General features: G+C 43.4%; 3 protein-coding genes across 8 annotated transcripts; 2 read left to right on the top strand and 1 right to left on the bottom strand.

Moving 5' to 3' along the window:
* The first annotated feature begins 7,287 nt into the window (after positions 1–7,287).
* Positions 7,288–14,683, top strand: LOC109893236 (proline-rich protein 15-like protein A). Its single transcript, XM_020486359.2, has 2 exons — positions 7,288–7,524; positions 12,910–14,683. The coding sequence occupies exon 2, from the start codon at positions 12,959–12,961 to the stop codon at positions 13,280–13,282; it is 324 nt and encodes a 107-aa protein (XP_020341948.1). The 5' UTR covers positions 7,288–7,524; positions 12,910–12,958; the 3' UTR covers positions 13,283–14,683.
* A 6,562-nt stretch (positions 14,684–21,245) lies between these two features.
* LOC109893235 (oxysterol-binding protein-related protein 7) lies at positions 21,246–45,751 on the top strand. Of its 6 annotated transcripts, none has more exons than XM_031827215.1 (22): positions 21,246–21,372; positions 32,104–32,319; positions 32,806–32,946; positions 33,211–33,264; positions 33,400–33,513; positions 33,867–34,049; positions 34,254–34,386; positions 34,529–34,650; positions 34,815–34,916; positions 37,044–37,206; positions 37,439–37,572; positions 38,327–38,428; positions 38,713–38,908; positions 39,516–39,548; positions 41,301–41,590; positions 42,235–42,372; positions 42,501–42,643; positions 42,965–43,109; positions 43,327–43,477; positions 43,737–43,863; positions 44,216–44,338; positions 44,619–45,751. In XM_031827215.1, exons 2-22 carry the CDS (start codon positions 32,179–32,181, stop codon positions 44,728–44,730), a joined length of 2,847 nt encoding a protein of 948 aa, XP_031683075.1. In that variant the 5' UTR covers positions 21,246–21,372; positions 32,104–32,178; the 3' UTR covers positions 44,731–45,751. The 6 variants fall into 6 exon arrangements, with proteins under 6 accessions (XP_031683075.1, XP_031683076.1, XP_031683074.1 ...); XM_031827214.1 differs by lacking the exon at positions 21,246–21,372 and adding an exon at positions 23,303–23,494 and having other exon boundaries at positions 38,725–38,908; XM_020486355.2 differs by lacking the exon at positions 21,246–21,372 and adding an exon at positions 23,306–23,494.
* Positions 44,736–66,046, bottom strand: LOC109891894 (TANK-binding kinase 1-binding protein 1-like). The gene is made up of 11 exons (XM_020484359.2): positions 65,967–66,046; positions 58,627–58,883; positions 57,507–57,635; positions 50,307–50,411; positions 49,838–49,988; positions 49,552–49,754; positions 49,300–49,361; positions 49,003–49,112; positions 48,252–48,715; positions 47,850–48,110; positions 44,736–47,655 (listed from the first exon to the last, which is right to left on the bottom strand). The coding sequence occupies exons 2-11, from the start codon at positions 58,858–58,860 to the stop codon at positions 47,527–47,529; spliced, it is 1,848 nt and encodes a 615-aa protein (XP_020339948.1). The 5' UTR covers positions 58,861–58,883; positions 65,967–66,046; the 3' UTR covers positions 44,736–47,526.
* Between the last annotated feature and the right edge of the window lie 6,043 nt (positions 66,047–72,089).

The raw sequence follows: 72,089 nt of genomic DNA, 5'->3' as shown, positions 1-72,089 counted from the left end.
TGAGAGTAAGCGTTTATCTGTGCTCTGCAAGAGGAAGGGGTGTGAAAATGCTGATGCAATGTGTGTGTGTGTAAAAGTCCCATGAAACTGATTGCACGCTTACCAAAGCATTTGATACTGACAATACATAAAAACAACCAATTTTGGCAAGCCTCTTGCAAACCACAGATCCCATAGTGGAGTTGCTGTAGTCGAGTGTAGCAGCATGTTAAAGCACCTTCATTCATTCTGAGTGTGTGTCGGACACGATCCCTGCTCTTGAGACAGCCCGGGCCTCATCAGAATAAATGTGTGTTAACAGTGCATTTATTCATTAATATACCTGAGATGGATAAAAGGTTAGCCCTTAGCATCACTACAGTGTAGGAGACTACTAGATTGGCATGGTCCAAAACTGTGATGAGTACCAATCGTTGCTGACCAGTCCAGAGCAAATTAAAGGGACAGTTCACCCTAAAATAAATGTAGTTTAGGTATGGGCCACAAGACTCCATATCTCACTCTATCTGTTCTTTAGGTCCCCGTATGCAACACCATACAGCTACAGGATTGGGAATTTTTGAATTTTTGAATTTTTGAATTTCACCTTTATTTAACCAGGTAGGCTAGTTGAGAAGAAGTTCTCATTTGCAACTGCGACCTGGCCAAGATAAAGCATAGCAGTGTGAACAGACAACACAGAGTTACACATGGAGTAAACAATTAACAAGTCAATAACACAGTAGAAAAAAAAGAGAGTCTATATACATTGTGTGCAAAAGGCATGAGGAGGTAGGCGAATAATTACAATTTTGCAGAATAACACTGGAGTGATAAATGATCAGATGGTCATGTACAGGTAGAGATATTGGTGTGCAAAAGAGCAGAAAAGTAAATAAATAAAAACAGTATGGGGATGAGGTAGGTAAAAATGGGTGGGCTATTTACCGATAGACTATGTACAGCTGCAGCGATCGGTTAGCTGCTCAGATAGCAGATGATAGCAGAATGAAGGGAAAGGCACCATCGGCACCATCTAATTACATTTTAAATGGTCATCAACCCAATCATCATTCGCGCTATAGGGCTACAAAAACATTGGTGCCGTTCCCTAAACCTACAGACCCAGGTCTTAGTCTAGTTAGTCTTCTAACATACTACGACGCGGAAGGTAAAGTGTTAATGCCGATCGGCAGCCATCAGTTTAATCATAATCAGGAGGCTAAAGAGGAGTAATGGAACTCGGGCTCCGGGCCGCGCTTGTGTTCCGCCGTAGATTAGCCGCTGATTTGCATAGCGCCTTCCTTCATCCCGGTAGCGGCGGAGACAGGTTGTCCTCCTCGGACACAGTCAAGCGTAGCCCCCGGAGCCGCTTTGACAAATGGATCTGCGCAGCGCTTGTCTTTGGGCTGGAGGGACCGGGGGGTGCGTGGGGGGGGGGGGTTAGTGGTGTGGACAGTGATTGATAGCCGACGTGGCAAATAGTGCAGAACTTTTTTTTAATAGGAGTACAAGAGGTGTTTAAAAATCGCAGTAATGGAGAAATATGGAGCCTTGGGAGGGAGGGAATGGGAGGGAGGGATAGGAGGGAAGGTAGAGGGGGGGACGAAAGGGAGGGGGATGGGCAGGATGAGGAGATTTGATTTAAAAAGATGGGTTTTTGACTGGTTTTCTCTGTTGACTTTTGATAGGCGTGTTTCTGTGAGTGTGTGTGTGTGTGTGTGTGTGTGTGTGCGTGCGTGTGTGTGTGCGTGAGTGCTACTGTGTTACTCTCTTGTTGTATCAATTGAACATATTTTGCTGAACCAAATGGAACTTTTCCAGTCCATGTCAGTTGATCTTGGAAACAATCCCAGTTGTCAAGATGTGATGGGATGTTGACACTAGCTGAGAGTGGCGACAGTGCTCTGTATATTAAGCAGCAGCTCTAGCAGCCTCAGATTGGATTCTGAAACCCGATGTTTGGCCTATCTGTCCATCAACGGAGAGGAAGTGCCGGTTAGCTTACCTATTACATGTAGAAAGGGAAAAAACACTCCTGAGACTCTATGTGGTTTGTACTTTTATGCTTTCAACTAGTGTTATCCACTATCTTGCTATTACCGTCACTGTGACCATTACCGTCACTGTGACCATTACCGCCACTGTGACCATTACCGTCACTGTGACCATTACCGTCACTGTGACCATTACCGTCACTGTGACCATTACCGACATTCGACAGTCGTTAGCGTTACCAGCATCTTTCTATCATCACAGCTTTGACCATAAACGATGTTACTGTAGGAACATCATCATCATCATGAGTTATTGCGGCGCTGATACAGCTCGATTACCCACAATTTGAAATGGGAAGTGGCTATTTAGGTAAACGGAAAAGAAGGACCATTCTACAGTATGACTGAATGGGTGACCCACTGGGCAGGGCCTGGAGGTGTTGAAGGTAAATAGAATAGTAACAAAACGGAAAACACGTCACTGCCAATCAATAAAGGAATGCTACGAATTGGTTGTGTCAAACGTGTTACAGACATGACCATCGCTGCAAGAGGAGAATAGAAACCGGGGTGTAGTCTGATGCTTTATCCCCACCCCGGCACACTCTATCCCCCACCCCCATTGTAACCGGTAACACTGGTGCATATTGGACCGGACTGGAGAGGAAGTGGCGGTTAAAGCACGGCTTACACCTACTCTGTTACGCCCACGCATTCCGAAGAGATGGCTGGGGGTGAGGGAAGAAGGTGAGAGTGTCTGTGTGTTTGAGGTGGTTGTTGTGAGTGTGTGTATGCATACATTTGTGTTAGGGGGTGGGTGTGTATTTGTGAGTCAGGTGTGTGTGTATGAGTGTGCGTAGGACAGAGGGTGGTGGTGGGGTTCTAATGGATGGCTCCCAGCATTCACTGTGCCTCCTCCGCCGCCCTCGGTAACGAGCGACTGGAGTGATGGGATGGGCATGAAGAGAGGGAAGGAGGGATAGAGGGAAGGAGGGATAGAGGGAAGGAGGGATAGAGGGAAGGAGGGAAGGAGGGATAGAGGGAAGGAGGGATAGAGGGAAGGAGGGAAGGAGGGATAGAGGGAAGGAGGGATAGAGGGAAGGAGGGAAGCAGGAGGATGTAACAGTGCTTTGAGTGTCCTGCTTGACAGAGAGAGGGGGGGGGGGGGTGGCACTGGGGTACCCACTGCCATGAATTAAGCCCTCTCTGCTGTGAAATTAAAATGGAGTCGCACGCGAGAGGAGAGAGGGGAAGGAAAGCGGGAGAGGAGAGTGAAGGGGGCTACCTTGTGCTTAAGGGGACAGCCCTCCTTCAGAATCACATTTACAGAAGCACCTCTCTCTCTCACTCTCACTCTCTCAATTCAAAGGGATTTACTGGAATGGGAAACATATGTTGACATTGCCAAAGCAAGTGAAATAGATTATTAACAAAACTGAAATAAATAATACAAATGAACAGTAAACATTACACTCACAAAAGTTCAAAAGGAATAGAGGCATTTCAAATGTCATATTAATGTCATAATAATAATGTGCTATATACAGTGCTGTAACTATGTGCAAATAATTACAGTACAAAAGGGAAAATAAATAAACATCACTCTCCCCTCTTCCCTCCACTCTCCCTCTTCATTATTCTACCAATGATCCACCCAATGTTCTTCACTGCTGTTTCCTCTGATTGAGTTGGATACTGTATTTCTAAACTGTGTGTCTGAATCCTAAAACATACAGAACATTCTCAACTGTTATTATGAAATCACAAGGTTTTGAGTGTTAATATGCTCAACTGCCACCTGGTGTCCTATCACCATACTACTGCAAACCAAGACAGTACAAAAACCTTTTAAACCATTGTCCCCATCTGATCAGCTTCCCTGCAATGATAGGGTAAGACCACAGGGTGGCAGTGTTTACTTTAAGACTCCCTTTACAACTTCAACCATCTCGTTTGCGCAGACTACAGCCTCTGGTACGAGAGATGGAAAAAAACACCCAACATACTCAACCTGGTTCTTCTCCTGACATCAGTCATTTCGGTGGCGTCGTGGTACAACAAGCCCCACTAGCAACCAGTGGACTGTAGTCTGTAAGTCTGTAAAACGCTCCCCAGGACTTGGAGAAAGACCCAGAGTTCCTAGCTGTGCTAGACTGACCCGGTGGACCCACAGCCAATGTGCCACATGGGAGAGCAGCACGGAGGTGCCATGGAGGTTTCCTAGCGCCAGAGAGCAGCGCGGCCTAATCGCTTTAGAGGTCTGCCACCAGCAGGACAGCACGAGTGAAGTTACTGCCATGGCAGAGTGCCAGCCCTGTGTGTGATGGCAGAGAGCCCAGCAGTGCCCAGTGATGTCATGTACAATGCTGGTTGGATGCTCTCTGCTGGGTAATGTGAGTACTACATCCGGTGACGTGCTATTTGATAGTCTCTATTGCTAGTGGGGCTTGTTGTACTAAGGAGATATTTGACCCAAATGCCTAGTCTGGCATCTGTGGTAGATTACAAAGAGAGACTATTACAGTTTATTTTAGAGAGGTCACATTGCCTTTTGGGGGGGGGGGCAATGTGATAGAATCCTTGCAATGTGTCTTCTGTCATTGTGTGTATGTGCAGTTCTAATCTCTGTCCACAAGGAGGTACTGTTGCAAAAACCGCTTCAACTCAATAAACTATTTATACCCACTGGTTGATTATTGGCAGACAACGCCCAACAACACATGCCTAACCAACAACATATCGAAATCAAAACACTACAGACACTCACACAGGCAAAATGACAAGAATAACATATATCTAGTGTTAAACACAGTGCATATTGTATTGACATGCCTTTACAGTGCGATGTGATAGTGCCAGTTTCTCTAGTAGATTGACAGGTAGATTATACTGCACTTAGAATCAGTTTGACAGGAAAGAATCTTCTATTTGGCTCGTTGGCACGGCTTTCCTTTATCTGCGAGACAGTTGTGATTGATGCCGGGACGTATTTGCTTATCTATGTCGCTACAGTTCTGTATGGGGTGCCTGCTTTGAATGAACATTTCATTGCGTGGGCACTTGACTATATTTTCACATAGAGTTGATAATCCAGTCTCAGCAAACAGTCATGTCAAATTGGCATCAACGAACGGTAACATTACTGTTGATTACAAGGGATATTTAATCAGATCTTCTCTCACAAGTGAATGACATTGTCTCTACGGTTTATTTTCTCCCCCAGCTCTCTTGTTATCCACCAAGTAAACCAAACTAGTATCATCAACTAGTACCCAGTCGTAGAGGTAAAGTTCACTCCCATTTTCCCCACCCAGGTACAGACCAGAGCAGAATTGTTCCGTGCTTTCTGTGATCAAACAAGGCTCCATTTGTAGGGCCACGTGCTGCTGTCTGTCTAAGGCCCCTGTCACCTTGAAGTTCAAATCAAATCAAATTGTATTTGTCACAAGCGCCGAATACAACAGGTGTAGACCTTACCGTGAAATACCCTTAACCAACAATGCAGTTCAAGAAAGAGATTTCAGAAAATATTTACTAAATAAACTAAAGTCAAAAATAAAATAAAGTAACTATATACAGGGGGTGCTGGTACTGAGTCAACGTGTGGGGGTACAGGTTAGTTGAGGTAATTTGTACATGTAGGTAGGGGTAAAGTGACTATGCATAGTTTATCATTCTCCTCCTCTCTGCCCCTCTCTGTCACATACTAACACACACATGACCCCTTTGGCCCTTTCTCCTTCTCCAAACATCTATTGGTTTGAAGAACTGAAACACTCATTTGTGGTCAGAGGTCAGAAGGAACAGTATGTATAGAGCCATGTGAACCCTTGTGCAGTGCTGGTAAAAGACAGCGTTGTTGGGTGTTGGATGGTGTGTCCCTTTCAATTGTGTTTGTTTTCCAGGCATCTGCCAATAAAACACTGCCGAGGCACACGCCCAGCCTATCCTAGAAAGGGGGGGAAGAGAGACAGAGAGATGAGATCAGACAAAGAGAGGGAGGGAGGGAGGGAGCATGACCACTTCTGCCCAGAACATGCAAACTGATATGAAGCTGAGATATGCATGAGATCTAAGGATGGCATTGTTGGGAGTTTTACATGATGTGCCCCATGGCAGAGATTGATAGGACAGGGGCACTGCTCAGGCCTATTTCCTCCCTCTTCAATCTGATTTTTCAATAATGCTCATAGCGCTGTGTCAAATAAATGTATTATTGTAGAGTTCAGATAGTCAAAACAGGATATTATGATATAGGATAATGGGTTCACATTTGTGTTGGTTCAAGTTGTAGCCTACATGATGTAGATAGTCAGAGAAACTGCCCACTGTCACCCTTATGCTTCAGGGAATGTCACTGGCGAAACATGTATATGAAACAACAAACACGTTCACCCAAAAGACACGCCTCGATTGTGTTGTTTGTCCACATCGCCCTTCTAGAGACACGTAATCACACGATCACAGGTTTATGGGCCTCAGCAAACAGATGGTTGACTACTTGGAGCTGGACACAAGGAGCCATGCTCTCTAGGCTTGCGGGGAGAGACGAGCTGGCTTATATAGGCCTCTTTGGTTTTAATGGCAGCCATTTTGGGTCATAAGGATGTTTTCAACTGACATGTGATCTGCCAGTTTCAAGCCTTCTCACTAGCTGTCTTGGAGATGGTTTTATTGTGTAGCCGACGTTTGTGTTTGCTTAGGTTTCACTTTTTTGGGATATTGGAGAGGGTTGTACGAGACTTCTGCTGTCTTACCCTTCGAATAAAAATACAAAGTATATATTTCTTTGCCCCGTCATTGTATGTGTCTGAACGTGTGTGTTGTATATTCAGGTGAGCGATATTGATACAAATCGAAGCCATGAAGATCCACTTCCATAAAGCATCCGAGGGCTAAGCCTTTTGGTTACATTTTGGTCCTACTTCTGAGGGAGTATTGAAAACTATAACGCCAGGCATGATGAAAATGGACATGGACACAACATGATATCTAATGGCGTGCAGATCTCCGGTATAAACCCTAAACAACGGTCGTCCTCTCTAACCTCTCAAGGCTTTGCATAGTTGGTATTACCAAGCCTTCTGTCTGACTGGACCAGCAGACACGGTGAACGTGTTTGGCAGAGTGATTTGGCAGAACATGTGATGGGTCGAGCGGATATACTGAGCGTCTATCTACGCTCTTCTCGTCTCACTGTCACCCTGGTTGTGTTTGCCCAAGTCCCAGTGGGCGGAGTCTATAGTGTTCAACTCAGCTGAGTGTGTATTTGTGTGACAGGAGGAGGGACAAAGGTTGTACCTGTAGCTCTACACCTGACTATCAGCGAGAGAGAGAGAGAGAGAATAGACTGAACAGGGGAGGACGAAGAAGACGAAGGGAAGGACAGCAGTAAAAGGATAAGAGTGGAAGAGGATTCTGGAATGGATATTGGAGTGGGAATGATCTGATATTTGAATCAATGAATTTGGCTTTGCTAGCAGGGTTTCTCCCATAAACTATTAAGCTTTGGGAGGAAGGTCGCCTCCAGATCTCTACATATACACAGGTGAGGTTATTGCAGACACACACACACACACACACACACACACAGTATTGTACAATCACCTTGTGGGGACACACAATTCAGTCCCATTCAAATTCTTATTTTCCCTAGCCCCTAACCCTAACGCTAAACCTAACGTTAACCTTAACCTTAAACATGGCCCTAGCTCCTAAACCTAAAACTAACCCAGGCTCCTAACCCTAACCCTAACACTAAAACTAACCCAGGCTCCTAACCCTAACCCTAACACTAATTCTAACTTTAACCCTAAACCCATAAACAACATCTTTTGTTTGTTTACTATTCTTGTGAACACACACACACACACACCCTAAGCTGTACCTTGACAGTACACAATTAACAACATGTTGCCAGATGTACAGCAAGATTGCAATAACAAAATATGGATGATCAAATTTGAAGAGCTTGTTGTATCTTTCTCCGCAACGTCAAATGTTGTGCTTGCTGCACCCTTCACACAACATACCTAATTCAGACGGACACCTCTTAAACTGACTGAAAGTGGACTTCAGACACGATAAGCTTCCTTGGGCCCCTCCAGTTAGCAATGAGGACCTTTGAACACTGAGCCTGTTGACCATACACACACTGAGTAAACACTAAGCTGTTAGCACACACTGCACCTAACTGATTGCACTGTGCCTTGGGGACCGTATACCAATGTGTCTACATTTGTATGGATTCAATACAACGCTCCCGCAAACTACGTCAGCTGTAAAATACCAACATGACACCGTCATTTGCGTAACTCGCCTTGACATCTTACTCTTCGCTAATAAGTAATAAGTATAATCTTAGTCACGGCATCAATTTTAACACATACCAAAACACGTATAGTATATCCTTAGAGGGCTTGACCACTGCCCTAATGGCCAGCATATTGGCCACTGTTGTGACAAAGCCTGCTTAATGCAATAGTTTGACAGATGCACGAGAAGTGAGGTTGTAATTTTAAGGGACTTTCCCCTCATGCTTGACCATGCTCCACATTTCGTAAATATTTGAATTCCCAGATAAGAGTCTAACGTTTGCATGGGAATGGAGCTATAGGCTTTATTGCAGACAGAGTTATCACCAAAGGTGACTTTCCTATCAGTGGCGTTAACCCCAGTCTGCACACACAGGTGGATGTTTACCATAGCGTAGACTTTCCACATGACTGGAAGGATTTCTACAGAGTGTACGGTGATACGGTCTCACTAGAAATCTGGGCTCTAAGCGCAGGTTTACTTCCTGTAATGGAGTGAAATTGTGATTATGATTGTTTGATCGATTTTCTGGATAAGGAATATTGGCCTGATCATTGTTACCTTGAAGGGATTGCCTCTGGCCTAGCCTTTGGCCATTCCAAATAGTCACGCAACACAGCCACAGCCATAAAATTAATGAATCTCTGTGACGCACTTAGGCGTAGTGGGTGCGGAGTCAGGCGCAGGAGGCAGAAGGTACAGGTACTGGCTGTACCAACGACCGGCCCAAAACCAGCACCTAACCAGTCCGGAGAAAAAACAAAACTGAAACGCACTACCACACACAAACACAGGAAAAATATGCCCGCACAAAGAGCAGACGGGCCTTACCGGCTTAAATAGCCCAACTAAAAACCTAAACAAGAAACAGGTGTAACCAATAAGACAAAACCAATAGAAAAGGGAAAAGGGATCGGTGGCAGCTAGTAGACCGGTGACGACGACCACCGAGCGCCGCCCGAACAGGAAGAGGAGCCACCTGCGGTGGGAGTCGTGACATTCTCTAAAATGGAGATTTCATGTTTCCTTATGGAAGTCCTCATGACATCATTTAATCCAACTCAGTACTTGGAGCTTTTACTGGAAGGAACCTTGTCTGCTGAGCTGGACTGGCTGTACCAACGACTAGTCCAGGACATGGTCCCGCTACCCGACGGAGGTTCTGCTCTGAGGAGGGGGTGATGTGGGAAATCTAGGTTACTGATGGCTAAAGGACAAGAGGTGGATGGAATGACGGAAAGACAGACAGGGTGGATGACCTGAGAATGAGCTATGTTGAATGTCGCTGACTGACTGGCATTCCAATGGGCAATATAATGGGCAATAGAACTAATAAGGAAAAGCGCTTGAAGGGTCATAAAATGGGTTGCACTTTGACTCTAAGATAACCACCCACACATAGGGCAGTACTACAAAGTCCGGTGACTGACATATGTGTTAGTAAACCCAGATAAGCAATTTATCCTTACAAATATGTCAGCTTGAATAACAATTGACCAGTAAAACTATCAACTGTAAACAAGAAATGATCTCCCCTAAAGCCAGATATTTAAGACGAGACATATCTTAGACGGACTATTATGCTGAGGCAGATAAAAAGATGCCCAGACTAGTTTTGCCTCTGAACCCTGGCAGGAAACCAGTCAAAGGAACTCAAACATTAACATGTTGGCCAGGTGTATCCGCTGTTTTGTCATGAGAGAAGAAAATCTGTCTTGGCTTCCGCTTGTTCATCTACACACGCAAACCCAACCCTCAGCTATCAGGCCAAAAGTCACTAGATTCAGTGGTGTAAAGTGCTTAAGTATATACAGTATATATATATATTTTAGGGGGGTATCTGTACTTTTCTTTACTATTTATATTTTTTGACAACTTTTACTTTTACTCCACTACATTCCTAAAGAAAATAATGTACCTTTTACTCCACTACATTCCTAAAGAAAATAATGTACCTTTTACTCCACTACATTCCTAAAGAAAATAATGTACCTTTTACTCCATACATTTTCTATGACACCCAAAAGTACTCGTTACATTTTGAATGCTTCGCCGGACAGGAAAACGGACAAATTCATGCACTTATCAAGAGAACATCCCTGGTCATCCCTACTGCCTCTGATCTGGCGGACTCACTAAACACAAATGCTTCGTTTGTAAATGATGTCTGAGTGTTGGACTGTGCCCCTGGTTATCCGTAAATGATGTCTGAGTGTTGGACTGTGCCCCTGGTTATCCGTCAATTTAAAAACCAAGAAAACGGTGTCGTCTGGTTTGCTTAATATAAGACATTTTAAATGATTTATAATTTTACTTTTAATACTTAAGTACATTTAAAACCAAATACTTTTAGACTTTTACTCAAGTCGAATTTTACTGGGTGACTTTCCCTTTTTCTTGAGTATAAAAAAAAAAAAGAAGGAATCTTTACGATTACTCAAGTATGAAAATTGGGTACTTTTTCCACCACTGATCAGCTCCCAAACAGATCACCAAAATTACATTAGCATATTCTATGGAAATTTCCACAGCGTTGCTAAGCGACCGGCGGGTAACAGCCTACTCCCTTCTTCTGGGCGGGAGAGTGGCACCAAGCAGAGGCTTTATCTGTGTGCAGCGAGGGCAGAGCAGTATGTGTTCGTGTATGTTTGTGTTAGCGTGTGTGTGTGTGTGTGCGCGCGCACGTGTCTATTTTTACGTTTACTACATGTTTGCTATATGTGTGTCCCTCCATTTGCATGTGTGTGTTCGGCCTTCGCCTTTGTCTGCACTTCACATAGTTAGTCTGGTCTTCATGTTCTAGATGTCCATTTGTGTTGATACAGTATGTGTGTTGGTAAATCAGTACATGTTTGCTAAACTGGGAAGGTTTACTTGTGTAAAAACCCACAGGACAGACAATACAACCTGCTCTGCCTGTATTACACAATGAGCCGCCAAACTCTCCCACGACTTCTACAGTCCGAGCAAGAGCAGTTAACCTGCACTGACACACTACAGAACACATGATTTCTGGAAGTCCCTTTGGTGTTTGTTTGCAGAACGGTTTACCTGGAGTTTTAAAAGATTTTCACTCTCTAACACCAGGGTACTTTTCAGTCTAGTCCTAACAGGGACACTTCTATTGACATGAAACACTAAACTGAAACTTCCTGTTGAAAGAATTATTCTAATGACTGGTTGAATTTGAACCAAGGCCAGGGGAATTTCAGCTGGAAACAGAAGTATATTAATGATCAGAAATGACTGCATCAGAATGGAACTAACCCCAATCTCAGGTTTGCATCAGCAGTAGTCGATGTAATAGCAGTAGTAGTCAAATCTATTGTGATAGTGGTGGCAACAATGGTAGAGGGATTGATAATGGCAGTAGTAGTGGCAGAAGTAGTGACAATGGTAGAGGGATTGATAATGGCAGTAGTAGTGGCAGAAGTAGTGACAATGGTAGAGGGATTGATAATGGCAGAAGTAGTGACAATGGTAGAGGGACTGATAATGGCAGTAGTAGTGGCAGAAGTATAGACAATGGTAGAGGGATTGATAATGGCAGTAGTAGTGGCAGAAGTAGTGACAATGGTAGAGGGATTGATAATGGCAGTAGTAGTGGCAGAAGTAGTGACAATGGTAGAGGAATTGATAATGGCAGAAGTAGTGACAATGGTAGAGGGACTGATAATGGCAGTAGTAGTGGCAGAAGTATAGACAATGGTAGAGGGATTGATAATGGCAGTAGTAGTGGCAGAAGTAGTGACAATGGTAGAGGGATTGATAATGGCAGTAGTAGTAGTAGAAGTAGTGACAATGGTAGAGGGATTGATAATGGCAGTAGTAGTGGCAGAAGTAGTGACAATGGTAGAGGGGTTGATAATGGCAGTAGTAGTAGCAGAAGTAGTGACAATGGTAGAGGGACTGATAATGGCAGTAGTAGCAGAAGTAGTGACAATGGTAGAGGGATTGATAATCGCAGTAGTAGTGACAGAAGTAGTAACAATGGTAGAGGGATTGATAATGGCAGTAGTAGTAGCAGAAGTAGTGACAATGGTAGAGGGGTTGATAATGGCAGTAGTAGTAGCAGAAGTAGTGACAATGTTAGCACGGCACTTGCTATTCAAAGAGGAGCACCTCAGTACCAGAGATTGGGCAACCCGTGAGTGTTACCCCATCGTAGAAAGGGTTTAGCTGAAATATGAGGCGCTGTATTAGCAGCCAGCACGTTTAGCTTGGCCAACACACAATAGGAGTAACCCAATCACCAGCGGTGCCCTGTCATCACTCCACCATATGGTGCCTATTGAGTTCCCCTGAAATATTCAGGAGAGCTCAGTCTCTTCCCCCTGACACAGATCTATCTGACACAGATCGATCTGAGCTGGGCAGTGTTGGGAGTCAGGTTACTGTGGTTAGGGCTTATGGTAAGAGGTGTGGCAGGAGTTTGAATGGGGAATGGGAAGGGAGTAGTGAGGGGATATACGTAACCCTCCCTCCCTCATTCTTCTTTCTGAGAGGTCATGACTCATGTCTGATCCATCTTCATTGTAAACGTTGGAGCTATAAAGCTACAGTTAACTAACTTATTACTAAACTTCTCTCGCTCTTTCTCTCCCTACACCAACCCAAGGCCCCTCCATTCTTACATCCCGCTCTCCCTCCTCTCTCTGTGTGTGGTCATGGCTGACCCATCGCCTGGCTGGTGGAAGCTCACCTTCCTACGTAAGAAGAAGTCGGAGCCCAAGGTACTGTACGAGATCCCAGCGGAGTACGGCAGCAATACCACACCCCACGGCGGAGCCCCCGGGCCAGTAGAGGGCGCCACAGAGGACAGCCAGTTGAACGCCCGTCTGGAGAGGATAGTGGATAAGACCACCACCAAGGGACGCCATGTCAAAGTGTCCCACTCAGGACGTTTTAAAGAGAAGAAGAAGGTCAGGGCCACGTTAGCAGAAACCCCCGATCTGTTCCCTGGTCACGAGCCTAGCAACGAGAACCTCTGAACTGGGAAACAAAGTTCACACACACACATGCATACTCACCAAAAATTCATGGCTTTCTCTATTAAACTAATTAATGCACACTCAAACACAGAAGACGTTCTCTGCCTCTCCCTCATTGGTCACACCATTTCACACGGTGCCCTCTATCACACTCAGTAACACTCAGAGATGGAGGGCAGTGCATCCCATTGGGACATGTCGTCTGTGTCAATCCAGCCAGAGATCTTTCTTCTTTATTCCCTATAAATGTGGGACTGACTGGGAGTCTTTGTATGCATCTTGGTATCACACTCTCTGTCTCTTCCATCTATAATCAGTGGAAGAATGGGACACCTGATTCTCCCCTGTCTGTCTGCTTTATAACTAGGCCATGTTTACATGAACAGACAACCTTTAATGAGGTGCTATTAGTCATCTTCGGTTTTAAATATTCAACAGATCACAGGAACAGAGAGGAGTTTCAGGGCATGCATATTACATTGTACAGTCATTGTACGGTACAGAATGTGTACTTTACTGGTGTTGTTAAGTTTGTCATCTGTACAAAGCAAATAGGTAACGTATGAAACAGACGTTTGCATAACAGCTTTATGACCTAGAGGACATGGTTACCGACTGTTGGAGGTTGACTGGTTTCCATAGCGGCAGACTGTGTCACGTGTCATTCACAAACATGTCACCTCAAAAATCAATTGTTCTAAAATCAATTGTTCTCAAACTAACCTGAGTTTTAAAACCTGAGTATATATATGTATATATATATATATATATATATATATACTTGTTTTTTAAAACTTTTTTATTTTTAAATACCAATAGACTTCTCTATCCCTTTAAAATGTAATCTCAAACTAGACAAACATTTCTGTTTTTCTTTGAATTGCACTTTCTAATGTAAAAGTCAAGGACTGCTTCATAGATAGACTGCAAGGTTTCAACACAAGTTCTCTGCATTTCTCCAGTGTTGCTTTAGTATTTGCAAGACACTGAAGCCAACACAAAACCAGAAATGGAAGAGGAAGCGAGACACCCCAAATGCTATTTTTTTCTGGTTCAATGAAAGTCAATGAAGTACTGTATAAGTAGACCAGACCTAGCTGCTATTGCATTGGTGGCTATGGGAAATACACCCAGTTAAGTAGACCGGAACTGACTATTTATTTTCGATGGTAGAAGGCCTGAGTGAACTCTCTTCATTTATCCACCATCTTTGCTAAAACTACACATGAGATCCCTCCTCTACAAAGACTGAAAAAGTATATTTCATTTCATTTTCACCTTCTACACTTAATGACAAAAATCCCTTTCATTGAAAGGGTGCTGTACATTTTGAATAATTTTGTAAAATAAATGCAGACTTGTTTTATAAATAAAATATACATATGATTTTATTGAAATGCTTAAGGATCTCTCTTGTGTTACTGTGACCTCATTCCATTACCTCTTATAGGATGATAATGATAATGCAAAACAGTGCCACAAAAACAACAACACAGAGTTACACATAAACAAACGTACAGTCAGTAACACAATAGAAAAGAAAAATCTATGTACAGTCTGTGCAAATGTAGAAGAGTAGGGAGGTAAGGCAATAAATAGGCCCTAGAGGCAAAAATAATTACAGTTTAGCATTAATACTGGAGTGATATATGTGCAGATGATGATGTGCAATTAGAGGTACTGGGGTGCAAAAGAGCAAGAGTGTAAGTAATAATATGGGGATGAGGTAGTCCGGTGTGCTATTTACAGATTGGCTGTGTACAGGTACAGTGATCAGTAAGCCGCTCAGACAGCTGAAGCTTAAAGTTAGAGAGGGAGATATAAGACTCCAGCTTCAGAGATTTTTGCAATTCGTTCCAGTCATTGGCAGCAGAAAACTGGAAGGAAAGGCAGTCAAAGTAAGTTGGCTTTGGGGGTGACCAGTGCAATGTACCTGCTGGAGTGCGTGCTATGGGTGGGTGTTGCTATGGTGACCAGTGAGCTGAGATACGGCTGGGCTTTACCTAGCAAAGACTTACAGATGACCTGGAGCCAATGGGTTTGGCGACGGTTTTGTAGTGAGGTCCAGCCAACGAGAGCATACAGGTTGCAGTGGTGGGTAGTATATGGGGCTTTGGTGATAAAACAGTTAATGATGCCCTCTAGTGGGAACAAGCCCAATGTTTATCTCAAAGTTGGCACATTCGATCTAGACAGAAGGGTTGGGGTCAATTCCATTTTAATTCCAGTCAATTCAGAAAGTAAACCAAAATCAAATTCTACATTTCCCTTATTGAAAAGCATTGAAGAGATTTAGAATTGGAATTTCAGGGTACTTGCTGAATTGACTGGAATTGAAATGGAATTGACCCCAACCCTGCTAGGCAGGGTCTATTATGGCAGAGGATCCCAAACTGTTAATTCCCATGAACCCTTCATGCACATGAAACAATACACAATTAACAACTTATACTATGTATCAGTTATACAATATTAATACATGCCATTTTGATGCTAATACTGTCCTTTGGACCTGCATATCCAGGTTCATTGGGTGTGTAGGTAGTCCTACTATGATTAAAATTGTATTTGTAAATTATATTAGGGATTATAAAGAATGGAATATCCTGTACATTAAAATATAATATCATACATTTAATACACTTGTACAATAAAATATCCTATGGCTATGATCCAACATTTTACAAAGTCTGCTATGGCAATCGACTACCACCAGAGGGCAGTGATAAGGCAGGGAACTCAGAGCCATACCCAAAACTCCTTTGACAGAGAAAGATAGAGAGAGAAATAAAGAGAGAAAAAGAAACAAAGGAAGAAAGAAAGAAAAATAGAAACAGACAGAGATAAGGGGAGAAGTTCATTCGAGGAGCAACAAGGGATGATACAATCGAATGAATGACACTGAAGAGGCACATTGACAAAAAGGAAAATGAATGTGTGCCTGTGTGAAAGAAGCTAGGATAGAGTAGCAGAGGTAAATAAGGTCTGATGACATGGAGTCTGAGCTTGCTAAACATATCAAGAATCTCGTGGACCAGTTTCATGGGCTTAGTAGCCTCAAATGCAGAGAACTTGCTTACGAATTGGCACATCGAATCAACAGTCAAGAAATAGAAGGGTAAGTTATATTGGACCGAGTACAGTATACTGAACAAAAATATAAACACAATATTCAACAATTTCAAAGATTTAAACTGAGTTACAGTTCATATAAGGAATTCAGTCATTTGAAATAAACACATTAGGCCCTAATCTATGGATTTCACATGACTGGGAACACAGATATGTATCTGTTGGACACAAATACCTTTTAAAAAAAGTAGGGGAGTGGATCAGAAAACCAGTCAGTATCTGATGTGACCATTTGCCTCATGCAGTGCGACACATCTCCTTCGAATAGAGTTGACCAGGCTGTTGATTGTGGCCTGTGGAATGCTGTCCCACTCCTCTTTAATGGCTGTGTGAAGTAGATGGATATTGGCGGGAACTGGAACACGCTGTCGTACACCTTGATCTAGAGCATCCCAAACCTGCTCAATGGGTGACAAGTCTGGTGAGTATGCAGGTCATAGATAAACTGCGACATTTTCAGGTTCCAGGAATGGTGTACATATCCTTGTAACATGGGACCGTGCATTATAATGCTGAAACATGAGGTGATGGCGGCGGATGAATGGCACGATAATGGGCCTCAGGATTTCGTCACGGTATCTCCGTGTATACAAATTTCCATAGAGACAAATGCAATTGAGTTCATTGTTCGTAGCTTATGCCTGCCCATACCATACCCTCAGTCCCACCATGGGGAAAACTGTTTACAACGTTGACATCAGCAAACCGCTAGCCCACACAACGCGATACACGTGTTCTGCGGTTGTGAGGCCGGTTGGACCGTTCTGCCAAAATCTTTAAAACAACATTGGCACGCCAATGGGTTTCTTATGGTAGAGAAAGACATTTACATTCAGTTCTCTGGCAACATCTCTGGTGGACATTCCTGCAGTCAGCATGGCAATTGCCAAACTCCCTCCAAATTGAGACATCTGTGGCATTGTGTTGTGTGACAAAACTGCACATTTTAGAGTGGCCTTTTACTGTCCCCAGCACAAGGTGCACATGTGTAATGATCATGCTGCTTAATCAGCTTCATGATGTGCCACACCTGTCAGGTGGATGGATTATCTTGGCAAATGAGAAATGCTCACTAACAGGGATGTAAACAAATTTGTGAACAACATGTTAAAGAAATAAGCTTTTTGCACATTTCGGGGATCTTTTAATTCAGCTCATGAAACAGCGGACCTACACTTTGCATGTTGTGTTTATATTTTTGTTCAGTATATATCTGAATGTAGGCATAGGAACACTCTCTTATCAAAATGCAAATTAATTACAGACCCCTACATGCTTTGTAAGTAGGAAAACCTGCAAAATCGGCAGTGTATCAAATACTTGTTCTCCCCACTGTATGTTGTTCTAAACATCAAGCTGGAGAGATTCCACATTAAATGAGCCAGGACTACAGTTTACTGTAAGCACACTCTTCCCGTGGACTTTTTACATCCAAGTACTGAGCGAACTACCTGTCATTTTATCTTCAGTTGAGGCGGAGAAAAATGCTGTCAGTTGACAGATATGTAAGACACAGGTTAAACAACTGAACTCTACAGACATGTGTTTTTGGCTTTGTGTTTCTTTAGTAACTATGCAGGAGCTATTCATCAGTGATCGGGCCTTTAGGCGATACCAACACTTGTGAAGCATACCAAATGGATGTGTTGTCACGTTTATGTATAAAGTACTTGACGTGCAGTGTGTGTGTATAAGTTGGACGTTTAAGGGTTTTAAGGTCAGGATGTAGAAAATACATGCTGTAGGTCAAGTAGTTATCTGTAAGGCCAAGTAACCAAGGTCAGGTCACAGGTGAGTGGATGGGTTGACCCCTGTTTATCCGCATGTCGGACACCTTAATCATAAGCTCCAAGAAAACAAAATGTAACTGCTATGGAAAATGTAAGCCTATCATAAATGTAGCATTTTTACAGGAACAGAACAACTACTGGTCATACATCACAGCTTACTCACGCTTGTTTACTCACGCTAGCTTACTCACGCTTGTTTACTCACGCTAGCTTACTCATGCTAGCCAACTCAGTCAATATATTCCAGTACACTGGCTCAGGCCAAGAGACACACCATTGTAGGCCTACATAAGGTCCATACACCCTCCTCAGCTCTGTACAACTGTCCCACTGGGCACAGACGTCAATTCAACATCTATTCCACGTCGTGCCTTTCTTGTGAAGCTGGAAATGTATGTAGTTATTTGCCAGAGGACCTCACGTCTTTAAACCAGGTGTCATTGTCTGGCTACAGGAATTCCACGTTGGTGGAAACAACGTTTATTCAACCAGTGTGTGCCCAGTGGGGTCTTAAAGACAGACTTCAACCGTTAGCAATATCAGATTTCTCTCACAACAAAATATTACTGTCAATACGTTTATCCAGTGGTGGAAAAAGTACCAAACTGTCGAACTTGAGTAAAAGTAAAGATACCTGAATAGAAAATTACTCAAGTAAAGGTAGTCACCCAGTAAAAGTCTAAAAGTATTTGGTTTAAAATATACTTAAATATCAAAAGTAAAAGTATAAATCATTTTTAATTTCTTATATTAAGCAAACCAGATGGCAACATTTTCTTGTTTTTTTATTTATTTACGGAAAGCCACGGGCACACCAACATTCAGACATAATTTACAAACGAAGCATGCATGTTTAGTGAGCCTCCAGATCAGAGGCATTAGGGATGACCAGGGAGGTTCTCTTAAGAAGTATTTGTGAATTTCACAATTTTTTTGTCCTGCTGAGCATTCAACATGTAATGAGTACTTTTGGGTATCAAGGAAAATGTATGGAGTAAATAGTACAATATTTTCTTTAGGAATGTAGTAAAGTAAAAGTAAAAGTAGTCAAAAGATTAATAGTAAAGTAAAGCACAGATACTCCAAAAACGACTTAAGTAGTATTTTTACTAAAGTACTTTAGACCACTGCGTTTATCATATAATACATGTACACAACTTCTGAGATCACCTATTCTGAAATGTTTATCTCAGATGGGACTTTTATCTCACCTGTATTATTAGATTGGCTACTGTACTCATGCGTGTGTATTTCAGTGAATGTGCTATAAGTGTTTCCGAATAATGGATATACGGCTTTGAGTTGTACTCACTGGGTCAGTGGTGTAAAGTGCTTAAATAAAAGTACTTTAAAGTACTACTCATGTCGTTTTTGGGGGTATCTGTACTTTACTTTACTATTTATATTTTTGACAACTTTTACTTTTACTCCACTACATTCCTAATGAAAATAATAACTTAATAATAACTCACTTGCAAATAACTTTTTACTCCTCATATTTTGCCTGACACCCAAAAGTACTCGTTACATTTTGAATGCTTAGCAGGACAGGAAAATGGTCCAATTCGCACACTTACCAAGAGAAGATCCCTGGTCATCCCTACTGCCTCTGATCTGGTGGACTCACTAAACACAAATGCTTTGTTTGTAAATGATGTCCGAGTGTTGGAGTGTTCCCCTGGCTATCTGTAAAAAAAAGAAATAAAAAAGAATCTATAAATTGTGCCGTCTGGTTTGCTTAATATAAGGAATGTGAAATGATAATACTTTTACTTTTGTTAAGTATATTTAAATCCAAATATTTCTAGACTTTTGCTCAAGTAGTATTTTGCTGGGTGACTTTCCCTTTTACTTGAGTCATTTTCTATTAAGGTACTTCTACTTAATCATGACAATTAGGTACTTTTTCCACCACTGATCTGTGTGTATTTAAATGTATATACATACATGTTTTCCATGAGTGTGTAAAGCCTGTGTGTAGTCCCGTGTGGCTCAGTTGGTAGAGAATGGCACTTACAACGCCAGGGTTGTGGGTTCGATTACCACAAGGGACAAGTACAAATGAAAATACTAGCACTCACCATTGTAAGTTGCTCTGGATAAGAGTGTCTGCTAAATTACTCAAATGTAGCCACCACATACTCAGCAGCACTGCATACATGAATGTACCTAAGTTGAGATGCACATCCTCTGATACTCCTGTCAACAGCTGAGGGAGAGAATACCTTACATTCCTTCACATTGCTAGGGCAACTCTCATTGGCCCTGTGCTTGGTGGCAGTGGCATGGGCTTATGCTTGAGGTGTTGGTCATACCGGTTTAGCAAGGCCCAGGCATCCTATTAACAGTGCATCTTGTGTGTAACTATCACTAGATTTCTCCTGCCCACCACATAAGCTGGTTAGAGAGAGAGAAGTTTACTATGTGAAGAGTCACTGCCTATCTTGCATGGATGTGATTAAATAATGATAACAACACATCGGAGTGTCTTTTAGTTTATGAGGAAAAGTTAGGTGTTTTATTTCCCCCCAAAACTACACCAAACAAATGCTATCTTTTTACAAAAAAAAATAAAAAATACTATTCTGTGTGTGACTTCATTTTGTAAACATGTGGTTTATTAGGTCTACTCTGGTAAACAATATTGTCATTGAAAATGTATTACTAGTGAATATAATATACCATTCATAAAATGAATAAGCCAATAGCCGAATAATTGGCTAATTGTACTGACTAATTCGTGCAAAGTCCATCAAATCATTTGTCTAGTGTCACAACATTGATGTAAAAATGACCTGTTAAATTCATGTTATCTTTCTCTGATGCGTCATGAATTTGGAGAGGTAAGGGTTTATAACTAGTGCGTGTTTTGACAACTGGGAAGTCAGAAAAAACGAATTCCGTGTTGGAATTCCGAGTTGGATTTTTCACAGTCGGAGTTCATTTTTCTCGAGTCCCAGTTGTCTTGAATGCACTGAAGTTGGACATTTCCGAGTCACAGTTGTTTTGAACGCGGCATATGGATTGGGCACACCTTTCTCACCTGGGACACTCGGATTTCGACGACGGAGTGACGTAGTGCTACGATATGACAAATGGGGAGGAAGCAAAAAAAAAGTCAGTCTTCTTTCACGCTGGCCACGTCCCTGGGTTATCCACGGGTTTCAGGTTAGTTTTTCGTTCTTATTTAATTGACAATAGGGAATAAATGAACATAATGCAAGTGCATTTAATTGGTTGAAGCGAATGTTTGATTTAGAGAATTATTAGTAATTGTTTGTTTTGCTTCCATTGAGTTTGATATTGCGGTAGGCTATGTTTGATCATTTACGGATCGAATTTCGAGTGTTTTTGTTTCCTTTGCTTAGGCCTGTTTTAAGGAAAACAACTCATAATTGGTTGGATATTGGACACCTTGAATTTCAACTGTGCCACCATAGGAGATGTAAGTGAGTGCTGCAATTAGCTCTCACAGTCCCACATCATAATTAGACGTTAATCCATGTTTTTTTAAACTAATTTGGAAGTTGTAGCAAACGTCACATTTCGAAGTGTTTACGGTTAAGTTTAGGCATAAACTCCTAATGTTTAAGATTGGAGATGGGTTTAAAACAAAAATCACAAACATCTTTCTGTTGCTGAGTTCGAGTTCGTTTCAACCTTAAGAATCAGAGACAGATGCCCATCCGCCATCCACAATGCACACCGTTGCCCCTAGTGGCTGGTTTCCACGTCACTTCCCGATGTCCTCAGACATGGATGGCCATCGACTATTGACTTGTATCACGGGTGACCTGGCTGGCCTTTTTCAAGCGTTCTCAACATTTTAGCAAAACTTTTCTGAAGCCACAACAGTACTGTAATTAGGCCTACCTTTTCTGAGCAGCAACTGGCCCCGTTGTCGTAACATTATTAGCTATCTTTGGCTTTGAAGCGTGTGTGTGTGTGTTCACACGAATGTGCTCAAATCCAGGTGCCAAACTAGTTTTTAATCAACGCGTGGGATACAGGGAGGATCTAGTGATACGTTTCTTGTTCATGCTATAACATTGTTGCTTATTCTCACAGACTTCTGAGATGAAGTGAAAATAAGGCTATCAAATGCCGTTTATTTTCAACTCTCCATCTCTGCTTATCACTCGTGTCTTCTGCTTACCATCTTTGTAGAAATATATGCATCCAGTTACTCTCTGGCCTCAACTGATTTAGGACTTGAACTTCCATTGCCCATGTCCTAGTCTTGGTAACATTCTAAGGTAAAATGGTAACATTTGTATTGCGCTCATATATGCTTTTAGAAATATGAACAATTTGGCTATAAACACATTTCTGTCTCTTTAGTGTATATTTAGCTATTTTGATCAGGAAGGTTGTCAGTCACACAGTTAATGGCCTAGTTGGTGATTAAGGTGACAGTCTATACTTCCATCAGAACATATATGGGTAATGCCTATGGTTTATATAATGCTTTACAGATGACCAGCCAGGGTGAGCATTTAGGAATGTTGTATCCCGGCCTTACTGAAGGTTGCACCATGTGTCTACCCCTGATTCTGGTTCTGATAAACCCAAGTTGTGGACAAGGGAGTGGCTATGGTATGCATGTGGGCCCATCAAATGTGATTTGACCAATGCTACGGTACGAGTATGTCCCACAGCCATAGATACAGTCCTGCAGAATGTCAGCCATGTTGGAATACTCTTGGAACAGGCTTGGAATTAGCAGTGCCGCCAAAGCTTACGTTGGCAATCCCTCCTTACCCCACGACACTTTCATTGTATGCCTCATGTTGTATTTCTAAACCTTGAACCTAGTCTAGAAGGTGGAACATCCCAGGTGTCCCAGTAGCAGCAGCAGTGTCATTTGAGGCTGTAAGGGCACCTGTGTGTTGGTGCAGCATGCAGCTCAGGCACATTCCTGGAGCACAGGAACCTGTCCGATCACCCTATGCCTCCGGCACCTGATGCTGTCTTTCTCTCTCTCTCTTGTGACTTTCTTTATCTCTTCTGGCAGTTTTCTCCTTGGTGTTCCCGTGATCTGCTTCAGAGATCATTTGGATTATTAGGCGTTCCTCTTCCAACCAAGACTCCGATGTTGTGATTGCTACTCTGGACTGCATCAGGAGGAAGCTACAGCGGCGGGGATGTTTGTAGATGTTTTACTCTTGATTGTTAGGAGTAACTTGGCAGTTGCTATGGTTGTGTTACTGTACACAGCTGTTCAGAACATTTGATCCAGATCCAAATGAATCAAGCATCCAGAACAGGCTCATGTTTTGTTTGGTGTCAGGTATGTGTCAATAGTTATAAGTTCTCTAATTCAAACCATAAGATATGCGGCTATCAAGAGCCCTTTATCAATGCTGACAGGAAGCTCTGTTTTTTTCCAAACGTCACCACACTTTCAGTCCGCGTGTTTTTAAAAGGCCTGAGAAACATAGTTGCCCTCTTACTCAAAAGGAGTCTGTTTGTATCCTTGTTATCTGGTTGAACGACATATTCCACATCGTTATTGTGTGCGTCAGTCCCTGTAACATTCTTCTTCGGCCCGACTTAGCATTAAGCTGACCATGTATCATGACAGCATAAGCCTCAAGTCATTTGGTCTGCGAGATTCAGGAATGCCGTTGTTTGATGGCTGTATTTTTAGTATATTTTAAAATGATTTCAAAGCCACCCAAGAGGGCGTGAGTTTTTAGTTTCAGTTGACTACAGTATGTACTACATTTTTCATGACATATTGTAAATAATCAGCAACGGCAACTCGTATTACTCCCTGTAGAATGGGAAAATACAGTCAATTACCTAGAAAGTTGTTTGTGTTTGCCACCAGTTGATGGAGAAACTGTAATCAAAATGGCCTCCTCAGCTAAATGTAATCTGTGGGATATTGGAGTTTTTTTGTACTCTGATGATGCCCCCTCAGTCAATTTCTGTCAGCAATAACTACCGTGAAATATACTCGTCAACAACCCATTTTTGTTGACAAAATAATGATGACAAGACGAGAAGCCCTGGAAAAAATACTATTATAAATTACTTTTCATTTTAGTTGACAAATGTAATGAAACGAGAATTCCACGTGAAACTAATGGACATTCAATTTGACATGAAGCTCCTTTTCATCTGTTTTGTCCAATCATAAGCATGAATATTTAGCAGAATATTTCATGCAATCCTCTGATTACCTCTTCGTCTATGTCTTTCTGTTGCGTGGGCTGTTTGAGCAAAGCTTGCTCTCCCACACACAGTTCTTGGATGGTCACTCCACTCTTTTGAACTGATGTGCAGACAGGACACTAATTGTAACATAACTCAGTTAGAAACAACAATACTGTCATTGATTCTTTGCTTTCCTATAGGCAGTTTTTGCTCTGATCACATCAGAAGCTCAATTTTGCCATGTTATTGGCTGTTATTCATCAGAATTTAAGCAGGAATATGATCTTTTACTTTTGAAGAGCGCCAACAACTACAGGCTAAACTCAAAGCATACTATTTAATGGTAAATAAACCTGGTAAACACCTCGTAGCGCTCACAAAAAGAATACACGCCAGACCAGTTATAATTTGAAAAGATAAGGAAACGAATGCTGAAAATAGAGACAATGCTATAAATAACCATTTTAAAAGCTACTATGAAATTCTTTATAAATCAGAATGAAATAAGTTGGACTGAACCTATAGCCTTCATGGACTCTAACCCTGAAGCAACTATCAGCAGATAAAAAAATAATCACTAAAAATGGAAAGTAGCCCCCCTATTTTACTCAAATGACAACATCAATCACTCAATTCAGTGCTTCCGAGTTCCATATATCAAACAGTTATATTAAAACCAGGAAAATCTGGAGTCCCCTGCAGATTCCAGATTTTAATAAATTGCGACAATACAATTATAACCAAACTCCAATGCAACAGAATGGCAGAAGTCTTACCAGACTTGATACATTTGTATTTATCATGGATCCCCATTTATTTTATTTAACATATCTAGGCAAGTCAGTTGATCAAATTCTTATTTACAATGACCCTATCCCGGAAGATGCTGGGCCAATTGTGCACCGCCTTATGGGACTCCCAATCACGGCCAGTTGTGATAGACTGGAATCGAACCAGGGTCTGTAGTGACGCCTCTGGCACTAAGATGCAGTGCCTTAGACCGCTGCGCCATTTGCAAGCCCAGGCAGCAGCTACTCTTCCTGGGGTCCAGCAAAATTAAGGCAGTTCTACACAATTAAAAACATTACATTTCACAACACATTTTTTTTGCCCTAGCACTACACAGCTGATTTTTAAAATAATCAACTTATCAAGCTTCGATCATTTGAATCAGCTGTGTAGTACTAGTGCAAAAACCAAAACATGCACCCTTGCTGGTATAGTATGCATGTTATCGTGTGTCTGTGCCTCTTCAGTCCCGGCTCTTTAATTAGTTGTATTTTGATCAGTTTTTACTTGATGTGGAACAGAGTTCCACGTAGTCATGTGCCACCTCCCATAGTCTGTTATGGACTTGGGGACTGTGAAGAGACCTCTGGTGGCATGTCTTGTGTGGTATGCATGGGTGTCTGAACTGGGTGCTAGTAGTTTAAACAGACAACATGGGGCATTCGACATGTCAATACTTCTCACACGTGAATTTGAGCCAGGACAGATTGACACTAATTCATTTTAGCTCTCGTGTACATTTAAGGGCCAGTTGTGCTGCCCGGTTCTGGGCCAATTGTAATTTTGTTTTAGTGAATGATTTGTTCCAAATACAATGCTTTCAGTTTTTGAAATATTTAGGACTTACTTATTTCTTGCCATCCATTCTGAAACTGACTAAAGCTATTTAAGTGTTGCAGTGATTTTACTTGCTGTGGTAGCTGATATGTGTAGTATTGAGTCATCAGCATACATACACACAGGCTTTACTCAAAGACAGTCGCGGGTCATTAGTAAAGATTGAAAAAATACAGCCTAGACCGCTGCCTTGGGGAATGCCTGACTCTACCTGGATTATGTTGGAGAGGCTTCCATTGTGTTCTTTAATGATAATGTCAAAAACTGAACTAACTAACAAAACGGCTCCCACAATCTTTTTATAAATGTAAAACTCAGCAAAAAAAGAAACTTCCCTTTTTCAGGACCCTGTCTTTCAAAGATAATTTGTAAAAATCCAAATAACTTCACAGATCTTCATTGTAAAGGGTTTAAACACTGTTTCTCATGCTAGTTCAAAGAACCATAAACAATGAATGAACATCCACCTGTGGAACGGTTGTTAACTTCTCTGGGATATTTGGGACGGTAGTGTCCCACTTCGCCAACAGCCAGTGAAATTGCAGGGTGCCAAATTCAAAACAGAAATCTCCTAATTAAAATTCCTCAAACATAAGTATTATACACCATTTTAAAGATGAACTTCTCGTTAATCCAGCCACCAGTGTCTGATTTCAAAAAGGCTTTACGGTTATGTTAGGTCAGCGCCTAGCCACAGAAAAACATACAGCCATTTCCCAAAGAAGGAGAGGTGTCACAAAATATAGAAATAGCGTTAAAATTAAGCACTAACCTTTGATCTTCACCGGATGGCACTCCCAGGACTCCATGTTAGACAAATGTGTTTTGTTCGATAAAGTTCATCTTTATGTCCAAAAACCTAATTTGAAATTGTTGCGTTATGTTCAGAAATGCATTGTCTCAAACAAACATCCGGTGAAAATGCAGAGAGCCACATCAAATTACAGATATACTCGTATCTTTCATCAATGTTTATAAGTGTAAACACACAATTAACGATAAACTTCTCCTTAAGGCAACCGCTGTGGCAGATTTAAAAAGTTTTACGGTAAAAAGACCACCATGCAATTGTTAGGTCAGCACCTAGCCACAGAAAAACCTACAGCCATTTTTCAACCAAGGAGAGGTGTCACACAACTCAAATAGAGTTATAAATATTCACGTACATTTGATCTTCATCGGAATGCACTCCCAGGAATCCCAGTTCTACAATAAATGTTTGTTTTGTTCGATAAAGTCAATTTATGTCCAAATACCTCCTTTTTGTTCGCGTTTAGTTCACAAATCCAAATTCACAGGGCGCAGGCACTTAGTTCAGACAAAGTCAAACAGTTCCATTACAGTTCGTAGAAACATGTCAAACGATGTATATAATCAATCTTTAGGATGTTTTTATCATAAATCTTCAATAATATTCCAACCGTACGTGACTTAGCTCATGAAATTCTTCCAGACCCTTGGTTCAAACTGCTCTTATTCGCTCCCTTTTCGTAGTAGAAGCCTGAAACAACAAGGTTCTAAAGACTGTTGACATCTAGTGGAAGCCTTAGGATGTGCAATATGACCCCATAGACACTGTATATTGGATAGGCAATCACTTGAAAAACTACAAACCTCAGATTTCCCACTTCCTGGTTGGATTTTTCTCTCAGGTTTTTGCCTGCCATATTAGTTCTGTTATACTCACAGACATCATTCAAACAGTTTTAGAAACTTCAGAGTGTTTTCTATCCAAATCTAATTATTCTAATTATTATTACTAATTATATGCATATTCTAGTTTTTGGGCCTGAGTAGGAGGCAGTTTACTCTGGGCACCTTATTCATCCAAGCTACTCAATACTGCCCCCCAGTCCCAAAGAAGTTAAAACACTAACAGCTTACAGACGGTAGGCAAATAAGGTCACAGTAATGAAAACTTAGGACACTAAAGAGGCATTTCTACTGACTCTGGAAAAACACCAAAAGAAAGACGCACAGGGTCCCTGCTCATCTGCACGAACGTGCCTTAGGCGTGCTGCAAGGAGGCATGAGGACTGCAGATGGGGCCAGGGCAATAAATTGCAATGTCCGTACTGTGAGACGCCTAAGACAGCGCTACAGGGAGACAGGACGGACAGCTGATCGTCCTCACAGTGGCAGACCATGTGTAACGACACCTGCACAGGATCTGAACATCCTAACATCACACCTGCGGGACAGGTACAGGATGGCAACAACAGCTGCCCGAGTTACACCAGGAACGCATAATCCCACCATCACAGCTCAGACTGTCCGCAAAAGGCTGAGAGAAGCTGGAATGAGGCTGATAGGCCTGTAAGGCAGGTCCTCAACAGACATCACAGGCAACAACATCTATGGGCACAAACCCACCGTCGCTGGACCAGACAAGACTGGCAGAAAGTGCTCTTCACTGAGGAGTTGCTGTTTTGTCTCACCAGGGGTGATGGTCGGATTCGCGTTTATTGTCGAAGGAATGAGTGTTACACCGAGGCCTGTACTATGGAGCGGGATCGAGTTGGAGGGTCCGTCATGGTCTGGTGCGGTGTGTCACAGCATCATCGTACTGAGCTTGTTGTCATTGCAGGTAATCGTAACACTGTGTGTGATTTCCTGCAAGACAGGAATGTCAGTGTTCTGCCATGGCCAGCAAAGAGCCCGGATCTCAATCCCATTGAGCACGCTGGGACCTGTTGGATCAGAGGGTGAGGGCCATTCCCCCCAGAAATGTCTGGGAACTTGTAGGTTCAAAAGCGGGTACAAAAATTATCAGATTAATCTTGCCGTTGAGAAAATTGAAAACAAAACGAGACATGACCTTTTTTAAGGTCTGTCTTGCAAAAAAATCACGCATTCTTGCGTTCTAACTACCCGCTATTCAAAGCGCTCTGAACAAATTAAGGGAATCTATCACAAACATTGACACATTCTAAAATCCGATAGTCTCGGTAATATGTTTTCGAACCTTCCCTTGGTCATATTCTTGTGGGGCAGAAATCTCAGACCAATTGATCCAACCTGATTTACCACCCCAAGATATTCCTGAACAACGTCTATTTACACCCCTACTGGATGGAAATTACAAGTGTCATGGCTGTGCTCAATGCTATGGCACTTATAAATGTAGATCCTTCAAACACCCACAAACAGGGAAATCGATCCCAATCAAAGGTGTTATTACGTGCTCCACTAAGGCAGTTATTTATCTTATTTGTCGATGTGGTAAAAATTGTGGGTAAAACAAAGCGCAAATTAAAAGTACGTATCTCAGAGCATCTTTTAATTTTTTTTTTTACATTTTTTGCATCTGAGCTCCTAGAGTGTGTGGCTCTCCTTTATTTTCATGGGAACTTGTGGGTGCCTTGGTGGAGAGTGGGGTAACCATTAGGTGCAAAAACTTGACTTACCCAGTTGAGGCCCACTTTTTGGAGGCAGGCCACTCGATTTCGCCTCTGCGTTTTATATTGGCATCGAACATGTCACCCTCCCTAGTAGAGGGGGTGACCTTTATAATTGATTGTTAAAACAAGAGGCTGCCTGGATATTTAACTTAAAGACCCTTGCTCCCTTCGGGTCTCAACGTAGACTTTGATCTGAAGCCATTCTTGTGATTATTGTGACTTTGCCATTGTACTTGTTTGTAAGCTTGTGTAGTCTAAAATGAATCTATGATCGTATGCTATCCTTTTTTTTTTGTATGCTGCTGTTTGTATGCCATTTTAATATTTGAGAATTAACCAATGATATTAGGCCACTCTTGCCCATGATTACATAGCGTCTTTTGACACTATAAATGAGTCATCCCGCAGTGTTTGTGATTATACCCTGATGAAGACAGCTTGGCTGTCAACGTTGGGTATTACATTTTTGAATCTGAGCTCCTAGAGTGTGCAGCTCTCCTTTATTTTCATGGGAACTTGTAGGTGCCTTGGTGGAGAGTGGGGTAACATCGCACAGCAAGAACTGGCAAATCTGGTGCAGTCCATGAGGAAGAGATGCACTGTGGTACTTAATGCAGCTGGTGGCCACACCAGATACTGACTGTTACTTTTGATTTTGACCACCACCTTTGTTCAGGGACACATTATTCAATTTCTGTTAGTCACATGTCTGTGGAACTTGTTCAGTGTGTCTCAGTTGTTTAATCTTGTTGTGTAAATATTTGTATGAGCATATGTTTGCTGAAAATAAACGCATTTGACAGTGAGATGAAGTTTTATCTAGTCAAACATTGTAAAAAAACAAAGGTTTACTAAAGGTTGTTAACATGCCGATTGGTCGGCTGTTTGATCAAATGACTTGCTTCACCCCAGGCCTGAGTGGGCACACTTTACTGTATGTTTAGATTGAAGAGATGGAAATAGGAGTGGCAATATCATTGCTATCATCCTCAGTAATTTTCCATCCAAGTTGTCAGACTCGGGTGGATTGTCATTGTTGATCAAAAATAAAAATCGCCTCTTCCACACACTTTAAGTAATATAAAATTATTAATGCATGGATGTATAGGTTCAGAATTTGTTGTTGGCATGGACTTTGTTGAAGCTCCTTTGGCAGCGATTACAGCCTTGAGTTGTCTTGGGTATGATGCTACAAGCTTGGTACTCCTGTATTTTGGGAGTTTCTCCCATTCTTCTCTGCAGATCTTCTCAAGCTCTGTCAGGTTGGATGGGGAGTGTCGCTGCACAGCTATTTTTTGTTGTTTTCTTGGCTGTGTGCTTAGGGTCATTGTACTGTTGGAAGATGAACCTTCACCCCAGTCTGAGGTCCTGAGCACTCTGGAGCAAGTTTTCATCTTTCCCTCGATCCTGACTAGTCTCCCTGTCCCTGCCGCTGAAAAACATCCCCACGGCATAATGCTGCCCCCACCATGCTTCACCGAAGGGATTAGTGCCAGGTTTCCTCCAGATGTGACGCTTGGCATTCAGGCCAAAGAGTTAAATCTTGGTTTCATCAGACCAGACAATCTTGTTTCTCATGGTCTGAGAGTCTAGGTGGTTTTTGTAAAACTCCAAGCGGTCTGTCATGTGCCGTTTACTGAGGAGTGCCTTCCGTCTGGCCACTGTACTTTCCCCAGATCTGTGCCTCGATACAATCCTGTCTCGGACCTCATAGCTTGGTTTTTGCACTGACGTGTACTGTCAACTGTGGGACCTTTCATATAGACAGGTTTGTGCCTTTCCAAATCATGGCCAATCAATTGAATTTACCACAGATGGACTCCAATTAAGTTGTGGAAACATGATGCACCGGAGCTCAATTTTGTGGCTCATAGCAAAGAGGCTGAATAGTGATGTAAATAAGATATTTCTGTTTTTAATACATTTGTAAAAATGTCAACCTGTTTTCGCTTTGTCATTATGGGTTATTGTGTGTAGATTGCTGATTTAAACAGTTTTATTTTAATCTAATCTATTTTAGAATAAGTCTGTTAACAATGTGGAAAAAAATCTCAAGGGGTGTGAATACTTCCTGAAGGCACTGTATGTGTTTACATCTGAACATTGGTGTGTCACTGTTGTGTTGGATGCTATCAAGGGACTAAAGACATTCTTCCATGGAATAGGATAACTCTGGAGTACCAGTAGATCGATACAATTCCACAGTAAAAAAAAATGGATCTGTTTGATACTTTTGATAATCTCTCATGCTGTAGATTAGGTCTAATTTTTAAAAAAATCTGGAAAATATTGTTTTGACTGAAATTAAAAAAGAGCTGACCAATTAAAAAATTGCTAGTAGAATCTGATTAATTTGAATAATGCATTGTCATATTCTTTGGTCAGTACTCCTGGACCTTGTCTAGTACCGCTTTGTCCACCACGGTCTTCATAAGGCCAAGCCAACCATAAGGTTGGGGTGGATTATGTGTAGGTTGTCTTCCTCATTTTCCTGAACTTATGATCCAAGGGCCCACTGCAGCAGGGCAGCACATGTGATGTGTGTTCCTGACACTTGAATTTCAAGAAAAGACGTCCTCAAGTCTATTAATCTGATTTCTCATCATTTAAAATGGGACATTAAAAAGCGTATGAAGCTGCTAAATGTGAAACCAGTTAAAACGTCACTTTTTTTTGTCTCCTCACATTACTGTTCCTTTTGTGTCAACAGATTTGTGTTTCCTCTGAGAGAGAACCTTGTCGAAAAGCAGAGCTTACTTTTAGCGACATTGTTCATCCTATCATAATGATGGACCCTCGGGTGTGCCCACCCTCACTCAACAGCAGCCAATCAGTGATGAGCAATCTGGACAAGTCTCCTTCTGGAGGATTCAAGGCCGGACACTCACGGAACGACAGCGCTGGGTCATCACGCAACTCCCGCCAGGTAGTTTCTGAGCCGTTCCTTTTTATTAAAAGTGTGAGTGGCGTGTGCCTGGCGCATGCATATGACGGGTCTCCTCTTTACACTATAATGCAACCAATGATGTATATAACCATCATGAATATCTCTATGGATGGATGGATGGCTGAATGGATGAAACTCATATTGTGAGTATTAAGTTCTTTATGGACAATGCAACATGTTTATTTTATTTAACCTTTATTTAATTAGGCAAGTCAGTTAAGAACAAATTCTTATTTTACAATGACGGCCTACCTCGGCCAAACCCTCCACTAACCCGGACGACGCTGGGCCAATTGTGCGCTGCCCTATGGGACTCACGATCACGGCCGGTTGTGATACAGCCCGGGATCGAACCAGGGTCTGTAGTGACGCCTCTAGTAGCACTGAGATGCTGTGCCTTAGACCGCTGTGCCACTTGGGAGCCAAACTAATGAAAACTGTATTTCCCCCCCCCCCCCCCCATAGAACTCCAGGCACTGGGAGGTGTTGGAAGACCACATGGACATGGGTTCAGGGATCGGGTCAGGGTTGGACATGAGCATCCCTGGTATCTGTGAGGGCTTTCTGATGAAGAGGAGGAAGTATCCTTTGAATGGCTGGCACAAGGTAATGTGAAGGCTATACTTGGCAAGCCAATTTGAAGAACAGTTGAAAGCCAATTGAAGCACAGTTTTGCTATTTAGTTCTGTTTCACCATCACTCCTGACTTCCTGGGGTGTATTCAAATGGAAGTAAATTGCTGGAAGGGACTAATCCAGGGTTTCCCAAACTAATCTAAACCTCTCAAAAAAATAAATCTGTTCTCATTGCTACTGGTGTGCACTTATGAATAGACCCCTGTCTAATGTGGTTCTGTCGCTCTCCTTTCAGAGGTACTTCCTGTTGGAAAAAGGGATCCTCAAGTACTCCAAGACACAGCAGGATGTATGTATTCACAATACATTTCCAAAAACACATTCAACTCACGATATCAATCATTCTGAAATCGGTCAGTGCCGTATTGTAAATGTTACAGGCTATGGAATGCTTGTTTATCCATTCTAATGTTCCACTGGTCAGATCCAAAGAGGAAAACTCCACGGCTCCCTGGACGTTAGCCTCGCTGTCATGTCCATCAACAAGAAGTCCAATCGCATCGATCTGGATGGTGGAGACTATTTATACCACGTCAAGGTACACTGAGTATCCCAAAATACTAAGAACATGCTCTAATCTTTTATTGATGTCAATTGTTAAATCCACTTCAATCAGTGTAGATGATGGGGAGGAGGTGGGTAGAACATTTTGATTTTTTTAAGCCTTGAGACGTGGATTGTGTGGCATTGATGGTGAATGGGCAAGACGAAAGATTTAAGCGCCTTTGAACGGGTGCCAGGCACACCGGATTGTGTCAAGAACTGCAGCGCTGATGTATTTTTTTTCACGCTCAACGGTTTCCTTTTCACATCTGTTTCTTATCCAGAAGAATTAGCATGTGTTGTCCCCAATTAACATAATTATTAATGTAAAATTCACTCTCCTGTTAGGCCAAGAACAATGACTTGTTCTACATATGGCTGACCAAGCTGTGTGCCCATCGTGTCTTCAAGAAGAATGAGGCCTTGGGCGTCCACCACGGAGTCCTCCATGCCCTCACCATGGGCAACAGCACGTTGTTGCCAGCCATGGCCAGTCTAGCCCAGAGGAACCAAGCTGCCATGCCAGGCATGGTGAGTGAACAGAGAAACAGGGGTGTGACGCAATGTGGTCTGCTACTTGCAGTGCTACAACCCAAATATGTTCTGGTCACACCGAAATACGTGAAGGTATATTCTGAATAGAACAAGAGGACTTTATACAAATTGGCTTTGACTGACACTTGACTACTCTTCTTTCTCTTTCCCTCCTCTGTCCCCAAATCATGTTGTTTCCAGTACCCTCACTACGCCAGCACTGCCTCGGTCTACCAGGCTGAGATGGAGGTTCCGCCCACAGCAGCCCCAGGGGTCAACGGCAAGGTGGCAGCATGGCTCCAGCAGACCCACCAGTCAGATACCTGCTCCCAAGGTAAGGTACTTCCATGGTGAAGCTAGGGAATCAAGGCTATCATTTTGCAATTCAGCATTAAATGAATATCCAGTTATTTTCAGAGCTAAGCTTTCACTCCAAAGCTTTATCAATAATCTTCTCTGATTCTTGACCCCCACAGAGCTAGCTCGTTCTCAGTTGGACTTGACTGAGTTGGCCCAGCTCATCCAGAGGCTCAATTGGCTGGAGAGTGACCAGCAACCAATCTCCAACAGTGACCTGGAGCGACGAATCAACATGCAGGTAAGGTCACCGCCCTAACCGCTACTCTACAACCGCACGTGCTGTATATGAGATGTTCTCTATGGGGGGAAGAATGGCACACCTGTGAGTGTGACATTGGAGTATTCATTTAGTGGTTGGCTGTTCTTTAGTCTGAGCATGTATCTATTCTACCTGTCTTTCAGAATTTGACCCTTAATACCCCCAAGGCCAAGAAGGAGAGGAAGACGACAAACAAGATATTTGGTCACTCTCGCACCCTGTCTGGAGTCGAAACCCGCGGCATGGTAAGTTCTCATGTCCTATACAGTGGGTATCATAAGTGTGTTTTTCCACGTTTTGTTGTTACAAAGTGGGATTGAAATAGATATGATTTTTTTTTTAAAGTAATTTATGTACAGAAAATAGTCTCAGTGAAAAATACAATTAGACAATTTCCAAATTGACAAAAATGTAATGACTAAAATATAGTTGCATAAGTATTCACCTGCTTTGTTTAGGCAAGCCACAATTAGTTCAGGAGTAAATGTAGCTTAACAAATCACATATGTTACATGGACTCACTCTGTGTGAATAATAGGGGTGATTTTTTATTTTTATGACTAACCCTTCCTCTGTCCCCCATACATAATAAAACATCTAAGGTCCCTCAGTCAAGTATTGAATTTCAAGCACAGATTGAACTACAAAGACCAGGGAGCTTTTTCAAACGCCTCATAAAGAAGGGCAGTGATTAGTAGATGGGTAACGATATCAAATCGGACATTGAATAACTCTGTGTGGTAAAGTTAATAATTGTGCTGTGGATGATGCGATATACCACCTAGACACATCAAATATACAATCGTCCTTCTGAACTGAGCTGCAGGAGAGCAAGGAAACTACTCAGGGATGTTACCATGAGTCCATAGGTGATTTTAAAATGACTATGGAGTTCTATGGCTGTGATGGGAGAACTGAGGATGAATCAATGTTGTAGTGACTCTATAATGATGGCCTAAATGACAGAGTGAAAAGATTAATACAAATAAGTATACAGAATAAAAATATTCCAAAACACTAAAGTAATCCTAGTGTGGGAAAAAAAAAACAGACAAATATATACTTTTTCGCTTAAATGCAAAGCTGTATGTTTGGATCAAATCCAACACATCACTGAGTAACTGCCTCCTTATTTTTGAGCCTGGTGGTGGCTGCATCATGTCATGGGTATGCTTAACATTGGCAAAGACTGGGGAGATTCAGGACAAAATGAAACTGATGGAGATAAACGCAGGCAATAACTTGGAGGAAAACCAGACACTGGGAGATGAATCACCTTTCTTGGCCAAATCTACACTGGAGTTGCTCACCAAGAAGATAGTAAATGCTCCTGAGTGGCCAAGTTAGTTGACTTAAATCTGCTTGAAAATCTATGGCAAGACTTAAATCGCTGTCTAGCCATGATCCCCAACACCTTGACAGAGCTTGAAGAGTGTTGAAAAGAATAATGGGCAAATATTGCATAATACAGGTGTGCAACGCTCTGATGAGACGTACCCAAGAAGACTAACAGATGTAATTTCTGCCAAAAAAGTATTTCTAACATGTAATGACTCAAGGGGGTGAATACTTATCTCATCAAGGTACATTAGTGTTTAATGTTTGTGTTGATTGTTGACAAAAAGGGAGCACAATTGTATCCATTTTAATCCCACTTTGTAACAGGAAAATGTGACCTCTAAGGAGTTGAATACTTATGATACACTGTACAAGACATTCGTCATTGGATAAGAACGTTTTCTGGACATTTCTGTGTCATGGCTGTCTCAGAATCCTCCTCCTTCACCCACTGTTCCCGCATGTCCCCTCTCCATTTTCATTTATGGGTTAGGGACCGGTACAAACACATTGACACATTGCATTAACAATAATCTGATGGTTGCACCCTAGTATTTTTTTAAAGCTGACGAGATGGGTTTTTCTAAAGAATAGAATTTGTAGAGATTCTACAAAAGAAGTAAGGCTACTAACATACAATATATAAACTAAGTTAGGCATCCAACTGGGCTTGTTTACATTTAAGTGAATGACAACTTCCAACTTCAGAGGCAGCTTGTGCAAGCTAACAAACATGTAATTAGATGGTCTTCTACAACATGGCAGATGTCATCTGAGGACTAATTACCTAGCGAGCTAGCAACAGGCAAGATAAAAAAAATTTTTTTTAAAGATGGAGCTAGATAAAGCCAGGAGAATAATGTACTTGTTGAGCATAATTCTAGCCATCAGTTTTGTTTTCATGGTCATCACTCACTGTTGCGTTTGTCAAGGTCCCGACATCAATGTAAAGCTCGAAAGTGACACACACAAAATGGCTCTCTACACACACACACACAAAATGGCTCTCTACACACATCTTCCCCCTCCCTCAGTTTACCTCCAGCCACCTGAGCACATCGTCCAACCACCTGAGTGTGGGAGCCACCTCGGTGTCGTCCATCCCGGACTACGTGTACTCTCAGCTCTCCAACCCCCTCATCACCTCCCCCGAAGCCAAGAAGATCCAGCAGGACATCTGTGCTTTGTCCCAAAGGGGTAAGAGAGGGGTGTTACAGGGTTTTGGGGCTCATTCGATGGGGTGTTCATAAAGTCGTGTGTAGAGCTGGTTATAGTGAGGCTGGTTCTGCAACATAAAAAAGAGGACCTATGTAGACCACTGCAATCTGGTAGTAATTGACTTACTTTAGTTACTTAGGGACTTATGTTGGTGTGGATGAACACGGGAAATCAAATGGAAATGACATTTTGTCTGCCGTAATCTTCTTAGTTCATGCATCTCTCAAGTCCATCCACGAAGTGCTCGCCCTGGAACGTGAGCGGGTCCGACAGGCTTGGACCGGTCCAGACCTACGCTCCTCCACCTCCAATCAATTGGCCACCCTGTGTAGCACACTGTCTGAGGTAAAAAGGCCCTGGACACACACTCACATATATAGTACACACGCTGAGACGGAACCTCCTGCTATACACTAAGAACATAAACCATTGTTAATGGCTCCAAAGGAGAGACCTACGTTTCTTTTTTTTTCGGAAGTAACAAGAAGAACAGGAAGAGACCTAGCGACCAATAGAAAGGCGTTATTCACATTTAGTCAATAACACTGTGGTGTCTTTTAAAACCCACACAGCAGGCGTTTCGATGGGCCACACCTATTCTCTCACTTTCTTTTGCTCTCTCCTTACAAAATATAGTCCCGTCTCAGTGTGCTGCTGTTCAAGTGTGTGAGAAGCCAGCCAGAACTGGTTTGGGCTGTTTGGGGCTGGGACATCTCAGTACTGCCCATCAGGGGCAGAACCATTCCTCCCTGCTCTCCTGTTTTGAGCCTGCCTGGATGAAACAAAAGCCTTTTCAAATGTAAAGACACTTGTTCAAACATTTAGATTTATCTTGGTGAAACAACTTAAACCTCCCCCGAACGTATCTATTTGATCCGAGTTACTGGATGTTTCTCAACTTCACTAATTACTGGATGGATCTGACAAAGCTGAAAGAGTTCTGAGGGAAATCCTCCACCAAATGTGCATACTGTACATTTTGTCCAACTTACCTGCATGTGGGCCAAGTTTGATAATGGGGAAATGAGCTTAATATTGTGCTTGGTTTTCATACAATTCTCTACAGTATACTAATAAGTCACTGTTTGTGTGTATCCAGCTGGAGGTGCAGTCTTGCCAAACCAAAGTTCATTCCCTGTCCCTTTCCTCTGGATCCACGGGGGGCTCCAAGGAGTCCTACAGCACTGTGCGTCAGGACCAGGTGTGTATTCAGCCACCAACCCCCACTCAGCAAGAGGCAGGCTGCCACTTGTTTCTGAATGCGTGTCTGGCTGTGTACTGTAAGTCTGTCTGCCTGTCTCTGTGTTTGTGCCTGTATGCATGGGGATTCTCTATCAAATGAGCAGGATTTTCTTCCTTAACTTTATTTTGTAAGACATTATTGACGTCACTTTTATCCATCTGAAAGCGTTGATTTTGTATGCTTCCTGTTAACTATAGTCTTATTCTTCCTCCTTCGGTCACCCCCCCCTTTCCCCACTCCAGAATGTTGAGAAGACGCCCTCTAAGGGTTGCTCTGTGCAGCGCACCCCCTCGCTGGCCGACTCCATGGCCGAGTACTATGACGCCAGAGATGTCATCGTCTGTGAGAACTCCTCTGAAAATGGAGAAGAGGAGTCTGATGAGTCCGGGCTGAGTGACATCACCACCACCAGTAACTCTGAGCCAGATGAGGTCCATGGTGAGCCGCCACTCTTTGGATATCACTGTTTGGCTGTGGTCGTAGAAGTAGAATGACTAGAACAGCCACTCTAAGGATGTGTTCTATAATATTATGTTTGAGCAGTCCCATTATACCTTGAATACAGTTCGGTCTACGTGGTCCGTTTGAGTTTTTGTCTTTGAAAAATAAGTAACAATATGCAGTATCTAGTACAGCTGGGACGATAAACCGAAAATGATCACTACCGACCGAACCGACCATTTATCGAGGACGTTTTACTGATATCGATTTTTTAAAAGAAGTACCCTTTACTAGAGGAATGTGTAGTTTGAAATGAGATGTCTGTTAAATGTGGGCTGTTAACAAGACAATTAATGACCACAACCTTCAAATTAGTAGTTTTAAGGGTAATATAAAAATTAACTGGTGCACATTATTGTAAACTTTACCGTGATCATTTAGTCATTTTATTGTGATATGGATTTGTGTCTATATCGCCCAGCTCTATCGAGGTAGTTATACTCATGAACTCGGCTGACACCAACATTGGGTGTGTATATATGTAATCTGTGTACAAATGTATTTTTATTACGTTTTCTGAACATAGCTTCCACTTTGCCTGCAGAGGCAGTATCACCGGACCAACCGCAAACAAAAGGTATTTTGGGACTGGTCAAACTGAAGTATCGGTGGAGTGGTGGTGAATTGCGGCCATATTGGAAGTCCCGTATGGATCGTTTAATTCATTGATGCACATAATTTATTTTGAAGACGGTACATTTTCAATGTTGTACATGCAAGCATACTGATTGGACCCTGAAAACGCACTAGTAGTCTACTCATTTTATTACCATGATTTCATCATCTCTCTCTTTCTTCTCCCTCTTTGTTCTCCTGAGGTGTCTCTTTGGTTGTGTGGGACTGGTGACAATTTAACAAACGCATTATTGTCTAATCTGTATAGATATTTCATTCTTTAAACATCATACCCTCCACCTCAATCCAACATCAAACTCTAATTTGGGAGATGGAGAAATCGAGAGACTGTCATTACTTAATTTTTCTTCCTGTTTCACCATCCTCCTTTCCTTGACAGCTTTGGGACTTCAGACATTTTAAAGGGATGGTTCAGCGTTTTGGCAAAGAAGCCTTGATTTTGACCATTTTAAAATGCATAAAGAAACAAGGCAACAAATAAATGTACCAAAAATTGCTGAGGATTATATGCACAAGTCTAAAGATTTGTTTCCATTGTGGTCCACTAATGGTTGCCGTGTCTGCAAGTTAAAACAAGAGACATTGGCACTCTGGCATACATTCAATCATACAGAATGTCTATTGTTTATCTACTTAAGATCTTGTGAATACCATTTTTATGTCTCTGCGTCCAGTATGAAATTAACTGCCAAAATAAAGGATACGCCAACATGGCTCTAAATAAGGCGCTGGGCCACCACGAGCCGGCAGAACTACTTCAATGAGCCTTGGAACTCTCTTGGAGGGTTGCAACACCATTCTTCCACGAGAAATTCCATCATTTAATTTGGTGTTTTGTTGATTGTGGTAGAAAATGCTGTTATGTGCTGCTCCAGAATTGACCATAAGTGTTCAATTCAACCTGGTCTCAGAGCATTTCGTATTATTCTGTCATGTAAATCCAAGACACTCCATATGTTTCGTATGGTATGGATTCCACAAATGAATACATCGGCCATTTCTTATGTTACAAATTACAATTTGTATTATATGTTACGAATTTGCCAAACGGATGTTACGAGTTCTAGCTAGGCGGGCTAATGTTAGCTAGGCTGTTCAATTGGGTTGAGATCTGGTGACTGAGACGGATAGTTTTTAATGCTCATTGAACCATTCAGTGACCACTCGTGCCTTGTGGATGGGGGCATTATTGCCATTCTGGAAGAGGCCACTTCCCTCCGGATATAAATGCTTCACCGTAGGTTGAAGGTGATCACTAAGAATGGCTGTGTATTTACTAGCTGTTACCTTGCCCTCTAAGGGGTTGAGTGGCCCCAAACCATGGCAGGGAAATGCACCCCACACCACAAGGGCTGCCAGTTACCTGTAGTTTTGCCAGCCAATGCTAACTATTGTTAGTGTAATGACTATGTCAACATGAACAGCTAGCATGCTATTCCCATAGACTTCCAGGCATTGTGCTAACGCTATTTGGCAACTTCCTTCAAACTGAACGCAGACACAAAAGGGTATCCACAAGTTCATCTGACCCTGGAGAAAATCCTGAACTCTCCCTTTTAAGGGCTGAATCATGTCAAAGAAAAATTCATGTTCAAGCATTAAGTGCTGGGCGTAATTGTAAAAAAACATGTGAGATTCAATAGGAAATGTATAGAATTCCATCTAACCTTTGTATGCCCTCGCCCCCTGGCAGCCTCTTCCACCCTGAACTACCGCACCAGCGTGTCCAGAGCCCCGGACATGGTCAGCACCGTGCCCACCAACACAGGCCGCCGCACTGTCCTGCCCGCCAACTGTGTCGACAACAGCCACATTGGCATCATGACCATCCTGTACAACAACATTGGCAAGGACCTGTCACGTGTGTCCATGCCCTGTGGCCTCAACGAACCTCTGAACCTGCTGCAGAGGGTGAGCGAAGAGCTGGAGTACTCAGAGCTTCTGGACATCGCCAACCGCACAGAGGACCCCTTCGAAAGGATGGTAAGGCGGCCTGACGTGTGCCTGACATTAAAACGAAGCAGCTCAAGTATAGGTTTGTGCTGCCATACCAGCGTTGGTGCTGATTCAAGTGAATTGATGCGCCTGTAGATTTGCTTAGTTGAAATCTGAAAAAAAAAGGTCTCTGCTTTCTCAAATCAAATGCTATTGGTCACGTGCCGAATACAACCGGTTTAGACTTTACCGAGCCCATTCCCAACAATGCAGAGTAATTAAAAAAAGAATGATAACACAATAACAAGGTTATATACAAGGAGTACCAGTACCAAGTCAATCTGCAGGGGTGCCAGGTAGTTGAGGTAATACAGTATGTACATGTAGGTAGAGGTAAAAGTGACTAGGCAATCAGGATCAATAATAAACATAATAGCAGCAGCATATGTGAGTGTGTGTGTGTGGTGTTGGAGTGTCAGTGTAGTATGTGTGTGGGTAGAGTCTGTGCATTAGAGCCATTGCAAGAGAAATGGTGAAATCCACAAACAATGAATGGGGTCAACTTGAATTGCAGATTTAGCATGTAAAATACTATAGTATTTTGTGGTAGCAGTTTTCTTCAGGTGCCATTTGATATTGTTGATGGGTGCGATCTCACTCATCTGTTTTCCCATACCTTATTTGTCATGAAGCTGTACATGGGTGTTTTCTCCATCTCTGGCTACGCCTGGGCTACCTGGCGGAACCGCTACAAGCCCTTCAACCCCGTCCTGGGAGAGACTTACGAGAGCCACCGGAAGGAGCGCGGCTTCCGCTACGTCGCTGAGCAGGTAGGACTTGAATAATCCTGACCCAGAATCATCCTAGATTCCATCTGCATGGCAAGTAACCCTTAACTGATCCAGGGTGTCTTCCACTGAAGATTCAGTTATTTAAGGTTTTTCCTTTCTGTTCCCAGGTCAGCCATCACCCACCCTGCTCCGCCGTGCACGCAGAGTCTGAGAACTTCACCTTCTGGCAAGACCAGCAATGGAAGAACAAGTTCTGGGGAAAGTCTTTGGAGATCATCTCCTCTGGTCCAGTGAATGTCAAGTTGCCAAAGTGAGTGTTTATGCAAATTCCATCATGATTATTTGACCCCCCAAAAAAGAGATAACGTAACCCTACTTTCACATGGTCGTTTTGAATGTCTTGATCCGTTGTTCAAAGTAGAAGCTCGGGGACAGTGTTTTGATTGAGCTGATTCAAGATTTGAAAAGGCCTTAGCTTACCAAATGAGCTGTAACAAGCCTGAAAGTATAATTTTACTGTGTTATTCAATGAAATGTTCATAGTATTGAAACCGGCTCAGGTGTCCATGAATTTGAAGAGTGCACGTCTTCCTCCAGTTGCATTAAACCCATGTCTCCCTCTGCCCTCTAGATATGGGGATCACTATGAGTGGAACAAGGTGGTGACCTGTGTCCACAACGTCCTGAGTCCGCAGAGGTGGCTGGAGCACTACGGTGAGGTGACCATCAGAAACACCAAGAGTGACCTCTGCACCTGCAAGATCTCCTTCGTCAAGGTGAGACCCCTGCCCGGTGCCCACAGAACCTAACGCTCAATTGAAGGATAAACCCACAATGGGACCCATAATGAATAAAATAAAAGATTAACAGCCTGAATGGGGTCTAGACATTTATGAAATCTCCAAAGATTTACATATGGAGGTACCTAACAAGTCTCCATTGACACGGCCCCCTCCCTCTCTCTCTCCCTGCGTCTTTCCCTCTCTCCCTCAGTCCCGCTACTGGACCTCAGAGACCAGTAAGAACGAGGTGCAGGGCCAGGTTCTGAACCAAGCGGGAGAGGTGGTCCACCGGTTCGGTGGGCTGTGGCATGAGGGCATCTTCTGCGACACCCTGCCTAACCCAAAGTGCATCTGGAAGCCCAGTGAGTACTGCTATTATCTGAACAATCTATTATTTGCTATGTACGATAATCCTCATCTCTAATCCCATCTTGATATTATAGTTTATCCTATAAAATGGTGTAATCCACACCATTGTGCCTATTATATTTTCCCTAATCCACACTATTTCAGTGAATTCTATCTTATGGATGTTTTCCTCAATCCGTGAGTCCGTCATCCACTCTATAGTACCAGCACTATGTATCGCCTCACACAGTACCCTGTTTCTCCCATCCCCAGACCCTCAGCCTGATGACCACTTCCAGTACTACGGCTTCAGTCGCTACGCCAGGGAGCTCAATGAGCTGACCCCTGAACTCAAGAAGGTCCTACCTCCCTCAGACACCCGCTATAGGCCAGACCAGAGGTGAGACCACCATCCAACCTGCTCAGTAATGTGTACGTAGAGGATGTTCAGCTGTGTGCACTTCATTTAGATTTGTCAAATGCATTGGAAGTAGGGCTAGGAATACTTCTTGAACAGGATCTAACCAGGAAAAACTCTGGGTCCTGTACAGTAGGTCATGTAGGCGATATCGTTCAGTGACATTTACTTCCTCAAATGTCAGGGAGCTGTGTTGTGCATTGATGTGATGCCACATCCGATGTGGCTGCGTGCGACGGTACTGTACACACAATTGACCCTGTTAACGCCTTTTTGATCCGGTCATGCAGAGTGCAGCTGAATATCGTATCTCTCCACTGTTCTTTCCCCATAGGATCCTGGAGGAGGGAGATGTAGCTGGGGCTGACAGTAAGAAGGAGGAAGTAGAGCAGAAACAGCGGGACCGACGAAAGGAGCTGGCCAAGAAGGGAGAGGAGCACGTGCCTCGTTTCTTCAGGTGAGTCTCACCAACCGTCCCATACGCAATCAAAGAGCATTTATTGTAGAAATAGCAAGGCAGTGGTCATCATCCCTGCTATTCAGGGTCTTTCTGATTAGCTGAATCGGGTGTGTTAGGGCAGGGTTAGAATAAAAGCCTGCACCTGTAGCTTTTCCAGGACTTGTGTTGGTGACCACTGACATTCTATTGTGTTCATGTACAGTATCTGTTGATGCCCCCTTTTTTTTTTTTAAAGGATACCTCACACTAGAAAGTAAATATACATTCTTTCCTTCAGGAAAGAACTGGATGCGGCCGGGAATGATATCTGGCTGAGCAACGGAACCTACTGGAAGATCCGCAATCAGCCAGGCTTTGCCAACACCAAGAACTTGGATCTGTGGTGTTGAGTAGACCTGGCAGAGCCTCCTGTCATTTTGGCTTCATCATAGACTATTACTTCCCAATGAGACTACTGAACGCAGATACTAAAGCTCCACTGACGGGAGAGGTGAAGGGAGTTTTGACTGCATGGATGAATCATTCCAGGGTGACTGTGCCATTGGAGAGAGGAAATGTCAACATGGAGTAGATGAGGACTACTATGGATCTTTTCCTTCAAGTCTGATGTTCCCACATTGATGCCGATCTTCCACACCCCATTGACCGCTCTGGTGTCCAAATATAAAGTGCCTTGAATATAACCAGATTGAAATTGGTTCATGCATTTAACTGTCAAGTTTACCCATTGGTGGTCGGAGATCCCACATAGCGTTTTGAATAATGTTACCTTGCATGTTATAGAGATGCATGATGCTTTTTGTCAATGTAATATGTCTATATTTAAACACTTTTACTTATTGACTTTTTAGGTCTCTATATGCAGATTTATTTAAATCAATTTGTGATATCAAACTCTCACTCTAAAGAGGAACTAACCGGGTAGGGGATTGTTTTTAAGACTGCTGTGGATTAATGGGGTTTTATGGGGTAAGAAGGGCTGCCTCTTGCACTCGATGGGTCTTACTGTGTTTTTGTATATTTAGTTGTACAGTACTTTACATCTTTTGGACTTGTTTAAAAATGACACATTGGTTTGAGTCACTGAATGCCTCACATCTGTCTCCTTCCTCACCCGTTTTAAAGAACAGTGGTCTATATAACACTTTCACTGCTTTCCTTAGTTTTTTGTATTTATCTAGAGTGAGTTTATAGATGTTTAATGCTTTTTAGGGTGATCTTTTCAACCTTGATTTAGGTTGATACTATGAACTATTTTTTATGTATGTTTCAACAATGGGTTTTACGGAAAAGAGAACCATTGTTACATTTCAGTGTAAAAACAATTGGGAGGGCTATAGCGGGGGATCATCCCGACCAAAATGAATTGTTTTCTAGTCTATTTTCAAATAAATATGGAACTTAAAACGATTTTGTTGTTCTTTGACACTGCAAAGCATTGCGGCTATTGTAAGCAGTTGTTTAACTGGAAGGATCTCTTAACTATTGCCCAATGTAGGGAATGTAAAATGCCTATAGGTGTCAACTCATAAGGGAACATGTTGTACGTCTAATGAATTGAATCGAAGCGTGGAACCCAGTCCAACCAGTTGCTGTTTAAGACTAGTCATTGAAGACTGGGATGAGCTGAAGTTCAACCAGCTTCATCATTTTGAGATTTAGGTTTTTATTATTTGCGTTACAGAAAACCGACAGATGACTATAAAGGGTCAACTAAGCCTCGTGATTCTACTGAAGGAAGAGAAGATTCAGAAAAGGAATACTGTAGTGTGTTGGAATGCAATGTGAGCACATGGGTTCATGTCCATTTTCAAATGTCATTTCCTTTTGATCGCTGATTCCTGTAGCGCTGTACTGTTCTCTCATTGGCAGAGTGTCTTGGTGTTCCTCCAGAAGCGATCCCACATTTGTGTGGTTGATCGCAGTGTTACCTTCTATGGTATCTATACTAATGGCGTTTATCTTCCGACTGGTGGCGTCAACCCTGCGCGACGCTCGTCCCTCGATCGACTGATCAGTGCGGACTGATCTGACGTAAGACAATGTACTGATGGTACATCCCCATCAAGTGTATTCAGATCATATTGATTGCTGTGCAGATTTCAGAATAGGCTGAGTTGAGAAATCAGCTGGTGTTCTGGATCTGTCAAATTCCTCCCCCCCTGTTGGGTTTGAAATGGGTTGCTGTGAATTGTATTGACAACCTGTAGCCAAGTACCGGAGATGACTGCATATAAAGCTTCATTATTCTGAGATTCACAAATCATCCATGGAGAACAACAGCCTGGATTCACTGTACAGCTCCTGCAAACCAGAACATCTTCGGCCTGTTATTACCCTAGTTTTAATCACTGTTGTACAATGTCCTGAATCCCTGAATGTCAATATACAAAGGAGTTTCTTATGAGGTACCTATAGTGGTCCATCCCTGTTTTCAGGGTCCTTGACATACCGCCATAGCTCAACCATTTATAGCGATTATCGCCAACCCCTCAGTCATCCTTGACTTGTTTCATTGAATTATATGAAGACACGTGAGATACTGTAATTCATTCATTTAAAGATCGGTTTTCATCAAGATTCAAGAAAATTCTTCTTTCCATTTGAACTCAATTCCAAAAAAAGTGCTGTGTACCTCCAGCTATGAATGTGCCCTTAAAGTCTGGGCAAAGACTTGCTTCTGGTTTGATGGAGAGTAAACTTTATGATGAAGCATGTAGTTAGGGGTGTGACCCATTTACTGATGGTGTTAAAAACAGTGCGAGGTAACCATGTCAAAGACCATACCTGATAACATGGGTGAGTAGAGGGAGCATTCAGAAACAGCACTGGCCCTTGTTATAGCCCTAAACTAACATGGTCAAAAACAGAGGTAAAGGAAACTTTCCAGTTTAGAAAACGACTAGAGGCTCGACAGTATCACCTCTCTACAGTTAGATGGAGTCTGTTCCTCTCGAGTGCCATATTGCAAAGGGGATCCGCAATTGTGGTGCTGTCACTTTTATTAAGGGTGAGCCCATCGTAAATCCTGTATTTTACAGCAGGTAGAGTCATGACGCGAAGCAGACTGGAGTAGGACGAATTCGCCTCTGGACACTAAGGTCAGTTTTGTGTTTTCCTGGTAATGGTTTAGGTTTGAATTTGGCAGGGTAAGTTGTTCCTAGATCTGTGTCTGGGGGCAACGGTTAGATCTTGCTGTTTTCCAGGTGCGTGTCGATGTGTTTGATGAGAGCGTCGTCAGGGTAACCGGTGGGGAAGGTCAGCTGACACAGCGGGCAGCTCCGGGCATCGTTCTCCTCCGTCTCCATCCACAACTGCAGGCAGCCAATCACAAAACGACACCCGTTAGGATGTGTAAACACTCAACTCAAAAGGTTAACACTGTAAATGTACTCATTGTAATGACTGAATAACCGGTTTTCTATTTGCGTGTCAGATAAAGATGCTCTGATTATTACTGCTATTGAGAGACACTACTGAGCTCTGAAGTCTAGCAGCAACAACTCACATTGATGGAGGGCCAGGACTGGGCGTGGTCTGCATCCACGTACCCTGGCAGGTGGCAGGTGAGAGTAGCCGGGCCATTTGGGGCCAAGAAGGAGGGGCAGGGAGGAGGTTCCCGTGAGCTTACCCCCATGACCCCCAGTGTCCTGGGAGGACTGGCCACCGGGGATGGGCATCTCCACTCTTCCTCATCATCAGACGACTGGGGCGGGGTGACCAGTGGAGTGGGGGCCGGGGAATCCTCCAGATGACAGAAGTGACACCCCTTTTGGTGGATACATTTTTTTGTTTTAATGTTTACTCCCTAATAAAACTCATCCAAACGAGTGGTGAGTAAAAAAAAAACAATACAAAATAAGGTTATATAAGTTATATTTAAACAAATATATACACATGTGGTGTGTACCTCTGCAGCTAGAGGGAAGCCCTGCTCCAGGTCATGGTGATGGGGAATACTGCTCAGGCTGCTTCCCCCTCCACCACCACCACCTCCTACAGCTCCACGGGCCGAGGCCGGCCGACGGGAGTAGGCCCCAGACTCCCCCATGTTCCTGGGCTTGGGCAGGGTGGAGACTGGATCACGGAGCAGCCTGGGTGGGGGCCTCTGGTGGGCAGACGAGTCGGCCACCTCCGAGTAGCTGCGGCGCCCCTGGAAGCGGGCACGCAACCGCTGGCTGGTTGGACGGCAGGAGTAGGAGGCTGGGCCGGTGGGTGAGTAAGAGAGGCCAGTGGGGGAGTAGGAAGCGGGGCAAGAAGGGGATGAGGAAGGTGAGAGGGGAGGGGAGGGAGAGGGGTGAGGGTGGAGGCGGTCTGGGGAGGGGCGTTGGGAGGCTGGGGAGCGACGCTGGGGGGCTGGGGAGTGTCTTAGGACTGGAGGAGAGAGAATGGAATGGTTATTATAGTCCATTGGTGCCTCTAGCCCTGCTTGTAGAGTATGGTGCTTGCAATGCCAGGATAGCGGGTTCAATTCCCGGGACCACCAGTACGTATAATGTATGCACACATGACTAAGTCGCTTTGGATGAAAGCATCTGCTAAATCGCATTTATTGTTACATTAGTGTCCCTATTGGCACCCTCATTGGGCATACTGCAATTCCACTCCATTCAACGTCCATATGGAGCACAATCTTTAATATTCACATGTTTTCTACTGACCCATTTGCTCGTGGGATGCCTTCCTGAGGATCTCAGTCTGTTTGACAGCCAGACCTCTCACACGACCCAGCTCCTCGGTCAGCTCAGTGTAGGCCAACGCCAGGTTCACCCTGCACAGGAGGGACAATGTTAGGATTGCGTCCAAAATGCCACCCTATTCCATATATAGTGCACCACACCCTATGGGTCCTGGTCAAAAGTAGTGCACTAAATAGTGAATAGTTTTCCATTTGAGACTTGGTTATTCTACTGACATAGCTACATGTCAGGAGTATTAGATGGGCAGCTGTCACTCACTGTTCATCTCCTGCCTTCTTTATCCACTCCACGTCACAGTGCTCACAGAGTGTGGTCACCTCCTGCTGGACAGAGACAGACGTGTGTGTGTGTGTCAGTGGGGGCTGCTGAGGGGAGGACGACTCATAATAATGGCTGAAACGTAGCAAATGTAATGTTACCATTCCACTGATCCCGCTCCAGCTATTACCATGATCCAGTCCTCCCCAATTAAGGTCCCACCAACCTCCTGTGTGTGTGTCACTATCTGACCTGTGTCTGTACATCCTGCTGCAGCTGTCTGATCTCTGTCTGCAGCCTCTGTAGCTCCTCCTTCATCTCCGTCTCTCTCTGACACGCCCCCTGGGCCTGCTGCCGCGCCCCTTCTAGCTCCGCCTCCAACCGCTGCAGCTTCAGGTCGGACACGGCGTCCAGACTACGAGAGCTCTGCAGGGTGGGACCCCGCCCGTTCCGCTCTGTAGTATACATCCAGGTACAGTGAGAAACATACGCAGAAACACACACGTCCGCACTCACTCAAACATACAAACACACTCACCACGAGGCACGTCCAGACTGGTGTGTAGCTGTAGGTAATGAATGTTCTTGCTGTGCAGCTGAGCACTGAGTTTCTGCAGGGACCCCTCCCTCTGCCTCAGAGCTGACTCCAGACCACAGATACGCTCCATGTGCTGCTCTGCTAGTGTTGTCTGATGGAGAGCACACACACACACACACACACACACACACACACACACACACACACACACACACACACACACATAGATGTAGGGTACACACACACACACACAAATGTAGGGTACTTGCGGTACAATCGGTCTCACACACGCTGATGTACATTGCTGATGGAAAACTGATGGTCAATATAGTGTTTGCTTAAATTAGTATGTAAAGGATTCTATTTCATTATAATGCTTTAGCCTATAATTACTGTCCCCTCCTGCCATCGCTCTACCAGTACTACTCATGGTGTCCAGGAGGGGGCACTGTTTCCTACTGGGTCTCACCATCTTGTCCAGGTCTCTCTGAACATTACTCTTCTCCATGTGGATCTTCTCATAGGCCTGAATTACATCCTCGAGTCTCTCCTCTCGCTCTTTACTCTTCTGGAGCTGAGGGAAAGGTGGAGATATACAAAGGGAAATGTTAGCGATAAATAGCCTATTTGTATACAATAACCAGAGAATTATAAGTTCAATTATTAGTGTGACGCCATTATTGGAGATGACTATACCCCCCTTGCGGCCGGTGCAGTGGCTATGAGAGGAGGAAAGGTTATTGGAGGGAGGCAGTCGGGCCTACGAGGAGGAGTCTTGGTTAGACGGGGGAGCAGTATAGTTTTTTGACCGCACTTACAGTGGGGCAAAAAAGTATTTAGTCAGCCACCAATTGTGCAAGTTTTCCCACTTAAAAAGATGAGAGGCCTGTAATATTCAACTATGACAGACAAAATGAGAAAAGAAAATCCAGAAAATCACATTGTAGGATTTTTAATGAATTATTTTTGGAAAATAAGTATTTGGTCACCTACAAACAAGCAAGATTTCTGGCTCTCACAGACCTGTAACTTCTTCTTTAAGAGGCTCCTCTGTCCTCCACTCGTTACTTGTAATAATGGCACCTGTTTGAACTTGTTATCAGTATAAAATACACCTGTCCACAACCTCAAACAGTCACACTCCAAACTCCACTATGGCCAAGACCAAAGAGCTGTCAAAGGACACCAGAAACAAAATTGTAGACCTGCACCAGGCTGGGAAGACTGAATCTGCAATAGGTAAGCAGCTTGATATGATATCTTGAATTTACTGCACAAAATAGCCTTCCTTTATTGCCACATATAAGGTATTACAATTAGAGGAATTTTTAGGAACATTTTTGTTTTCCCATCTTTTATATTAGAAAGTCTAAGTTTTATATTCTTGAACGAAGAAGCCTCATTTTGTTTGTAAACTTGCAATCCAAAGTGCCACACGGCCATCATCTCTACGGACCTGCAGTGAAGCCTGAGGCGAGTGTGTGTCTAAAACAGCCCCTCTCTCACCAGGGCAGTGGTCATATTTATGGGATGGAATAGTCTTGTGCCATTACATTAGTCAAAAATCTCAGCCCGAAAGCTCCGCTACACGTGCTGGATTATTGTTCTTTAACTGAAGCGCACTTGGACCTGGAGGACCGTTCTCTGGAAGGATTTCAAGTCCTACAATTCTGCAGTCCTGAGTAACCACTGAGAATTTTTTTGAAGGAACTCATCGGTTCCATACAATTGTTTGGTCAAGCAAAGGATGGAAGTACCGATGGGAGCTAATGTTTGATAAACAGAAACTAAAATACTAAACAAATAAATTACAATGGAATTACTTTGCGTGTTGCAAATGAAAATATACCGACTGAGCTATAAGGCGCAATCATAGGAAGGAATGAACTGCGCGAATCAAAACGTGTGAACGTATTGAAACGACAAAGTGTCAAAGTGAATAAAAGGGGAAATAAATGTATCACGGGCAAACCCAAATCACTGCTATGGCAGAAAATAAAGACGAATTAAAGTTGCTCAGCTCTATGCGTAGAGGCAAACATGGACGGTGCACATGCAAAATGAACGGAATTTGAGGCTTTGCTTAAGGAAGGACGTTTTGAAATTGTAAATTGAAGCTGTTGAAATATTTGATTCGATCCTCACTGAATTTAAGGAGGCTCATGAATCGGTGCAAATATTGTGACCTGATGAATTAAAGGAATGAGACAATTGATTGGTTTGAGCCAAAGATGGAGACTTTTGCGGCATTTCTGAATGAGGTGGAAACATGGAAAAATACTCAACAGGACCCACAAACAATGGTTGCAGAAGATCAGAAATATGATAAGGAGGTTACCGATACTGTTCTGTATATCTTCTATGTTGATGACTGTCTCAAGTCAGTGGGCACAGAACAGCAACCTATAGCTCTCACAAGAGATCTCAGAGATCTGTGCTCTCAAGGTGGATTTGAGTTGACCAAATGGGTCAGTAACAGCCGTGCTGTATTGGCCTCCCTCCCTGATGAACATAAAGCCAAGCAGATAAAGGAACTGGATCTCGACAGAGAAAAGCTACCTTTCGAACGAGCGCTTGGTATCCAAAGGAGCATCAAGAATGACCTATTCACCTACCGGGTCATGATCAAGGGCCGAGCAGCTACCAGAAGAGGTATCCTATCAACCGTAAGCTCATTCTACGATCCACCAGGTGTCTTTGCTCCCTTTATTCTGAAGGCCAAGCAGATCCTCCAAGAGCTCTGCAAGATCAAGTGTGGCTGGGATGAGCCCATTCCAGAGGAACTCTGTAAACCATGACAAAGATGGCTCTCAGAGTTAGACCAGCTTTCCAGATTCCAGGTGAATAGATGCATGAAGCCTGAAATCTTTGGTCCAGTTAAATCTGCTCAGATGCATCACTTCTGCGACGCAAGTGAACAAGGCTGCGGAATTGCAAGCTACTTGAGGCTCACAGGCGAAGAAGAAAAGGTTCACATTGGATTTGTGCTAGGTAAGTCCAGAGTGAAGCCCATTTTTTTTTTTTTTTTTTTTTATTTCACCTTTATTTAACCAGGTAGGCTAGTTGAGAACAAGTTCTCATTTGCAACTGCGACCTGGCCAAGATAAAGCATAGCAGTGTGAGCATACAACAAAGAGTTACACATGGAGTAAACAATTAACAAGTCAATAACACAGTAGAAAACGAAGGGGGGGTCTATATACAATGTGTGCAAAAGGCATGAGGAGGTAGGCAAATAATTACAATTTTGCAGATTAACACTGGAGTGATAAAAGATCAGATGGTCATGTACAGGTAGAGATATTGGTGTGCAGAAGAGCAGAGAAGTAAATAAATAAAAACAGTACGGGGATGAGGTAGGTGAAAAGGGTGGGCTATTTACCAATAGACTATGTACAGCTGCAGCGATCGGTTAGCTGCTCAGATAGCTGATGTTTGAAGTTGGTGAGGGAGATGAAAGTCTCCAACTTCAGCGATTTTTGCAATTCGTTCCAGTCACAGGCAGCAGAGTACTGGAACGAAAGGCGGCCAAATGAGGTGTTGGCTTTAGGGATGATCAGTGAGATACACCTGCTGGAGCGCGTGCTACGGATGGGTGTTGCCATCGTGACCAGTGAGCTGAGATAAGGCGGAGCTTTACCTAGCATAGACTTGTAGATGACCTGGAGCCAGTGGGTCTGGCGACGAATATGTAGCGAGGGCCAGCCGACTAGAGCATACAAGTCGCAGTGGTGGGTAGTATAAGGTGCTTTAGTGACAAAACGGATGGCACTGTGATAGACTGCATCCAGTTTGCTGAGTAGAGTGTTGGAAGCCATTTTGTAGATGACATCGCCGAAGTCGAGGATCGGTAGGATAGTCAGTTTTACTAGGGTAAGCTTGGCGGCTTGAGTGAAGGAGGCTTTGTTGCGGAATAGAAAGCCGACTCTTGATTTGATTTTCGATTGGAGATGTTTGATATGAGTCTGGAAGGAGAGTTTGCAGTCTAGCCAGACACCTAGGTACTTATAGACGTCCACATATTCTAGGTCGGAACCATCCAGGGTGGTGATGCTAGTCGGGCATGCAGGTGCAGGCAGCGACCGGTTGAAAAGCATGCATTTGGTTTTACTAGCGTTTAAGAGCAGTTGGAGGCCACGGAAGGAGTGTTGTATGGCATTGAAGCTTGTTTGGAGGTTAGATAGCACAGTGTCCAAAGACGGGCCGAAAGTATATAGAATGGTGTCGTCTGCGTAGAGGTGGATCAGGGAATCGCCCGCAGCAAGAGCAACATCATTGATATACACAGAGAAAAGAGTCGGCCCGAGAATTGAACCCTGTGGCACCCCCATAGAGACTGCCAGAGGACCGGACAGCATGCCCTCCGATTTGACACACTGAACTCTGTCTGCAAAGTAATTGGTGAACCAGGCAAGGCAGTCATCCGAAAAACCGAGGCTACTGAGTCTGCCGATAAGAATATGGTGATTGACAGAGTCGAAAGCCTTGGCGAGGTCGATGAAGACGGCTGCACAGTACTGTCTTTTATCGATGGCGGTTATGATGTCGTTTAGTACCTTGAGTGTGGCTGAGGTGCACCCATGACCGGCTCGGAAACCAGATTGCACAGCGGAGAAGGTACGGTGGGATTCGAGATGGTCAGTGACCTGTTTGTTGACTTGGCTTTCGAAGACCTTAGATAGGCAGGGCAGGATGGATATAGGTCTGTAACAGTTTGGGTCCAGGGTGTCTCCCCCTTTGAAGAGGGGGATGACTGCGGCAGCTTTCCAATCCTTGGGGATCTCAGACGAGATGAAAGAGAGGTTGATTAAGCAGAAGACAATCCCCAGGCTGGAATTCAGCATCAACACTAGCTGTGCGAGTAGATCGGCTGCTCAGAACAGAGGTCCAGATTGAACTACAAGACTCGACTTTATATATCAACAACAAGACTACAAGATTCCATACTTTTGTAGCGAACCAAGTCTTCGTGATTCGTGATCTGTCAAGAGGAGAGCAGTGGAGATACATCAATACAAAACAGAACCCAGCTGACGACACCTCACGTGGCCTGAACATTGAGACCTTTCTGACTTCAAGATGGCTGGCAGGACCAGAGTTTTGGGAAACCAGAAACACAATGGCCAAAGAATCCACAGCTGGGCTCTATCCCTCAGGACGACCCCGAGGTAAGGAAGGATCTCACGATAAAGAGTGTGAGCGTGACAGAGGAGAGTCCAACTAGCAAGCTGACCGAGCACTATTCAACTTGGAACAGCTTGGATGCTGAAGCTAAAAGGGCCGCTGCTCCAATCAAGCCAGAACATGAAGGTTTGAATTACCCGCTCGACCCAGCTCAAGCTGTCTGTCAAGACACAAAGCCTCACTGTGGAGGACATGGAGGAAGCTGAGCAAGCAATTATCTGCTACGAGCAGAAGCAGCACCTGAAGATAGAGAAAGGGAGTCAATGTGCTAAAGGAATCGGTAAGATGGACCTAATCCAATCATGGATAAAGGCCTACTGAGAGTAGGAGGGCGGATAAATAAAGGATCCATGCCTATGGAGCTGAAGAACGCCATGATACTGACAAAAGATTCCCTCACCTCCAAACTGATCCTACGACAGATTCATGAGCAGGTTGGTCATTGTGGGAGGGGCCATATGCTGTCCAGACTTAGCCAATGCTTTTGGATGCCTTGTGCCAATGCATTGGCAAGAAAGATCATCAAGAGCTGTGTCTTCTGTAGGTGAATGCAGGCCAAAGCTGGAGAACAAAAGATGGCTGACCTTCCACAGGACCGTGTGACCTGCCACCCTTTACACATGTGGGTATGGACTACTTTGGGCCTATACAGGTCAAGCGAGGCTGCTCTCTTGTGAAGTGATGGGGTGTGATTTTTACCTGCCTTGTTTGTCGCGCCATCCATCTAGAGGTTGATAGCTACTTAGACACAGCTTTTTGCATTAACGCTTTGCCTAGATTTACCTGCCGAAGAGGCCCAGTCTCTAGTATCAGAACTGATAATGGCACAAACGTTGCGGGTGCACAAAGGGAGCTAGCGGAGGCTCTGAAGGAACTGGATCACAAGGAGATCCAGAACACATTACGGAACGTTGGAGTAAAATGGTCGTTCAACCCTCCCTCAGGAGCCCACCATGAAGGAGTATGGGAAAAGCTGATTCGGCTAGTGAAGAAGATTCTAGCATCAATCCTCAAAGAACAAGCACCGGATGACGAGGCATTGCAAACAACTCTGTGCGAGGTCGAGGCAAATCATAAATGACAGGCCATTACCAACGGTGACCAACGACCCCAACGACCTTGAGCCTCTCACTCCTAACCACCTGCTTCTGCTGAGGGCAAAACCTTTCATGTCCCCCCGGGCTATTCCAGAGAGGAGACCTGCACTCCAGGAGAAGGTATAGGCAAGTGCAGTACATTCCCGACATCTTCTGGAAGAGGTGGGTTAGGGAATATCTCCCATTGATGCAGGAAAATGAGCAAGTGGAATAACACTAGGAGAAATTTCACTCCTGGAGACCTGGTTGTCATCATGGATGAGATAGCTCCAAGAAACTCATGGTTAATGGGATGCCTGGTGAAGGCCCTGCCAGGGGCTAAAGGCCTAGTCCGGAGTATCTTAGTTAAGACAAAGACTAGCATTTTAGACAGGCCCATCACCAAGCTCTCTCTGCTCATTGAGGCAGACTAAACCTATGAAAAAAGCCTGATGTTGGGCCCCAACCTCCATTTTTAAGTGACATGCATCCCAAGATGTCGAGCTCAGGAACTATGGATTTTTCACTGACACACAACCATACATCTAGGTCTATGTAGGACCGTAGACAATTATGAACTACGATTACACTCTGATGCAGTATAGTTTTTGTTGTTATGGGCTCTACTTGAAATATTTTAGGTAACTGATTATGCATTTTGTGGGTTTTACAATTAGGGGCCGGAATGTTAAAGCCAAATAGCCTATTTGTTTACAATAACCAGAGCATTATAAGTTGAATTATTAGTGTGAAGCCATTATTGGAGATGACTATACCCCGCTTGTGGCCGGTGCAGTGGCTATGAGAGAAGGAAAGGTTATTGGAGGGAGGAAGTCGGGCCTACGAGGAGGAGTCTTGGTTAGACGGGGGAGCGGTAGAGTTTTTTGACCGTACTTACTCACACTTACTCATATGATATCTTGAATTTACTGCACAAAACAGCCTTCATTTATTGCCACTTATAAGGTATTAGAATTAGAGGATTAGAATATTAGAAAGTCTATGTTTTATACGCTTGAACGAAGAAGCTTCATTTTGTTTGTAAACTTGCAATCCAAAGTGCCACACGGCCATCATCTCTACGGACGTGCAGTGAAGCCTGAGGCGAGCCTGTGTCTGAAATAGCCCCTCTCTCACCAGGGCAGTGGTCATATTTATGGGATGGAATAGAGAAAATATGCCATTACAGGAAAAGTGTAGCAGAAAGTAAAATGTGTTAGATGTGCAGTTCCTACCACCCCTCTCCCTCTTTACTCCTCTACTACCTCTCTCTCCCCTCACAACCCTCCCTTCCCTCCGTCTTGCATCCCTCACCCCTCTCTTCTTCTCTCCTCACTCTCCCCTCTCTTCTTCTCTCCTCACTCTCCCCTCTCTGCCTCTACCCTCTCCTCTCTTCCTCCATGTCTTACCTCCTGTGTGAGTGAGTTGACTCTCTGTTGCAGGTTGGTGGTCTCTGACTGCAGTAGGCAGGTCTCCTTGGGTTCACAGGAGCAGCACTGTAGGGTCCTCTCCTCCTCAAACTCACTGATCATAGGGAACTGAGAGAGAGGAGGAGGGGAGAGGTACAAGAGAAGGACAGAGGAGGAAAATTAGATGAGTAGGTGAGAAAGTAGATCAAAGGAAGACGGTGAGAATAGGACACGGAGTGTCACAGCACAAAAGATAGATGGAAAAAGCAAAAGGAGAAGAGAAAAAAGAGTTACACGAGTGCAAGTCGAGGTCAGATTATTATTAGAGGCTAGGAAATAACCTTCCTCTACCACAAGCTTTGTGTGAGTTTCAACTGAATAATGGCCTCATTCAGGTATGTCTGAATGTTTCAATACTTTCAAAATCAAGCCTCCCTCCCTCCTCTCCTGGGAGTAATCCCTGATCGAACTCAATTACAGAGGTGAAAGCACAGGTTCCATAGAAAAGCTATTACCATTTCAGTCATGGAAAATCAGTGATAGCTTTAAAGGGATAGTTTGGGATTTTGGCAATGAAGTTGTATCTACTTTCCCACAGTCAGATGAATTTGTGGATACCATTTTTATGTATCTGCATGCAGTTTTGAGAAAGTTGCTATCTAGCATTTGCACGTTTGCTAACTAGCATTAGCGAAATGACTGGAAGTATATGGGAATAACTAGCACTTCCAGTCTTTGTGCTAGGCTAGTTAGCATTTTCTTGTTAAACTACCTCCAACTTCTTTCATACTGGACTCAGATACATAAAAATCGTATCCAGAGTTAATCTAACGCTGGGGAAGAAGATGAAGGGTTAAAATCCCTAACTATCCCTTTAAGGGGGATGCCTTTTAAAGATATTCAAAAAGGGACATTGGATGGCTGATGTAGACCTACAACATCAGTATATCTGACCAATCAATGCTTGTGTAACCAAATGACACACTATTCCCTATATAGTGCACTACTTTTGACCAGGCCCCATAGGGCCATAGGACTTCCCTTTGAAGTAGTGCAGTATAAAGGGAATAGGGTGCCATTTGGGACGTAGCCTCTGTCATGAATAGATCAGTCAACCTACCTTGACCTCATAGTTCTTCAGCTTCCTTTTGATGCTGCTGTTCTCTCGCTCCAGGCTGGCCAATCGCGTCTTGATGTCATGGTAGGCGGCGGCCAGGGCGAAATGGGAGGGGTACATGTCATCTTGGATGGGTGAGGATGACCAGTTGACCCCCGACCCCAAGCCGCAGCCGTCATCCCTCAGCCCCTCTCCCCCGCCCAGGAGGCCCAGCTCGCCCCCAAAGAGGGACTCCATCCCTCAGGCAGGTCAATGGCTAACTGAGGGGACACACAGGAAGGAGGGTAAGTCATTAGAGTCAGTCATTCTGTAATACTAATGTTATGAACTGCAATACCCAATCTTTGTCTGTGTCCCAAACGGGTGTCACTTGGAAACTATTTTTGATTTTTATTCAGAAAATGCTCTCTTCTTTCCCATTCATGTGGGATTGAGACGTATAGTTGGATCTACACAAACACAACAGATTGCGTTGACACAGTTCAAAGAATCTTATAAAACTGGTATTTTGGAGTGAAGAACAATCACTTCAACAACAACACCAAACAACACTGTAACTCATGTTGGGTGACTTGTAAACAGACCACAGCGCCCTCTAGCATAGAAGGCTAGGATAACAGGAAGGATATCACCTCATCGCAGCATAGAGGCAACAGGGCAGCTGCCCATAGGCCTCTTCCAGTTCAGTGAACACACACTACTCAGGGAACAGAAGGCTGTGGTCGTTCCGGCGCTACCCTCTCTCCGCCAGCACTCTCCTCGCAGAAGGGGGAGCTAACGAGGCTCAAATGGCAGAGCAATGGGCCCTGGCACAGCTCTGGTGTGAGTGAGAGCCATGGTCGACGGGGCATATAGAGTGGGCGTGTGCTAAACCTGCCCAGCAGAGTCTGTCCACAGTCTAGGCTAGGCTACACATTGCCAACTCCATCTGCCACCGGCTAAATCCGATTGGCTGTTGCCATGATTGCTATGCCATCCCACATCCCGAAACATAAAAACCCACCTTGTTTCTTCTATTGCTCCCTCTCCCCACTCGGCCGGGAAATCTGGAATAGTCAACTAAAGAAATATATAGAAGCGTCACGGCGTGCTGTAGCCTAGATGTAGGCCAAACCGACTGTCACATACAGACAGCCATTACCTGTGTATGTGGAAGGTTTCCCAGTCCAAAACACATTAAGGTGGCCAACGCTGTAACGATAATATATTCAATATTAAAGTATCCATACAACTCCACATAGAAAATGCGATTCCCCTGAACTATTTTCCCCTTCCCCTCTCCAAAAACAAAAACATACACTAACAAATCTACATCATGCATACATATACATATAATCATGCTGAAGACCCCTGGCCTGCAAAGGCTGAAGGACTGAATCATAGTCTGTTGTTACGCTCAGCTTGGCTCATGTATTTACAATTACAGGAGACCCGAGAGAGTGGTGTCCTTTTGATGCTGTTGGGTCTGCCAGCTGCATCTCTCATTTCGGATTCAACAACATTCAACATCTCCATAGCAAAGGCATGAATAGATATGGAAACAGCCCAATGAAAGAGAGACTTTTCCAGCTCAGGTACCATGGTGAACCATGCGTTTCAAAGCTCCCTAAAGTCCCTTTCTAAGTACCCACATGGTCAACACCCCTCCTCTAACATCAGTATACCCCAAAAAGAAAGTGACCACTAGAAACCAATCTGGGACCTTGTTTTACAAAGCCTTTCCCAGCCCAGGTGTCCCTTCTGGGGTGAATAATAATAAAGTCTGAATTGGATTGCATTGAAACCATGTTAACAGACATCAACCAGTTGTTTCCCCCACATAACCACCCTTGTCCCTGGAGCTCGGAACTGCAGCTGCCACATTGCTCCAGGTGGGTGGTGCCGTGGCATCCTGTAAACGCCCACGTGGTTCGCCCGTTGGAGATGAGCCGCTTTTTGAGTTAAAAGGAGCAATCTGCAGTTGCAACATGCACTGTTGAACATTGAAATCAATGATATACAATCAGTGTAGGGTCGCAAAATCCCGGGAACTTTCAATAAATTCCCTGATTTCCCTGAAATCCCGTTTGGAGGATTCCCAGAACAAGAAGGGAATCCAGAAATCTCCAACCAGGATTGCTGGGAAACCAGGTAATTATTGAAAGTTCCAGGGGATTTTGCAACCTTAAATCAGTGTACAAAACATTAGGAACACTGGCTCTTTCCATGACATATACTGACCAGGTGAATCCAGGTGTGATTCCCTTATTGATGTCACCTGTTAAAATCGCCTTTGATCGGTGTAGATGAAGGGGGGGAGACAGGTTAAAGAAGGATTTTTAAAACATTTGACAATTGAGACATGGATTGTGTATTCAGAGGGTGAATGGGCAAGACAAAATATTGAAGTGCCTTTGAACTGGGTATGGTAGTAGGTGCCAGGCGCACTGGTTTGAGTGTGTAAAGAACTGCAACGCTGCTTGGTTTTTCACACTCAACAGTTTCCCGTGTGTATCAAGAATTGTTCACCAGCCAAAGGACATCCAGCCAACTTGACACAACTGTGGGAAGCATTGAAGTCAACATGGGCCAGCATCCCTGTCGAACACTTTAGACACCTTGTTGAGGCCATGCGCCGATGAATTTAAAGCTGTTCTGAGGGCAAAAGGGTGTGCAACTCAATATTAGGAAGGTGTTCCTAATGTTTTGTACACTGTGTCGACCCATTGATTGTTGAAGAATAGAACTTAGAAATGCCTCATGAGCTTAGTTCAACCGTCGTACCCCCATCAGAACCCCAAATATAAGCTTGTTTTACTCTAATGTTTTTAAACAATGTAAACGTAAACAAACACTGTATATCCCCAAAATAGGGTTAAAACTATACATTTGATATTACGCATGGTCAGTTTTGAGAGGGGTTACATTTCACCAGCCCCATCTTTCAGCTTTTCACCAAAACAGAGGCAGGGTGCCCGGTTTGTTATTGTTTCAATGGCGGATTAGCCCCGACAACCCAACGTGTATGTAACCCAGCGGCAGACGTTCCCTGCCAACCCTCCGCTGTTTGAGTCTCTATCACGTATTCATCGCCGGAGGGAGGAGACAGCTGGGTGGGTGCAAGACTGATGACAACTGGATTAATGAGTTGGTTAAGGCTACTGTACACCAGAGCATGACAATAAAGTATGTTAAGAATGGGGTTTTTTTGTCGGTTGTTCAGGTTTCTGGAACTGAGGCAGGAGCAAAGAGTTGTTTATAATACAGAATATCAAAACACTTGACAGTGTGCAAGTTGGAAAGTTTTAAGTCAGGGGATGCTCGACATTTTCTGTGGACCCACCCATGGTATGTGCTTACATATGGTTTGTGCCTCTGTGCATGTGAATCCTTTTAAATAGGCACCTCTGCCAATGTTCCTCTTTTCTAAGTCTCCTTTTGGTTGCATGTGGTTTGCGTTTCCACCTCGACTGAAGCCTAGCCTGGAGACAGTTATACTTCTGCCGAGAAGGGTCAAGCATCTTTCCTTTACTAACACCTACACACACCCACCCACACATGCATCAACTCACTGACACACACACACACACAGTATACGCAAGCACGCACACACATTCATTTACTAACACCTACACACACACACCCACACATGCTTCAACTCACACACACACACACACACACACACACACACACACACACACACACACACACATGTCCTCTCTCTGAGGACAGAGTAGCGACAGTCAAACAGGAGCTGCTAGCGAGCCCATTCACCCCAGGGCCAATCAGAACAAGCCCATATGTCAATGTCACATGGCTAATTCATATTTTAATGTTCCGGATATCAGCCAGAATGGATGCCCCGAGCAAACACTAGCCTAACCAAATGTACTGTAGAGATTCAATATGCTTCTACACTTTGGTTCAGTGTTTGTTTAGCACTATGCTTCTGTAAACTAGCTACTGCAATGGTTTAGCATCATAGTACGCTTCAGTGCTGTATTTGTTGGTTATACCTAAGCAAGTAGCCTCGCACGAGCGAGCCAGAACGGCTCATAGGAGCAGGAGCCTATCTCCTATTTCTGTAGTGTGAGGCAGCTTGATGTACAAGTACAACCCCTGGACATGACACTAGTCTACCGCAGGGCCTTACCCCCAATCTATCTCATGAATCCTGAGTGCCACGCAGAGATCGGGTCCCATTTTTACTTTCAATCTCAGGGTGGACACTGACCACAAGGCCAGTGAGTTGGTCTTCAGGTAGGACTACACGTCAGCTCCAGATGAACGTTGAACCCTGCTCTAGTAAATTGGTTATATCCTTGCTGCTTATAATCGTGTACTTAGCTCAAATACTTTATAGATGGATGGCTGCATCTATCATAATGGCCACTTCAGTGTATGCAGAATGATGCCAAAGGTTGACACTTAAAAGGTACAGGACTGACACTGGACACTTTAAAGCTTGAATCCTTAATAGAAACGATGACGAAGCAGGCACCCCGCCTCTGATTTGGTAAAAAAAAGCTGATGGATGAGCCTGCAGAAATGTAACCACTCTCAAATTCATTCACAGAGCTATGCGTTTTGAGGATATATAATGTTTGTTTAGATTTACATTTCTTTTTAAAAATAAACATTGGAGTAAAACAAGCTTATATTTCGGGTTCTGGTGGGGTATGACAGTTGAATTAAGCTCATGAGAGGCATGTATAAATTATACTGTTCAAGAATCAATGTGTATATCATTAATTTACAAGTAAAAAAAAAAATGCATGTTTCAACTAGCTTTAAAGGTCATTTCCAATTGAGCCGACATCTGCAGCATTTACCATGAATGCAGTCTCGGGCAAACGCATAAACATTGCCTTTAAATGTATATTGCGCTGCATCGCGTCTCCAGCGCTAGGGATTGAATCGAGCCCTTAGAATGTACATGGTCCTTGCAAAGACAAACAAATGGCAGGAAAACATATTTCCATATCATTTGAGGGAGGGATGAGAGGACAAACCCAGGGAAAGAGATGAAGCAAAACAAGGAGAGAGGAAGAGGATGGAAGGATAGAGGATGTCATTGAGGACTGGCACCGTCCTACATGTGAGGGGAGAACTGAGGCCAGTCCTGGGGGAGGGGTCACACACACACACACACACACACACACACACGGCCAACAGCTTAAATAGATGTTGCATATGCGCTTGTGATGGGGAGATGGGTAACCTAGTTCTGACAGACCAGAAAAACAGGGACACAGACTGGGACACAGACAGGGACAGACACACCGAGGCAGGTGTGTGTGCAACGAGCCAGCGACCTAATCCACAGTAGCCCTGTGCAGAATATCCTCTATATGACAGACACACACACAGGTGACGCACTGAAAGCCAACCGTTCTCCATCAACCTTCACATTACAACAAGCCCCAATTGAATGACGTGCTCCAAACAAAATAAACCCAACACAATCATACAGCCAAAAGACACAACACAGCAATTGGTGATGGGCGAGGTGTCTCACCTCCACATAACATAGGTTGTATTCCAAAAGGCAATCTTTTCACTATATAGTGCCCATTTTTTTGACCAGAGCCCTAGTCAAAAGTAGTGCACTATAAAGCGAATAGGGTGCCACTTGGAACGCACCCCCTTAACCTCTCTTACAGTCGACCTGGTGGAACATGTTACATAATAGACTACATTATAATCATTATCACTGTCAATGGCCCAACGAGCATGCTTCATCATGCATCAAGTGCTGTACAGGCCTATCTGTACTGTCTTCTCCAGTAATGGATTTGACTTACACACTGAAAAGCAACTGGTGACAATGCATCCAGAAAGCTGTGGGTTTGAAAGATCATTGAGGAATGTTCAATATTGCTAGGTGCACATGTCTACATCATCATTGTGGCATGTGGATGGTCTGAGAACAGAAGGTGGCCAAATAGCCTACTTGATGTCAGGAGGGACATTAAGTGATGTTAGACCTTAAGAAAGACACCAGACACTTAACTTTGAACGTTTCCATAAAACAGCTGTATCAAAGGAAATAATTGAAATCCATCGAATAGATGGGGCTACAAAAATCAAGCCATGACTTTCAGGCAAACCTGATTTCTTACTAAAATATACTTCAGCCGATAGGCATTACCTTTACTAGTAACATAAGTTAACTGAATAATACTCTCATACCAACACATCACTCTCCAAAGTACCCCCAGATACAGTAGTTACCGGCTATGCACCGAAGCCGAATGTCAAGCATCTTAGAGATGCTATTCACTGCGGGTTCCGTTAGCTGATCCTTTCGCTAACAGCCTCTGACTGGTTCGTTGGGTGGTTAATGGACAGTCAATTACTCACAGTGACCGGTGAGCCGCGCTTTTAACACCATGCACAGAAGGATCGATTCCTCTGATTTAACGGATTCTGCCTGTTTGTTTCCACAAATGCACGTCCAGCTATCTTTGTTAATGGCACACATTTTTCCGATGGTCATGGTCTGTCATAGTAGGGACAGTTCAACGTATAAACAGGACAACTTAGATCATTTAAAGACCTACGCATGGTGTTTACATAACTGAACAAAAATGTCAAGCACCAAGTATGATCAAGGACATTTTAATTTGAATAAACTTCCGTTGACCTACCCGTGTAAAATGCATTTGGTGCCTGTTATCATATAGGGGTGGTTCATAGACATCGTTACCAAGGCAACTTCGTTTATAGTATGTAGGCTACGTTTGTATTTCTACATACATGTATAAGTGAGACAACCATTTTGGTCTGAAGCATTGTCAACATGAGCATTCAGCACCACTAGCAAGTGAACAGCGCAAGTTTGTTTACGCTGCTAAACCAGTCGGGAACTGGCCAGTGTACGGTAGTGGTGATCTCTCAAAGCCAGAAGCACCAACATAGGGACAATAATATAGTTATGTCATGACAGTTACCAAAAACACAACAATCAATCACGTGCATGAATATCTCCGTAACCAACAACCACGTCGTATGCTATTCGTGGTTGTGTAGACTACATTTGCACTGTGATAACTCACAATAGAGCATCTATATCGTTTCTCTCCTTACGGCAAGACACCAGTGCTCGTTACCATTCTCACTTTGTAGCGCAATCAGTAGCTAGCCTAGTCTACAACATGGCTGTATACAGCGACGCTGTTCTCTCCATCTCTCCCAACTAAAACAATGAGCTCGCGCTTTTCCCTTTCCTCCTCATGTCGAGCTCTTTTTATAAAAAATAAAAATACATTGCCGTGAGCGTTACTTAACACCTGTTTAATTAAAAAAGACTCTACAAAAGCACAACAATAAACACTGTCAAACAAATACCACGATACACTTACGTTTCCTCGTGAGATGCTGTGAAAAACCCATAGCGATGAAGGGGGTCGAAAATGGTTGGATTGTGGATGCGTGTGACGCCCCCCCCCCCCCCCCCCCCCCCCCCCCCAACCCCTCTTTACACTCCCATTCTGTGATGAACCGAGCGGTTTTCACCAATAGAAGACGGTGAAATGGGTTGGAGCGGCGTTCAGATATGGCAAAGGAGTAGCACATCAGAAGATCACCGACATTTGAGGGTTTATGGCCAAGAATATAACAAATTGATAGCAACAAAAAAAAACTAAGCATGACATCCCCATATCATATAGGTAGTGTTCAATTGTCACATTCTTCGCCTCATGGATCTTTTTGTGTCCCTGGTTGCATAACTGCCTGAATCAGAATAAAAAATATATTCTGACACAAAGTGCTGACGTCGAAGCTTGATTAGAGTGTTGTATAAATAGATTGATGATTCATTTTATCTCAATTATGGACATAATTTATTCATGCTGTCCCCACTGAGTGATGGAGCTTGATTATTTTTATGAGAATAAATTCTCTCTGATCCAGATATGCAAAGTTATGAGGTATTGAAATGAAAGGGGTTCTAGATGTTCCTTGTGTGTCAACTGTGGGGGAAATAGATATGGACTCTTGTAGAAAATGTATTACATGCTACAGTGTCCCTATTGTATCTGCTCACAGGACATACACCAATTGGAACTTCTAAAATAATGCAATCATTGCAGATGGTGGCTTTTGTTGACTGCACAGTGTCGCCATTATCTGTCGACAGGGATCCCTTCCACCTCTCAGACTCCATTCATCCATTCACGCCATAGATCACCTTGACTTAATCTCTCTCTCTCTTTCTCTCTCTCTCTTTCTCTTTCTCTTTCTCTCTCTCTCTCTCTCTTTCTTTCTTTCTTTCTTTCTTTCTTTCTTTCTTTCTTTCTTTCTTTCTTTCTTCCTTTCTCTCTCTCTCTCTCTCTCTCTCTCTCTCTCTCTCTCTCTCTCTCTCTCTCTCTCTCTCTCTCTCTCTATTTCTTTCTTTCTCTCTCTTTCTTTCTCTGTGGTATATGTCCTGCATGCAAAATATAATATAGCCAGCAGATGGCGACCATGTTGAGACCTTCTTGATATCGTAATCAAGAAGGTCTCATCCACCAATACGAAACTATAGCCTACCTCACAGTCATACAATCTATTTACAGTATATGGGTATTTGGACTATCAGTGTCTAAATGAAGTGTCAACTTCCTCCATCCAGGACATACCACTGTGCTAATCAAACGCACTTCTCAAAGCCCTTCTCCCAATCATTTCATGTCTGCTCAACTTCATTTAAACTGTTGAGTTGAATGGAAATAAATGGAATATTACTATTCTAAGCTTTTGAGTCTCTAGTTATTAGCTAGGCCTAGTGGAGTCACAGTGGAGGCAGGATATACACGACAAGCCCAAAAGAATGTGGACACCTGTTCGTCGAACATCTCATGTCAAGATCATGGGCATTAATACGGAGTTGGTCCCCTTTTTGCCGCTAAAACAGCCTCCACTCTTCTGGGAAGGCTTTCCACTAGATGTTGGAACATTGCTGCGGTGACTTGCTTCCATTCAGCCACACGGTCATTAGTGAGGTCGGGCATTGATGTTGGGCGATTAGGCCTGGCTCGCAGTCCGCATTCCAATTCATCCCAAAGGTGTTTGATGGGGTTGAGGTCAGGGCTCTGTGCAGGCCAGTCAAGTTCTTCCACACCGATCTCTACATAGCATTTCTGTATGGACCTCGCTTTGTGTACGGGGACATTTAAAAAAATAACCTAATCATTGAACCTTTATTTAACTAAGCAAGTCCGTTAAAAACAAATTCTTATTTACAATGGCGTGCCTAACCCGGCCAAATCCGGATGACGCTGGGACAATTGTGCGCCGCCCTATGGGACTCCCAATCATGGCCGGTTGTGATTCAGCCTGGAATCGAACGAGGGTCTGTAGTGACACCTCTAGCACTGAGATGCAGTGCCTTAGACCGCTGCGCCACTCGGGAGCCCATTCATATTGCATTGTCATGTTGAAACAGGAAAGGGTCTTCCCAGACTGTTGCTACAAAGTTGAAAGCACATAATCATCTAGAATGTCATTGTATGCTGTAGCGTTAAGATTTCCCTTCACTGGAACTAAGGGGCCTAGCCCAAACCATTAAAATCAGCCCTAGACCTTTATTCCTCCTACACCAATCTTTACAGTTGCCACTATGCAGTCGGACAGGTAGTGTTCTCCTAGCATCCGCCAAACCCAGATTCGTTCGTTGGACTGCCAGATTGTAAAGCGTGATTCATCACCCCGGAGACCGCGTTTTCACTGCTCCAGAGTCCAATGTTGGCGAGCTTTACACCACTCCAGCTGACGCTTTGCATGACGCATGGTGATCTGAGGCGTGTGGGCGGCCATGGAAATCCATTTCATGAAGCTCAGGACAAACAGTTCTTGTGCAGACGCTGCTTCCAGAGGCAGTTTAGAAATTGGTAGTGAATGTTGCAACTGAGGACAGACGGTTTTTATGTGCTACGCACTTCAGCGGTCCCGTTCTGTGAGCTTGTGTGTCCTACCACTTCTCGGCTGAGTTGTTGTTCCTTTCCACTTAACAATCACAGCACTTACATTTGACTGGGGCAGCTCTAGCAAGGCAGAAATGAGATGAACTGACTTCTTGGAAAGGTGGCATCCTATGACTATGCCAGTTGAAAGTCACTGAGCACTTCAGTAAGGTCATTCTACTGACAATGTTTGTTTATGGAGATTGCATGGCTGTGCGCTCAATGTTATACACATGTCAGCAACGTGTGTGGCTGAAATAGCCGAATCCACTAATTTGAAGGGATGTCCACATACTGTATGTACAGTTGAAGTTGGAAGTTTACATACACCTTAGCCAAATACATTAAAACTCTGTTTTTCACAATTCCTGACATTTAATCCAAGTAAAAATTCCCTGGCTTAGGTCAGTTAGGATCACCACTTTATTTTAGGAATGTAAAATGTCAGAATAATAGTAGAGAATGATTTATTTCAGCTTGTATTTCTTTCATTACATTCCCAGTGGGTCAGAAGTTTACATACACTCAATTAGTATTTGGTACCATTGCCTTAAAATTGTTTAACTTGGGTCAAACGTTTCGGGTAGCCTTCCACAAGCTTCCCACAATCAGTTGGGTGAATTTTGGCTCATTCCTCCTGACAGAGCTGGTGTAACTGAGTCAGGGTTTTGCACACGATTTTCAGTTCTTCCCAAAAAAAAGGCTTGAGGTCAGGGCTTTGTGATGGCCACGCCAATACCTTGACTTTGTCCTTAAGCCATTTTGCCACAACTTTGGAAGTATGCTTTGGGTCATTGTCCATTTGGAAGACCCATTTGCGACCAAGCTTTAACTTCCTGACTAATGTCTTGAGATGTTGCTTCAATATATCCACATAATTTTCCTTCCTCATGACGCCATCAATTTTGTGAAATGCACCAGTCCCTCCTGCAGCAAAGCACCAACACAACATGATGCTGCCACCCCCGTGCTTCGCGGTTAGGATGGTGTTCTTCGGCTTGCAAGCCTCTGCCTTTTTCCTCCACGCATAACGATGGTTATTATGGCCTAACAGTTCTATTTTTGTTTCATCAGACCAGAGGACATTTCTCCAAAAAGTACGATCTTTGTCCCCATGTGCAGTTGCAAATAAGAGTCTGGCTTTTTTATGGTGGTTTTTGGAGCAGTGGCTTCTTCCTTGCTGAGCGGCCTTTTAAGTTATGTCTATATAGGACTCGTTTTACTGTGGATATAGATACTTTTGTACCTGTTTCCTCCAGCATCTTCACAAGATCCTTTGCTGTTGTTCTGGGATTGATTTGCACTTTTCGCACCAAAGTACGTTCATCTCTAAGAGACAGAGCGTGTCTCCTTCCTGAGCGGTATGAGAAGTATATCAATAATGGTAAATGCATATTTAATGACTTTACCGTTTGAAAAAGCAAATGTTTACTAGGTACTGGGTAAACATACATTGATTGATACATTGATTGATGATGTGTATTGTCCTTCAAGAGGAAATTCTTTCAAGAAAACCATCCCTGACTCCTTACATGTATGTGTGCCCTGTCACTGCTTGGGTTTCACTGGATGCTGAATGATTGGCATCCCAATATCTATTACCATGGCGCTTCCCCCTTGACCACAGCTTGTCTTTTCCATGTGAACAAACTATATTGGGCTGGGTAGAAGGGGAGAGGGGGTTGTTTTAACTGGGTGAGAGGTCGAGGGAGAGGGGCTTTCTAAGAGAGATCAGTGTACTGGGCCAATCGTTTCCAAGCATGATATTATTAATAAGTGTACGCCATTTGCAGTCTATTAATACATGGTTATTCATATTATATTAATATATTAATACAGGTTATTAATACCTGTTTCTGTTCGTCACCTAATTTGACAATTAAACGTGTTGAAATGTGTGGTCTAGAGTGCTGAGTGATGCACTGTGACAAGGATCTTTCCTAGGAACCGACATTTGGACAAATTGGGCAAGTCCTGTCTCATCTCCTTTGACATTATTTCCAGTTAACTCTGGTCCAGTACAACACTGTTTCTATAGCAAGAGGAGGGTGAAGGACCATGATGAAGGACCAGGAAGATGATTTTCATTTTTTAAATATTTTTCTTTTTTTAAATAACATTCATAACTAATAAAGTCATCTAATCTAACGGTGGTCATCAAACGTCCATAGTATTAGCTATTACTACTCAAAATGGTTAACATAGAAATACAGAATACGCATATAAATGTTATTTCTTTAAAAAGTGGTGCTAGCTAAATGCAAGTTAAATACACCCGACCTTGTTAACCAATTGACTGTTCACTCAGATCAAATGTTTTTGTCATTTCCCCCGCAGGCCACGGGCAAAGCAATACGTTGGTGCATTGCTTGTTGGCCTGCAAAAGCGAGTATCCATTGACTGGCAATGGGCCATTGTGCTACTGTATGTGCTTACAGCATTTCAGTATGAGGACATTTAGCAACTAGTGCTCTCCATACTGATATATACTGTATTACGTAATCAACATATTCCTATCCCTCTCTCTTGTTTGTGCCCACAACAATTTAACCTATTGAGCAACATTGTGTCTATTGCACTGTATAGGAACTTTAATTTGGCCTCCTTTAGGGTATATATGACAACACTGGTGAACTTTAGACGGTTAGGACACTACTGTGTAGGCAGGCTCTACGGTTTGCAGACTAGTAGGCTATACAGCTAACACTGTCAAAGCAGCAGGGTAGTATACTATTCCCTGCACATGGTGCACTGGTCCAACTTATTGTTACATAATCCTGTACTATGAGCACGGTCCCTCATGTCTGCTGGTCCGATTAACTGGATCACTGCCCTGTGTTTATAGTACACTACCATAACAACTAATCACTCTAAATGACACATGACACTTCAACTCTTCCTCTCCTCGTCGCGCTGTCTCGTCACATCCCTTCACAAGCTAGCTAACGAGTAAACATAGCTATGTAGCTACATCAAAAGACAGGTGCTGGTCAACTGGATTAACTGTGCCCTCTTGTCTACATGCTGTATTAGGATGAATCCTCACCATCTCATTGGACGATCATGCCCACACCCTATCCGAAAAGAGGGTAGAATCCCCAGACTCACTGTCTTTCTCTCTCTCTCTCTCTCTCTCTCTCTCTCAAACACACGAGCGCACACACACACACGCGCTATAGTGGAATTTAGGTGGTGATAATGAACAATAATTTCTTCCATTTCTAAAGCGCTTTTCATAGAATCTCAAAGCGCTCCAAGAGCAAAATAACAAACAAGTAATATGTCATGATGGGTAAACCAATAGAGGCCAAGCCTTTGGAAGCTGCATCCTCTGCAGATAGAGAGGGTCAGTTCATGGTTTGAGCGAAGGGAGCTGGACAGAGGATGCTAGATGATGGAGTCTGCTGATGATCTTGTAGAGGGCAAGTCTGGAAACCAGCCTGAGTCTTATAGCCACTCCTCTTCCAGTCTGTTAATCACCACTTGGCTGATGCCTCATCAGCTCTGGGTGCCAGAAAGCTCACCACACAAAGTTTAGAA

The sequence above is a fragment of the Oncorhynchus kisutch genome, linkage group LG6 (genome assembly GCF_002021735.2).
Source record: "Oncorhynchus kisutch isolate 150728-3 linkage group LG6, Okis_V2, whole genome shotgun sequence".
Classification (NCBI taxonomy): Eukaryota; Metazoa; Chordata; class Actinopteri; order Salmoniformes; family Salmonidae; genus Oncorhynchus; species Oncorhynchus kisutch.
Note: the sequence above shows the minus strand (reverse complement) of the source record. Positions and strands in the feature narration are given on the sequence as shown.

Coding starts and splice junctions, on each gene's coding strand:
- LOC109893235 (XM_020486355.2), top strand. CDS start 23,450: ATGAATCAAGCATCCAGAACAGGCTCATGTTTTGTTTGGTGTCAG. Junction 32,320..32,805: donor CATCACGCAACTCCCGCCAG/GTAGTTTCTGAG, acceptor CCCCCCCCATAG/AACTCCAGGCACTGGGAGGT. Junction 39,549..41,300: donor GGACCAACCGCAAACAAAAG/GTATTTTGGGAC, acceptor GCCCCCTGGCAG/CCTCTTCCACCCTGAACTAC.
- LOC109893236 (XM_020486359.2), top strand. CDS start 12,959: ATGGCTGACCCATCGCCTGGCTGGTGGAAGCTCACCTTCCTACGTAAG.
- LOC109891894 (XM_020484359.2), bottom strand. CDS start 58,860: ATGGAGTCCCTCTTTGGGGGCGAGCTGGGCCTCCTGGGCGGGGGAGAG. Junction 49,989..50,306: donor AGAGAGACCTGGACAAGATG/GTGAGACCCAGT, acceptor GCTCTCCATCAG/ACAACACTAGCAGAGCAGCA. Junction 48,111..48,251: donor GCTTCCCTCTAGCTGCAGAG/GTACACACCACA, acceptor ATCCACCAAAAG/GGGTGTCACTTCTGTCATCT.